The sequence below is a fragment of the Zingiber officinale genome, chromosome 4B (assembly GCF_018446385.1).
Source record: "Zingiber officinale cultivar Zhangliang chromosome 4B, Zo_v1.1, whole genome shotgun sequence".
NCBI lineage: Eukaryota > Viridiplantae > Streptophyta > Magnoliopsida > Zingiberales > Zingiberaceae > Zingiber > Zingiber officinale.
In genome coordinates, this window is record NC_055993.1 from 132,142,983 (window position 1) to 132,215,071 (window position 72,089).

General features: G+C 39.0%; 4 protein-coding genes across 7 annotated transcripts in view; 1 reads left to right on the forward strand and 3 right to left on the reverse strand.

Annotated features, from left to right (window-relative positions):
* The first annotated feature begins 3,879 nt into the window (after window positions 1-3,879).
* Window positions 3,880-17,102, forward strand: LOC121976803 (starch synthase 3, chloroplastic/amyloplastic-like). The gene is made up of 16 exons (XM_042529158.1): window positions 3,880-4,290; window positions 4,866-4,926; window positions 5,011-6,342; window positions 7,411-7,604; window positions 7,746-8,016; window positions 8,629-8,804; window positions 10,165-10,272; window positions 11,132-11,241; window positions 11,994-12,099; window positions 13,667-13,837; window positions 14,579-14,707; window positions 15,064-15,246; window positions 15,388-15,519; window positions 15,593-15,704; window positions 16,129-16,252; window positions 16,795-17,102. Exons 1-16 carry the CDS (start codon window positions 4,189-4,191, stop codon window positions 16,922-16,924), a joined length of 3,441 nt encoding a protein of 1,146 aa, XP_042385092.1. The 5' UTR covers window positions 3,880-4,188; the 3' UTR covers window positions 16,925-17,102.
* A 2,542-nt stretch (window positions 17,103-19,644) lies between these two features.
* On the reverse strand, window positions 19,645-26,334 carry LOC121976804. Of its 3 annotated transcripts, XM_042529161.1 has the most exons (9): window positions 25,948-26,334; window positions 25,015-25,362; window positions 24,901-24,933; window positions 24,116-24,287; window positions 23,553-23,850; window positions 21,059-21,131; window positions 20,816-20,906; window positions 20,536-20,615; window positions 19,645-20,444 (listed from the first exon to the last, which is right to left on the reverse strand). In XM_042529161.1, exons 1-9 carry the CDS (start codon window positions 26,026-26,028, stop codon window positions 20,190-20,192), a joined length of 1,431 nt encoding a protein of 476 aa, XP_042385095.1. In that variant the 5' UTR covers window positions 26,029-26,334; the 3' UTR covers window positions 19,645-20,189. The 3 variants fall into 3 exon arrangements, with proteins under 3 accessions (XP_042385095.1, XP_042385093.1, XP_042385094.1); XM_042529159.1 differs by having other exon boundaries at window positions 24,901-25,362; window positions 25,948-26,332; XM_042529160.1 differs by having other exon boundaries at window positions 24,901-25,362; window positions 25,960-26,330.
* A 28,458-nt stretch (window positions 26,335-54,792) lies between these two features.
* Window positions 54,793-56,181, reverse strand: LOC121977981 (NAC domain-containing protein 21/22-like). 2 transcript variants are annotated; one of them, XM_042530379.1, is made up of 3 exons: window positions 55,917-56,181; window positions 55,280-55,551; window positions 54,793-55,126 (listed from the first exon to the last, which is right to left on the reverse strand). In XM_042530379.1, the coding sequence occupies exons 1-3, from the start codon at window positions 56,101-56,103 to the stop codon at window positions 54,866-54,868; spliced, it is 720 nt and encodes a 239-aa protein (XP_042386313.1). In that variant the 5' UTR covers window positions 56,104-56,181; the 3' UTR covers window positions 54,793-54,865. The 2 variants fall into 2 exon arrangements, with proteins under 2 accessions (XP_042386313.1, XP_042386312.1); XM_042530378.1 differs by having other exon boundaries at window positions 54,793-55,144; window positions 55,917-56,180.
* Window positions 56,182-71,055: 14,874 nt separating this feature from the next.
* The window catches only part of LOC121976805 (tubulin beta chain), a 2,492-nt gene continuing 1,458 nt past the window's right edge, over window positions 71,056-72,089 (reverse strand). The window contains exon 3 of the mRNA XM_042529162.1: window positions 71,056-72,015. Coding sequence (XP_042385096.1) covers window positions 71,333-72,015 — 683 coding nt within the window. The 3' untranslated portion in view covers window positions 71,056-71,332. The remainder of the gene's footprint in view (window positions 72,016-72,089) is intronic.

The following is a 72,089-nucleotide window of genomic DNA, read 5'->3' on the forward strand; positions in this document are numbered from 1 at the left end:
TTAACCTGGGCTTCGAGCCCAGCTACCCTGGTTGCCAGGCCAGAAGATTTGTGTCGCTCGGCCTCCAGTAGTTTTTTTGTTTTGTTCAGCTCAGTCCGAAGCATGGCGTACGAGGGCCCCTGAGCTGGCGCCCCTCTAGAAATCTGAAGTTTCTTCAACTCTTCCTCCAGCGCTGCCAGGCGGTTGCTGACCGCGATGTTCCCCACCCAGTTCTGCGCTCAGATGAAATAATATCAAGAACCAAGCAAAATAATCATATACGAGTTTGAGGGGCATACCCCGGTAGGTTGCTGCAAGTGGCTGTCACCGAGCTGACCGGGAGTCATTAGGGCAACACGGGCCCTCGCATCCTCCCATATTTTGACAAGTGGTCCGCGGATGGTGATATGATGTTCAGGGGCAGTTGGCCGATCAATCGCTAGAAGGAATTCTTCTGTTGGGAGATGTAAGACAGCCTTAATCACTCGATGGTCGCTCGGATCAGACTGGGTTGAAGGTGAGCGACAAGATGACTCGCCGAGCGGAGATTATGCCCAAGCGCCTAAGCCGATGATGGACTCATGGCGGAGAACTGACGGGCTACGCTTTAGGGAAGCCACTGGCAGATCAAGTTGTGAGGGAGTTCGATCCGAGGAAATTGTCTCGACCGAAACGGGGGCTGGGTCGACTGCTGCAGAAGGAGTGCCGACCTGCTCTGACACTGGTTCCACAGATGTAGCCGAATGGGCAGGAGGATCCGTCCTGCGCCACTTGCGTGTCACCAGCGGAGCGTCATCGGCCGAGTGCCCCACGTCCTCCGGAGTAGGATGTCCAGCAGACGAGGTAGAATCGCCGACCGCTTCGATTGCAGGGACCCGAACGACCGACTCGGCGACGGCGGGTGTAGCTTCTTCGCTCTCACCCTCGTGTTAGCCGACCGGGGGCGCAATGCCCCGGTCAGCCATCTCTTTAGCTATCCCCGCCTCTATCTCAGCGGCCCTCAAATTCATCCGCTCAGTGGCCTTGGCACGCCATATGATGTCGGCTGCATAAAAGAAGAATAAATCAGTTAGACCAAAAGGAAAGGGGGCGAAGAAAATGCTTACCCATGCTGCTCGGAAGCTTCGTTCGGATCAGACTCAATCCGAATATATACATGACACCCTCACAAAGCAGCTTATGGATGTTGAATTTCTGCCCGGCCAGTTGGTTGGCTGCATGGAGGTAGGGCGGCTGGCTCTTGTATTTACCAAGGTCCGGCGGGGTCGGCACGGCGGTCTGCCATTTGGTTAGGAAAGCTGGCAGCTCGGAAAAAGGAAGGTAAAAGTAGTACTCCTTCCAATGTTTATTCGAGGTCGGCATTTTGTCGAAGAAAACAAGGCCAATCCGTGACTGGAAGAGGAAGGTGCCCCACTCGAACTGTTTGGGATAGTAGAAATAATGAAAAATCTTGGGGACTAGGGGGATGCCGTACAACCTAAAGAGGACAACTACTCCGCACAACAACCTGAAGGAGTTTGGGATAAGTTGGCCGAGCGGGAGGCGGAAATAGTTACACACTTCAAGGATAAACAGATGTAAAGGAAAACACAGACTAACTACAAACTGGTCTCGGAAGAAACAAATAGTGTCGGGCGGCAAATCGTGTGGGCGATCGGATGAGGTAGCTAATATTAATCTATGGGTAGAAGGGAGTTCGAAGTCGCGGACGAAGTTCATCGCGTCATCCTCATCGAACCAGCTCTCCATGGTCGTATACCATAGGCCGGGAGAGGGATTAGACGGTTGTGAGGTGCTCGCCATCGCTGGAACAGTAGAAAAAGCAAAAACCAGAGAAAAACAAAAAGATGGACGAAAGAGAGGGTCGGAACAATACCGAATGAGCACAGATATTGCTAGAATAATAGAGAAAACACAAAAGAGAAGGAAAAGGGCAGAGAGTCCTTACAGGAAAGGATGGTTGTGAGAGGTGGCGAGAGATTGCCGGGATGCTGAGAAACTGGTTCGCCGGAGCACGAAGCGCGAACGAAAGCCTCTGAACGCACGAACGCAAAAGTGCGACGGGGGATAGCGATGAAGACTTTACAAGGATGGGCCCGATGCTGCCTAGCCGTCGAATTCAAGTCACGGGACTCGAGGCTTGCATCTGACCGTTCATTTCAAACAGCCGAGGGTCCCATCGGAAGTGACGCCACCGCTGCATGATGATGGCGATAGCGCCACGTGGCACCCGGTCATAGGATCGCATTTAATGAGCGTCATTACGTGTTCAGGGACGCATGCTCAGCCTTAATGACGAGGATTTGCATGAATTCTGAGAGGATTCTAAAAACGTCAGCATGGACCGACTTACAACCGGCCCGGCGGCTAGCGGAAAGAAATGAAACAAGTTCTATCAAGTAATCTGCCGAACGGTCGTAGGGCACTTTCATTAGGCTCGTGCAGAAAAACATTTATATCAGTGGCCGAGTGGCCATCATACCGCTGAGCTAATAGTCCAATCAGTCGGACCTACAGCCTCCTTCGACTAAACTTGTGGGGAAGGCAAGTGATCCGGTGATAAGGATAGGGGGGCGTACATTGGTAGAGGTCAACGACACGTGGGCTGGGAAGTCAAAGTTCAGGGGGCCCACCAATGGTTCATGCCGATAGGAGACAAGACTTGACCTAGTAGCCAAGATAGCAGCCGAACCAGTACGCAGCCGAACCGAACCACAGTTCGGGTTGCCGACGCTCTGAAGAGGAGTTGGTATGCCGAGCGGTTTGTCTGAACAGTGTTGCTCGTCCGAGTGTTCGACCGAGTGACCTTCCCGCTCGACCCGACACGCTCCCTTGACCGGACGCTAGGAGGCCTAAGCGCCCGTCCCGTTCGGCCTGGTGACAGACAAACAATGCAGAAGAGGACAAAAGGGGGCAGTGGGTGACATCGACCTCGAGACAGCTACCGCCGACGGGCAACATGGTGGGCAGCCGAGTCGTACAGAGAATCGTACAGTAGAAATTTCCACTATCCTGTTAGGGATTTGCTCGGACAGTTGCGGTATGACGTCAGACACGCTTTTCTGACACGACCACTCCAGGTATGCTTTGAGGAGCGTGCACACTTTGGGATGCGTGCACGCATCCCCCCGGGAGCCCTATATAAGGACCCCAAGCTTCGACGGAGGGATGCATTCTACATCATTGTAGCTACAGTTTTCATTCTCGTCATTCTTTCTTTCCGCCGTAGTTGACTTGAGCGTCGGAGGGCCGTTGCCGGGAATCCCCTCCCGGCTCGGTTTTGTGCTTGCAGGTTCTCGTCGGAGGTTCGTAACAGTCGAAGGTCTATACGTCATCACCGGGAGCGCCACGTACCCAGTGTTCATTGACTCAACACTCGGACAAGATCATATTACAATCAAAATGCTCTAAAATTAACCTTTTTATTTAAAATAGTATTTATTTATTTATTTAAAAAATAACCTTTTGAATGTTACACGGCGGGTCCAGCTCGTTGTGGCCTGTGCCTGGCTCGGCCTAATCCATAGACTGAACCGTGCGTGATCCGACCCGACCCGACCCGACCCGGCCCGGCCCATAGGCCGCTAGCTCGGACTCTCCGCGGCCCGATCTAACCCCTAGGATCCCGAGCACGACATAAACCGGGGTGGGTCCCGCGATCGTTGCCAGCTCTGCCAACTTATCCGTATAATTAAATTAATAAGATGGAGGCGGGTCACGAGGTTAGCACGTGAACGACGGTCCTCCCTCGTTGCCCGTTCGATCGACGCCACCTGTCTCGCCCAAAAGACCTCTTGGCTTTTTCCATATGCGCTGATTTGAAATATTCCCGCAGAAAAAAATACCGGCAAATTAATGATTTAAATAATATTCTGGGTCGTTTTGCAAATTTTTGACGGCTGCAAAAGCCTCTCCAAGGTTGTCCGCTCGCGGGGACTTCTTCTTCGATCACGTCGGCGATAATTCGAAAACCACCAGCTAATTCTCTGCCCTCGAATCTCCAAATCCAAAATTCGGAAAAATTCTCCCTCTTTATTTGTTCATTTAATTCATTTTTGAATCCGTCAGCTTTGATTGAGCCCTCTACTACCGGTTTAAAGCCCTCTGGGATTGTAAATCCTTTATAAACACGGCGCCGAGGCTGCTCTGCGTTCATCTGGATTCTGGAATTCGCAAATAGGAAGCGTAGGCGATCTTGGAACGGCGAAAATGGCGATGTCTCTACAGCCGCAGTGGGCGCTATCTTGCCAGATAACGACCTCGGCGAACACCCGGGTCAGGGTGATGCCGGTTCTCGGGCTTTTCTCCCGTGTAAGTTTCCTGCTTTCGTGTTTTTTTATTCCTTCCCTCTCTTATTTCTCAGTGCGGTTTGGGTTTTGATAAGGTTTGCTTTCATTGCTGAGTCCGAAAGGTGCTGTCTTTGGGGTTTGATTTATTGAGTAGGAGTGATCTGTTTGTTTTCGGTAGTTTCCGAATTTGAGTATTGGTAATAATGCCATCCTTGGTGACAATTATTAGGTTGGTTACACATTCGCTGAATTGAGTTTTTTTCCCAGAAAAATATGGTTTTTCGTGTGTTCTTTATTCATCAGATATATCCTTTTAGATGTTCTTTTACTTGTGATTTATTTCGAAGTTTTTTTTTCTTATATAGTTTGGCCGATTTTGGAATTTATTTTGATCGTAAACTAGATTGCAGTTCCGAACGAGAAGTACACCAATTTGAAATACCAATGCTACTAACTTTTTTTCTTCTTCTGGGTGGTATGAGTTATTGTATTGTACACTATTGTTTTAATAAGATGATCACATATGATTAGCTAAAATCCTAATAGTGTGAAAAAAAAGAATTCATTTTTTTTATTTTGTTCATGTACTTTCCACAGTCATCACTAAGGTATCAAGAAGTTAGAATCAAATTTATACCTTGTGCGCTGGCAAGTTCAGGTAAATAATTCATTTATCATTTGAAATCAAATATTTTATCCATAATCCGGATACATTCTTCAGGTTTTGATTTGCATTGTGCAGACTATTCTAAAAGGCACCCCAAAAGGATCTTGATCCCAAAGACAAAGGCTTCTTCTACTCCAAGAGGATTTGCTCCTATAGCTAGACCATTGGTAGGAACGAGCACTCAAAAAAGAGATCAAAATGACACCGAAGACAAAGAACCATCGCATACTCCTAGCAGTACACTAACCGATAAAATATTTACTAGGGATTCACAAGCGGCTGATAAAAATTTCTCAGGCATCCCTTTTACTGCTACAATTGATACTGAATGTGATGTACCTATAGTGCGGTCTGGCAATGAAGAACATGGACAAGGTCTGGGAACTCAGTATGTAAAAGTTGATCATAGTGACAAAATAATAGAAAATGGGGAAAAGATTGGCCAGTTCAATGAAGTGGAAAGGCATGTGGCCCTTGGTAATGATCAGATAGGCGGAATATCGATATCAGAAAAGACATCAATAGCTGATCAACAGGAGGAAAAACCCAGTAACCGTGAAAATAATTCTGGTAAAGATGACACTGATTCTGGGGACTCATTACTCAAACATAGAGAAGAATTTGATGCACTCAAACAAAGAAAACAATTGGAGGATCTTGCTAATGAAAACTTCTCAAGAGGTAATAAAATATTTGTGACTCCAGAAGTGGTGACTCAAGACCAAGTTATCAAAGTTTTCTTGAACCAAAATTTATCTGTATTGGCAACTGAAACTGAAATTTTAATCAAGGGTGCTTACAATGGTTGGAAATGGAAATTTTTTACAGAGAAATTGCAGAAAACCAATCTTATAGGAGATTGGTGGGCTTGTGAACTCTATGTGCCTAAGGAGGCATATAGAGTGGATTTTGTATTTTTCAATGGTGCCGATGTATATGAGAATAATGATTATAAAGATTTCTCCATATCTGTGGAAGGTGATATGGATGAAACTAAATTTGAAGAATTCTTGCTTGAAGAAAAGAAGAAGGAGCTTGAAAGACTTGCTGCCGAGGAAAATGAAAAGAAAAGGCTGGCAGAAGAGCAGCGCCAGAGGGAAGCAGAAAAAGCTGCAATTGAGTCTGACAGATTACAAGCAAAGACACAAGTAGAGAAAAGAAGGCAGGGATTGCATCATGTAATGAAATTGGCTTCACAATCAGCTCACCATGTATGGCAAATGGAGCCTAGTTTATTTGAAGGCGGTGACAGGATTAAACTGTATTATAACAGAAGTTCACGCCCACTTGCCCATGCTTCAGAGATTTGGGTTCATGGAGGTCACAACAACTGGAGTGAAGGACTGTCTATTGTCAGGGAACTTTCCCGTTCTGAGAAAGTTGATGGTGATTGGTGGTGTGTTGATGGTATGTGTGGTTACTTTAGCATTCTTTTTCAACCTGGATATTCAGTCTTCTTGGACTCTTTTTAATCATGCAACTAGGCACTTCCTTTTCTGGATAAGCATTATCATGGTGCTGATCAAGCTTCCGTTTAGATATTGTTGATATCTTGTCTTCTCTAATTTCACATTCGAATTTGATGAACCTTGTTAGAGCCCCAATTATTCTTGACCCTAATTCAGATAAATCCTGTCCGGCTTTTAATAGGTCTGCTGCATTAATCCATATGTTTGTGACAGTTTATTTTTGCTACCTGTGACATTCTTCCTGATTCTTTAGACAATATCAATTGATTTAGGTCTTCCATTTTCTACACATTGTGCATGATTGACCAAGACTTCATGTGAAGTGAACACTGCTTTTCACTTTTCAGATCTCTAAGCTACAATAGTTATCATAGCCAGTCACTCTGTGTACTTTGTTTGCACATCTTAATTACATTTGGTTTTGTATGTGTGTTGAAAAAACAACATTTGATGAACCTTGTTTTCCTGGCATATGCATTATTCTTCAAACATGGATCAAGCAATTCTTGAAACTATCATCTCTGTCTTTATCATGGAAAATTCTGCCATCAGTGGTGTTTTAGAAATTATTATTTTTTTAAAAAAAATGCAGTATTTTTGTGCAAGCTCAATCCTTCAATTCATACACAGATTCAAGGTTAAAGGAGGCTATTTTAAATTGGTCAAAATGTGTAATCTCTGGATTTGAAGCACTTATGTCCTAAAAAACACGATGCACTTTCACTCAGACATATAATATATCTTAAATTGTTCTCAATTGGGAGATTAACTCTTAAGATTCTGACACAAGCTAGTCTATGGTTGGTTGTATTCATTTTGGTGTGTTTGTCATTTGGTTGCTTCACAATTCATATGTTGTTGACGACTATAAGCAATAATAGTTAAATATTTTCTGATAAAACATAATTTAGTTTTTGCTTACACCTTAACTTTTTGTCCTCATTGCTTAGTAGAACATTAACATCTTGTACATGCCATTATTCTTAATAATTATTTCATTTCACAGTTGTCGTGCCTGATCAAGCAGTGGTTCTGGATTGGGTTTTTGCCAATGGACCACCAGGAAAGGCAGTTTGTTATGACAACAACAACCTTAATGACTTTCATGCTACTGTATCAAAGGGCATGCCTGATGAACTTTTCTGGGTTGAAGAAGAGCAACGAATCTTCAGAAAGCTTCAAGAAGACAGAAGAAAAAAGGTAGAGGCTCTTTGTAAAAAGATCATGTATTATCTTGTAACTAATTCAATATATTATTTGATACCTGAGCAAACAAAGAAATTTTCCTTTGTTCAGATTCTTTTTTTTTTTGTTTAATCTGAATCATGTTTATTTTTGCAGGCTGAAAAAATTGAGCGCGTGAAAGCTGAAACAAAGGAAAGGACAATGAAAATGTTTTTGTTGTCTCATAAGCATATAGTGTATACTGAACCAGTTGATGTTCAAGCTGGAAAAATGGTCTCCATTTTTTATAATCCATCTAATACTGTCCTAAATGGAAAGCCTGAAGTTTGGTTTAGGTGTTCATTCAACCGTTGGAGTCACCCTAAAGGACCTCTACCACCTCAAAAAACGGTTCTGGCAGAGAATGGTTCACACCATAAAATAACTGGTTAGATTTTTCAAGTCAGAATTTCTTAGTTTCCTTTTCTTTTTGATTATTTTTTGTTCTTGATGTCAATATGCTATCAAATATACTCTTAAAGTATTAAGGGATTCTTTCTCAATGTTCTTTAGTATTGATACTATTTGATGTTTACTTTAGTGTGCATCTTTCTGCTAACACAAGAAATAGGAAATCCTTCTTTTAAGCACTGATGCATTCTTAACCATGTTGAATGAAATTCTTATCTTGGCTTGTTGAATAAAGTTTAGTTCTATTCAAATTTGTCATTTTTTGGAACTGTTTGCTTGATCTGTAGATCTAGTTTTAGTGTTCATCTCATGGAATGTGGTATGCTTGTGGAATGGATCTGATCAGGTTTTCCCTAGTTTTTTTGTTGTTGTTTTGCCTTGACTTAGTCCATCTTAGATTGTCCATTGAGTGTTTATGTTAAAGAGCCTATAGGTGCAAGTCTTTTGATGCATTGCAAGTCATTAAATTGCTTCATTTCTAGACTACTATGCTGATGGTACGCTAATGTGGATTTATAGTAAATATTTATGTTAAAGTTTGATGGTCAACAATTTCTGAATTTTAAATTTTCTTTGTTTATTTTTGCAGTTAAGGTCCCTATTGATGCCTATATGATGGATTTTGTTTTCTCGGAGAAGGAAGATGGCGGACTCTATGATAACAGAAATAAGATGGATTATCATATACCTGTCACGGGAAGCATTACAAAGGAACCACCTATGCACATTATCCATATTTCTGTTGAGATGGCACCTATTGCGAAGGTAAGGTCACTTGCTGAATGATTGTTGCCTTATATCTAGGTTTTGAATATAATTTGGGAAGCTAAGTGCTCGTGTATGAATATCAATGTCGGCAACTTGTGCAATCAGATAAACTTTAATCAAATTTATGGAATTTGTTTGTCATGCTTTAAATGTTTCATATGCTCCTGCTAATTAATACTGAATCTGATTTTTTCACCTTAATACTAATTCTATATTGTCATGCTTTTATTAGACATGCTTTTTGTGAAGCTTATTGTTATAATATGCTTAAAACTTAAACCTGTTTTATTAGGAACGACATAGATGAGAGAACTAACATATCAACTTGTTAGACTCAACCACTGACGGTAAATGCTTAGGTCTAGCTTAATAATGGATCATCTAAACTAATAAAGCTTCTTTATTGGCTAAAACTCACTGCATGAGACTAAAGTGTCTTAATCTTCCCTGTTCAAGGATTGACGTCCTGTGTCCTGCTAAGATTTAAAGTCTAGTTCATAGTCTAGAATCAACCTTAATAGGTGGCTTGCAAGGCCAGTGGTGTCTGTAGCGACATTTTCCAACACATCTAGTGCTAATTGTCACAATGGCTTAAATGAGAAGTTGATTTGCACAATTCATCTAAGCTTATAAAACTTTTTTATTAGCTCATAAGACTAATGTAGGGTGTCACATGTTTATCCTTTGAAAACATTCCGAGTCCAAATTTAAACATGGACAGAGAATTTTCTTCTTGAACTGTAAGTTGTCTATATTTCTCTATTTGTTTCCGTTAAAACTTGTCCTATAACATTCACTTTTTTTGTTCGACTATAGAAACAATGGAAAATTTCAAGGATTATCTCTATCAAGCTTTGCATATGCTTTGATGCCAAGATACAATGATTCTCAGCATGTCATGCAGAAGAGAGTCAACAGACAACTCCTAAAATTCTGGTTATTCTATGAAAAAAATTGTTTTAGCGGGATTCTACTTAACCAACCAAATTTATCCTTCTGAGTCACTTATATTTGCTAGAATATTTGTCTGGAGTATAATGAGATGCTTTTTTAACAGAGGGAAAATTTAATTTAAGATCTTGTGACCTATGTTAAATTTGTATTCATCAAAGGACCACAACTTGTTTTAGGTCATACATTTTATGTTAATTTTGATGCCAAAGAGCAGATTTTAAATAATTTTGAGTGACCTTTGTTTTCTATTTCACCATTTAAATGACCCCCTGATGAATGTTTGTTTTTGTGTCTATCAGTTTATTGGATTATGATAAAGTGAGGATGTGTAAACTTAAATATTTTTTGGTTATTTTCTTTAATACTTGATGGTCAATTACATACCTATGCTATCCTTTTGCAGGTTGGTGGTCTTGGGGATGTTGTTACTAGTCTTTCTCGGGCAGTTCAAGATTTGGGCCATAAAGTTGATGTTATTCTTCCAAATTATAATTGTATGAATCTTAACAATGTAAGATCATCTTGCTATTTTCCATCTCATCCTTTCGATTATGCTGATCCATCTGAGTGATCTATATAAATATCAATTTCATTTGCTATAGAATTCTACCAATAAATATAGATACTAATGAATGGCAGTCGTATGTGTGTTTCTTGTAGGTTTTGTGTATTTTGTTCTTTTAAAAGTGGAAAATAGTTTTAACTTTTGATATTCTGTTGATTTATTCTAAATGGAACTCGTTTAACAAAAGTTGATTATGAAGGTTTAAATTTCAATTGGCAATTTAGGAATAATTGTCTTTGAAATAACATGGGGAAGACAGTAGGTCTTTGTTCTTGTATATCATACACTGGGTAAAGTAAATTCTAAGAACATGGTCGAAACCAGAAAATATACATGGAAGAAAAGTGCTTTCTCAGGGAAAGTTTCTTATGCCAATACAGTTTATAAACTGATCTGGCATCCTGGTGTTATCCATAGAGCTTTCTTTCTTCTATTGTGTTTTTAAAATATTATAAATTTATGTAGATTTTTTGTAAATAAATATATGAACTGCTCTCAGGTTAATAATGTCCGGTTCTAGTTCATATTTTGTCAGACAAGGTTTTGTTTATAAATACATCATTTGTTTACATGCTTCAACAGTTTTCCTTTGCCCTTGTTTGGTAAAGGACATTTCTCACACATTCTCTATCGCTAAGACAATCTTTTCTTGTTTTGTTTCATTTTGCATTGCCCTCATGACTTTTAAGTTTGGATTTTTATTTTGTCAGACTTGCTCGCTTGTTTTTTCAGCCAATGAGCTGTAGTAATCATAGCTTTCTTTTTGAGTTCCCTGAATTTCTTTGACATTTTTGTAATGATTCAGGTGAAAGACTTCCATTACCACAGCACCTTTTCTTGGGGTGGGGCAGAAATAAAAGTTATGTTCGGCAAGGTTGAGGGCCTTTCTGTATATTTTTTAGAGCCACAAAATGGGTATGTAGTAATTCTTTCCTCTTAATAGTGTTTGTTCATTCACATGGCTATTCTGAACAATGATGATTTGAGCAGTGGAAACTTCAAGTTATTTTTTCCCATTTGGTGGGGGAGTGATGGGAGAGCTTGGGAATTGGCTAGCTAGCAACATAATATCAAATATTGGAGAAGTATCTTATCATTCAGCTTACACATTTGGTCTCGATGGCCTAGAACAAGCTGGTTATGAATCTGAGCTATTGAATGGTCAATCTGAGCAACGACTGATTCTATTCTGAGGCTGATCTGCCTATGCTAGGGGGACAGACTTAAATGCAATAGTATTGCAAAATCCTGATTATTGGAAAAATTAGAACTAAAAATATTCATGCTTCATGTTATAGACAAAGGATCAAGCATCTTGATCTAACATAGCCTGTGATTGATTCATCAATCAGCATTCCTAGTTTCCCCTACATTAGTTTAGCTTGTAATTTCTTTGTTAGGGTGACATAGATTCCATTGTGATCTGAGATTGTGGAATTGTGGTCAAGGAATTAAGTGTTAGATCAGGTCATTGATTTAATCTAACCAGCTCATTTTTAACTGCACCTGTTGACTTTACCAGATAGATCTGGCTTGAATGTACCATTTCTTGGATGCATTATTATCGGCTCATAATGTGGAGTGTTGTATTCTTTTATTATATTTGTAATACATTCACATTTGATAATGTGGTTGGTTATAGGTCATTATATTACAATATTATGCAGGATGTTCTCGGTGGGGTGCATATATGGTAGAAATGATGATGGGAACAGATTCGGTTTCTTTTGTCATGCTGCCCTGGAGTTTCTTCTTCAAAGTGGATTTCAACCTGTGAGTTAAACTGATGGCATACTTTCTTCACTTGTATTCTTTTGGGAGTAATATCCTTGTGCACTTCCATCAATTGTGTATGATCATTTTATCTGAGAAAACAGTCCTCCTAAGGATCATCTTCTATTAGTATTAAATTCAACACACAATTGTGTGATAGATGCATTCGTACATAAGAGACAACATTTAGTTGGCTGAAGTAAAAAAACCTTTTAGAAGAGAAATAATGGTTACACTATATGGAGTTTGTCATAAATATCGTACCTGAAATGATGGTTACACTAAAAGTAGCTTAATGGATCTCCACCTGTTTCTGATGTAAGTTGCTATAATACATTCAATACCTCATTAGAAGCTAGACTGTGATCGCATCTTTCACTTTCCTCTCACGTACATCTGCTTTATTAAGTTGTTGAACGCATGCCACTAAGCAAATATATCATCCTCCATGCTTCTACCCTCCCTTAATTGCCTCATATGCATTCATATTTCCACCATATGTGAAACTTGTTTCTGACAACAACAAAAGCCCTCACCCATAGATCAACTTCACAAAGGGATTGAGCAACCAACAAAGTCAATTATCTGTCTATGTTGACCGCACTGCACCAAACCTTAAAAGTGCTCTCTAATGCTTCCTCATGTGCAAAGATATCATCACAAGAGATTCTCTGGGGAAATAATGAGGAAATAATTCCTGGTTTCATGAAGGATCAAATACAAGTTAATGGCTTTACCAATCAAACAGCAGTTACATAAACTGCTGTTGCTTCTTGTAAATGATGGATGAATTGTCCTGACAGGCAATTATTACTATCACCTCATTTGAAACTGGAAAGATATTCTTAGGCAATTGAGTGAAAGTCAAAATGCTCTCTAGACACTTCTAGATCATGTTTGCATAGAAATTCACTTTCTGTTTTCAAATCAAAGTATCTATGATAAGCATCATGGAATTAAGGACTTCAATTACATGCAATAGCATACTGTTGCTATAAAAGAGTGCACTTGATTTTCAGCGAGTCAAATAGACATGGCAAATACTGACTTTGTTAAGATGACATAATTACAGTCAGTTTCAAGTAAACACTCTTTTTTGAGGAAGTGTGCTTACTTACATCCCTTTCCCCAATATAGCTTGCAAAAATATTGCAGCTTTGATGAGAAAATCAAAACACTTGGTCGGTGCGGACCTGCTATCCCATTGGGGTGAATTCAAGTCATTTCAGCAATGAATCTAATCTCTCTCAACAGGGATAAGACTCCTTCCTGTGAAATGCTACTGCGATATATCCATGTTGTACTAATTTTCCATCAGAGAAATATGCTCTGCATAAAATTTGCTATAGAAACAGCAAAGGATAGTTTACATTCTGAGTTTCTTTGGACCAGTACACTTACTATATCAAATGTATAAGAATTTTTTTTTGATGAGTGTGTTACAAATTTATCTCTCAAGCATGCTTCTTTTATCCTCAAATTAATCATAGCCTATATTATATGCTGTGCAGAATGTTATTTTTATTATTTTTACAAATCTTAAACTTTTTTTTTTGTTTCTGGGCAGGATATTTTGCATTGCCATGATTGGTCCAGTGCTCCTGTAGCATGGTTATTTAAAGAACACTACATTCACAACGGACTGAGTAATTCTCAAGTAGTTTTTACAATTCATAATCTTGAGTTTGGGATACAGAACATTGCCAGAGCAATGATGTTTGCTGATAAGGCTACGACTGTCAGTATCTACCTTTCTTGAAATATTACTATTTTTTGTAATTATGATAGTTGTTCTTTTTCCTATAGTTTTTAAATTGTGTACAATATTTTTTTTATGCTTCATATATAGTTTCCTTTTCACTTGCTATTCAGAAAAAAGTCTTATTAATTTCTTTTTCATTTTTATGTTTCTGTCTTACTAGATCTTTGTTGCAATCTGATTGTTCATCAATTGATTTTTCTGTTCTTTGGAATACTTTTCACATTGGGGAAGTGGTTTTCAAGTCTATCATGATAAATAGATGTCAATATTACTGAAATTGTCATTACTTTATCCAGAAACAACCTTACCTATGCCCTCAAAATGGTGGTCCTCAAACACAAGTACGACTAAAATCCACTTTACATTTTATTCTATGCATAACCCCACAAGCAATGTGGGACTGGTCAAAGATATTCATGTCCACATTAATTCAGATAATATATTGCATTGTGGATTCATGCCTATTAGATTAGATTAGATGGTCTGAACACCACAAGCACTCAAGCAGTTGAATCTTGGTGTTATATTGTGTAAAACATTTATTAAAATGAAACTATGTTCTTTGAGCATTATGTTTCATATTTTGATTTAATTTGTAGATTCATGTTTAAACATTCAGATATCTTCCTTAATTGTACTAGTTTTTTGAGTTCTACTTTGAATAGAATAAGACAAGCTTTTGCTGCAACTTATTCTTTTCTTATGTCTTCAATGCAGGTATCCCAAACATATTCTAGAGAGATTTCTGGAAATTCTGCAATATCTCCTCATCTCGACAAGTTCCATGGTATTGTAAATGGAATTGATCCAGATATCTGGGACCCATGCAATGATCAGTTCATCCCGGTAACATCTTTGACTCTTTCAATGTCTTCTGGTACAATTTTGGCATTTATCTTTCTATATGCACAATTTCCTTCTTATTTGGGTTGCAATATTTTGACTGAGGACATGCTTAGAGTTATGTATATCCAGATGCAAACAAAACTATATATATATATATATATATATATATAAACTAATTTAGGACATGGTTACATCTTTAATTTCCACCCGGGCTGAGAGAGTTGTTGTCTTGTGAAGCTCATTGGTTGAAGTATACTGAAGCATTTGCTTTTTATTAAAATGTTTTTAAGTAATAATTGATGTTAAAAACTATTTTCTGTTAAATCGATATCTTTGTTTGTTTCATGGAATTTTAGGTGTCGTACACATCAGAAAATGTGATGGAAGGTAAGAGGGCTGCTAAAGATGCATTGCAACAAAGACTAGGATTGAAGAGATCAGACCTTCCTTTAGTAGGTATTATTACCCGCTTAACAGTTCAGAAGGGAATTCACCTGATCAAACATGCTGTTTGGCGAACACTTGAACAAAATGGACAGGCAGGGTTTTCTTTGCTTTCTAAAGCAATGTTTTTGCATCCAATTATTTCATCTCATCATTTCTGTATCACCGCACTTTATATTACTGTATTTTGGGTAATTCTTTTGTACCGTTTCATAAACTTAATGACCTTGTTGCAGGTTGTTCTTCTTGGTTCAGCACCAGATCCTCGTATTCAGAATGATTTTGTTAACTTGGGAAATCAATTGCACAATTCACATGCTGATCGTGCACGCTTTTGCTTGACGTATGATGAACCTCTTTCACATCTGGTAAGATGCTACTTCTCATGGAAGGTGCCCTCTCATTTTGATATAAGATGTTTTCTAATCCATTGTCCTTCAGATTTATGCTGGTGCAGACTTTATTCTTGTTCCATCTATTTTTGAACCCTGTGGATTGACCCAACTTATTGCTATGAGATATGGCTCTGTTCCTATAGTTCGTAAAACAGGAGGTGAGTTTTCTTAATGTCTCTCAGTTATTAAATTTCGTTAAAACGACAATATTAAGGTACAAAATTCTATATAGAGCAATAGTGTAGGTAAAAATGATCTAGTGTCCATGTTAGTGTTTGCCTTTAACCCTTGCACAACTTCATGGAAATACTTGATCATTTAATGCACAAGGAGGTTTCATCTATAAAACTTATAGATAGTGTTGTAGATCATGAGTTACAAATAATCTTTCATGGACCCCTCCAGATCATAGTTTCTTTTATTGATTGGAATCTCCAGATAGAAGCAGAATGGTTTATATATAAAGTATGACCATGTAAATTGCTTGCCAATAGTTTCTATGGATTTTCTACTCTCTATTTTTTATAAGGATTTTAGTTTATTTTCTTCAAATATTGTACTTAAAGCTGTTGTCTTCTACAGGACTTTATGATACTGTATTCGACGTTGACAATGATAAAGAAAGAGCTCAAGCACAAGGCCTTGAACCAAATGGATTCAGCTTTGAAGGAACTGATGCCGGTGCCATGGACTCTGCCCTCAACAGGCATGTTTATTACTCGCATTAATGGGCTTCTTCATTTTCCGTTGGTTATTCTTAAACCAGAAATTTGATTGGTATATACTTGAGGTTCTTTTCTTTTTGAAGGACAAAGATAAATTCCATTTTGGGGGATCAGAAAAAATTAAAATAAATTTCCATCTAACTTGAAATAAATATTAAACTGTTTAGATGATGACAATACTGTAAACTCAACATGCTTCCATACTGGCTTAAGCCTCCAACTGCTTTACATCTTCAACCCAGTTTTCATCTAGCATATTACAAAGCTAAGTAGGGCCTGAGTTGTCGATTTTGTTTGCCAAGTAATTAGGTACACAACTCACATTATACCAACATTTTGTTTGATTTGTACACCATTATTCCGATATTGTGCCACCTGCTATAACAATCTCTAATTTAGAAAGTATACATTTGTCGTTTAATTTGTACTGATAGCTTATTTGGACTTTCATTCCAAAAGATATAAACCGTTAGATCAAGCAACTGACAAGCAAATTATTTGATCTTATAATGGGATTTTCCAGAGCCTTCCCTGCTTGGTCCAATGCTCGGGAGTGGTTCTACTCGTTATGCAAGCGTGTGATGGAGCAAGACTGGTCCTGGAATCGGCCCGCACTGGACTACATGGAGCTCTACCATTCCACCAGGAGCTAAGAACTTCATCATGGAGAGAAAAATCTTGTAGAAATCTCTGTACAGATGATCATTCTTGCAGTTTTTTATTTCTTAAAGACACTTTCTAATTATTGTTCTATGTATTTATTCGATAGTTCAAATGTACAAGTGCTACACTACTCTATTAGTGGAATAAGTTTTAACTTATTTTTGATGATGGCAACTTTTGCAAATAGCTTTAATGTGCATGATATTGCATCTATGCCTTTGTTGGCATAGACCACAATTTGGGCAAGTAACCCTGTTAAATCTATAGAAAAGAGGGATTTTCAATGCCTCAAAAGAGATTATAATGACAAATAAACTAATATAATTTGCAATAGATACATACTGATACAATCATTTGTGCTTAGAAACATGAGTGAGGGCTAGGGTTCCATGTTAGTCTCTTATTTTCGGTTCATTTATTATTCTTAGATGAGACGGAGTTATTATATACGATCAACTTGTTAACTCAAACGATTAGACATTCAAACATATCCCTAATGTTGAGTGATTGAACCCCATACAAATCTAAACTTAGCTTGGAGTTTTGAGTGTGCATGCAAATTAAGTTTTGCTAGCAAACTACTTGCCTATTTTTGTGAACAATTATGATCCTCAATTCTTAGGACAACTTTAGACAATGTAACATGCATATAATAGAACATATCTAAACTTATGTGTTAATTAAACGAGGAGGACGAGTATCTAAGATAATTATAGGTACCATAGTCATAATGATATAGCTAAAGGGTCAATCAATTTGATTGTGTGATAGGGCCATGCATGAGAGTCATATTCTAAACTTGTTGGCGAATGGGAGGCAACGACATGATCACCTCTCCTCAATATAAATACATATATTTCGCCCCCTCAATATAAAATTTCTGACTCTGTCCTTGGTTCTAGAGCAAAATGATCCTCATCTTCCTATAGAATTGGATGCTCTCGGCAAACAACAACAACCAACCAATTGCTCTTGTAAAATTTTGACTGCAAATGACACACAAGCACACATGGTGATTTTTCCGTTCCTTGTCGAGCCACAGAAAAAGTATTTCCTTCACAGCAGCCTCCTGTGCAAGAATTGGTCGCAAGGGATCTTCGTGGTGTGTATGCATTCAATAAACTTGTTAGTCATATGGAAAAGAACATTTAGATGCAACACAATCTAATACCTCCTTCCAAACTGTTGTTATGTTACCAGCACTTCATGGAAAAGAATGCTCAGTGAATGGAGTGGGCAGCATGGATACACAACCAGCAGTAGTTGTTTGGTGTCAGTGTCAACTCTTCGCTTGTAGTGCCAAACAGCATTCCAAGCATCAACAATGGTACTTTAAGACCGACTCGACAAACACGTGTTACGCTGCTTGCAATTTATTCAGCTCCTCTATAAATTCTCTATCTGTCAATCAACCAGTGGACACTTCGATTTGAATGAATAACATTGTTATTTAATTACTTCTCTTAGAATTTTTATATAAATTTTTTTAAAATAAATTAACATTTTAAATTAGAATCGAGTATATTTTTTATGTATAATTTTTTTCCTACTTAATATAATTCTTCCTAAATTCAACATTATTTTTTAAAAAAATCTAATATATTTTTCATAGGATTTAAGTGGAAAAATAATTAATTTGATAGAAAATATACTAAATTCTAATTTAATGTGCTAAATTAAAAAAAATTATACTTACTTTTAAATTTTTTTATAACTAAAAAAAATATGAGAAGCAATTAAGTAATTAGTATCTATTATATTTGGTTAGAGATTAAAAAATTGAATATGATTTTTTTCTCACTTAATATAATGTGTTCTAAATAAGATAATTTAATATATTTTTCATTCAATTAAGTACTATTTAAAGAGAATCTAGTATATTTTTTTATCCTTAATTTGATAAAAAAAATATATACTAGATTTTAATTTAATATACTAAATTTAAAAAGAATTATATTTTTTTAGATTTTTATATCTAAAAAAATATAAAGGACAATTAGGTAAATTGATATCTATTATTATATTTGATTAAGAAGTGAAAATAAAAATTTTTGACAATAAAAATTGCATGCAAAATTTTATTTATGATAGTAGACTGTATGTTTATTGGAGTTAAAAAGAGAGAGATAGAATCTGCAAAAACAAATGAGTAAGTCGTTTGCAACACAAATACAAACTGATACAGAAGAATGAAGGCTGATCAAGGATGAAAAGCAATCTATGACTGGGAAAAAAACCTAGAGAAATTAGGAAGACATAAAGCAACAAGGAGAAAAACACAAGGAAAGAAATCATTTGTTTGTCGATGGCACAAATTCTCCTAGTGAAGTCAAGTACACGACACCTTACCACTGGATCATTAGGTCATGGTCTGTTCATACGTGAGCACAACCATGCTCGAGGGCATGACACACAATGGATCCTCCAATAGGTAACTGATTGTCGATCTGCTGAACGCACAAAGCAAATATAAGTAAGAAAAAATAGGAAGACAGCCTGAATCCAGCGCATTGAACATAGAACAAACCTGAAGGCAGAGCCACACATATAAGCATCTCAGCGAAGGAATTAGCAAAGACTGAGGAGTTTCGAATGACTATCAGAGCCATCTAAACCTAGGCACCCCTAGTTTCCCACGAGAAAGTGCAAGGAGTCCGATCACTAGCACAAGAAATTAGTCTGGGAAGGAAACAAGCCTTTCCCACACTGCTTGATATAAAAGGAAAAGAAATACATAGAAATTGCCGGAGTTTTACAATATGCAGTTTTTCACTACTAAGAATCACTACAAATTGTTAAAGTTCATTTAGCTCCATTACATACAAGCATTCACAAACAACATTCTCATGGCTCCCAATTCATCTCTGATCACCTCATTGAAATCAATTTAAGAGAATTTATTTGGAAGACACTAAAGTCCTTCAACATAGCCCTCTTTAGGAGTGTGCTATTACTTGCAATCGATACAGAAATTACTGGAGCTTTTGACCAATGAACTGGGATGGGGAATGTACAGTCTCTGGCCTCTATCAAGCTAGTTAGGCTGGTTTTACTTAGAATATTGGGATATATATGTTGGACGAATAGCAGAAATTCCAATGAAAATTTTCTGAAAATCACTTTAATATGATTCAAGAACCTGAGCTTCAAGCCTTGAATCAATTGGGCACATGATCAAAAAAACATTTATGAATATAATTTGTAGTTGTTGCATCAAGCCATCAGCAAGGTACCTCAAAAGCAATATAAATCATTTCACCCATGTGGCAAAGGATTAGGACTTTGGATTTGATTCTCCAAATCTTGCCGCCTTATGTTGTTTCCATCTTCAGCTTCAGGAAGGTCTGTAGATCCATTCTGCTGCCTAATCTCATCTTGCCATTGTGTTGAGCGTGAATTTCTCCTAATTCTCCACCTTAGATACTCAACAAGCAAAGAGTTTGTACTGATTGCAATGCCAAAGCCAGTGAATGAGGAAAGTAAGATGGAAAGAACAGCGCTTATTGATAGCTGCAATAAAAACAAGGATATGAGCTATTTTCAGCTGAATCAAGAAATTATAGTACATATTGGGGTGGGAAATCTGAGGAAATCATCTTACCGCATTATAGAAAATATGCGCAAAGAGGATCACAATTGCAAACTGGAAGGATGCATAGGCCCAAACATAGCTCCTGCTTACTGTCAATAGAACAGTCAGATTCATGTTTCAACATAAAGCTTATCAAACTGGGCTAGAGACTAGAATATAAAAACAACAGCAATGACAATCCTCGATTCCCCTGTTATATTCAATTGCACAAAAAAAACTAATCGGGATACTGGATATATGAAAGCCATTACTAAACATAACAAGAAACAAAAGTAGAAAAATGTTTTACCCATTGTTGAAGCTATCATGGAAGAGAGGAGGCCCAGAACACAGGAAAAGGGTAATGATATGGCAAGAGCTCGGGGACCCAATTCAGTAACCTGTTAAATTAAAGTGTTTGTTGAAGTCACATGTAATCTGAATTCACCAAACTTAAATGGAACAAGTGTGCAAAAAATCATATGAAGAATATATTTTTTTGTCCTTTCAAGAGAGAAAGCAATGGGAAACTTTTGTTCTCGAGATGCCTTACTAAAAGTTGCTCCAGAAAGCAGAAATAAGCAAGCATGCTGACCATGACTAGAACAGGAACATCCTGCCATACCCTGTCAGGAAAATGCAGAAAAGATTAGCTATAGTCAAACTATACACACACATACAAATTGCCACAAGATTAAGCCGAAATCGGCTAAGCATAAATAACTATCTTCTATGAGTAATAGAACTTAAAGGTAAGTTCTATAAAACTGCAGTTAGACTTGCTATGTTATATGGAGCTGAATGTTGGGCTATAACTCGAGCACATGAGCAGAAGATGAGAGTTGCAGAGATGAGGATGTTAAGGCGGATGTGTGGACATGCGAAGATGGACAAAATAAGAAATGAGAGCATTAGAGAGAAAGTCAGAGTTGCATCTATTGAGGAAAAACTCCGAGAGACACGTTTAAGATGACACGTACTTAGACGACCAATAAATGCTCCAGTTAGGCGATGTGAAACTATGATAAACATGCATATCAAACGAGGAAGAGGAGGACTAAAAAAGACTTGGTTAGCAATAATAAAACAAGATAAAATTTATTTAAATATAAATGATGATATAATAAGAGATAGAGCTCAATGACATAAAAGGATTCATACAGCCGACCCCACCTAGTAGGAAAAAGCTTGGTTGTTGTTGTTGTTTATGAGTAATAGAAATGCATATATTCAAGGAAAACATGCACCTCTAATCATGGTTTTTTTCCAATAGGCAGTTTGCAGCAAAAAATATGCTCAAAGCTTCATATGACTATATGAGAAACTTTGTTCATTGTTCCATTTCATAGAAATCTAGTAATAGTCTGTTCAAAACTTCATCCATTCTTAATTATTATTAGAGAGGTCTACATATATGACAATTTTTTTTTGATATTAGGTAATATATGACAAATATTTGTGCCCTCTAGAGATCACCATTTTGAAAAATATTGATTTCAAGCACCAATCAATATCGATAGGTACAACTAAAATATATCATTCCAACCACTAACGGATATCAATACTATATCACTATGTAAACAAACAAGGGTAAATCTTATTGTGTCACCTGTGTCAACACAGTTTTGGTGAGTCGAGAAGATTTTATTTATGTAACTCCTTCAATTTTGTCTTTTGATCAAGGAGAGATGAAACACCATGAAAAGGGTTCGAAGTGAATGAGGGGAACCACCAATTAGATCACCACCAACAACAAAGAGGAATGATGCTAAAGTAAAACAATCGAGATGTATCCAACTATCCATATCCTTTGTTTATTCCATTTTAGTCTAAGTCCAACTCTTACTGATCAACCAACATATATTTATAAACGTGTAGAGAAATCAAATCCTAGGAGCATTATTTAATATGGTTCTTGGAAAATTGAGTTGATCTCATTAGGATGTTGTAAGAATCAAATGCTCTCATCTAAATGCAGGAACTATGGTATAATTATTTGTTGAGATGCTTGCTATATATTAGCAATTTGATCCAAAATTTTAATTAAATTAACTTTCTAATTTGAACAAGCTAAGTGCAAGAAAGTTTGTTACACTTTGAGTTGATTTGTTATATGATTAAACTTTTGAGTTGATTTGTCACACTTTGATTTAAGCTAAAGTTTGTTACGTGCTAGCATAACATGATATTCAAAACCATACTCTTCTAGCTAGAGACCAAAACTTTAGCACGGAATAATATGTTAAACCTTGCTAGAAATCATCAATGCAAAATGTTTACTAATCAAATCAAACTTTTCTACGATTCCTAATAGCAAAGAGTGATTATAAAAATGCATATTTGAACACGATTTCCACATAAATACATGTGATAGAATATTAAATGGGATTGCATAAGCAACAGAAAAAACTTTCAACTCAACTTTCAACTGATTGCAAACCATTGGAACAACTCATCCACTTTCTCCACCTTAGCAAGCTTAGTTGAAAAGATTGTGCACGTTTTTAAAATATAGATTCATCTAAAATAGCATTTCCTTCTTACTTCTATCATTAGGAAACCATGTAAGTTCAACTGAGAATATATACCATCCTGTAATCGAGAATAGTTCTCTTTGTGACCATTATGATGCTATAAAAAATTATGATCATTATGGAGGTTATTCTTTTTCATCTAAAAATTGTAGTCTAATAGAAGACATTCAAATATAATAAGAGATCAACATACCAAACAACTGCAAAAAGAAGATGCAAGAAATGCCTTGAGGAATCCACTTTCTAGATGCATGATAAATTTTCTAGCAAGAGAATACAGATAATCTTACAGTAAAATAGACTTCAAATAAATCTATATAAAAAACAGTGACTGGTCAATTAAATCAATAGGCTTGTTCAATTGTATGCTTAGGCTGATCCATTGTGGATCAGATTTTAGCTGCTTATGGTAGTTCTCTAGCATTATGAATATTAAGAAAAACTGGATATAGAAACACAGTTTCTCCCTCCAAGTTAATCATTTTAAGGATCACTTCCAATAAGAAAAATAACCTGTACGTAGCAACTTCTTGCCGCTGAGTTGCATTTGAAGTGTGCCTATTAACCATTCGTTGATTCTGTAATCTCAGCAATGTCACTGGTAGGTTTGTTACTTCCTGTTTGCATACATCACATGTCTTATTTCCCTTAATACTAAACCATTTTACTGCACATTCTTGGTGTGCTAGTGCAAGTTCCCCTTTGCAACTACACTCCATTTTAAGAGTTTCTCCCCCTTCAGCAAGTTCTACTAAACATATTCTGCATACAGCCTCTTCTTCTGGAATATCTTCAACTTCATTCTCAGTCACTGCAAAGCCATATATCTTACAAGTATCAGTTTCTTTCATGTTTAAATCAGCAATCATATACATGATCGAGATATTAGGCAGATATACAAGTGCGTGATACTTGGATAAGACTTCACTCTTGTCTCAAAATTTTTTGTATAATCATAGCCAGACAAACAGATAAATAGATGTTCCTTCATCCACCTACTACTCGCAAAGAATTGTATAAACAGAAATCAAATATCATGAATTAGAATAAGTGGATCAGTTCAGTTAATCAAGTACCATTGACTGTCTCATTAGCATCACTTTCCATGGTAATATCAGTAGCAACAGGACGAGGAGTTGTTGAAATAACTCGCACAAAACCAATTGAATCCATTCTCTGCAAACCTGCATTTTTGGCATTTCCAGGTGCGGAAATTGATCGTCTAATCTGAGTCTGCACCTCCTTTTTCTGTTGGCTCCAACAAACACACATGGTAAACAGTGACAGGGTCCTTTAGTCACATATATGAACAATTAGATAAAAGTTCTCATTTATGTTATAAATTAGAAGCTTAGGAAAAAAGTTTAGAAGGCTAACTCGGCCAGTTGCTAATAAATTCAAATTCAAGTTTAATTTCATAGTAATATAATAGTCTTCACTGCCAATTTATAATGTACTAATGCCCTTTTTTGGTAGAAGCATGGCTAACTTATGAACAGTCTTGATTGTGCTCTACAACAATGACCAGAGGATTAGGTGATCATGTTGTATATAGTGGAACACTAAATTGATTTACAAAATAATAACAAAGGGATAGGGAAAAAATCAGTTGGTGTAGCCAACAAAAATCGCTTAAGGTCATATACATCGAGAAAGTTGTAAAGTAGTGAAACATGGTTTGTTGTATATCTGTCTTGACCGCCAAGTATGAAACTCACATATAATATGTAGGATATTAAGAAACTATAATTGAAAGAAAAGAGTAGGGTTGTGAGTTAAAGAGAATATATGTAATTGGAGAGAGAACAAATGCATGGCACTAGAAAGTGTTTAAATTGAAAACTGAGGATATAAAACTTACATCGAGGAAAGAGACATCGACTACATGCCTTTCCTGTTCAGAAGACGGATCTTGGCTGGTTACTGGTGTCACAGGTAAAGAGTATGTTTTTTTGGTTGAAACTGAGGAAAAGACCTTGGTAAGAGAAAATTGCCTTGATGTTGAAGGCTTGTTTTCTTGTCCTTCTGAAGAAGATGTTCCAGGAATTAGGAGAACTGCTCTGTCACCATCTGAACTCGAACCTTTTGTCCTTAGACTCCTTTGTTGAACAAGACTTCTAATAGAAGATTTTGTCCTTGTTGAATTCGGCCTGGGTGGCAAGCCTGCTCTTGCTGAACCAGGACTGGGAAAAGCATATGCCCTTGCAGAAGCAAGTGAATTTCCCAATGCTCTTACAGGAATTTGCAAGGATGCTAGGTTTGGTCGCCGTGAATTAAGAGCAGCTACAATCTCACCTCTGGTGTTTGCATCCCCGTCAGGCGACTGCAAAGTCATTTAGGATAGTGAATTCATTTTTGTAATGGCAAATGCTCAAGATGTTACTGGATGTAAAGTAAAGAAACCAAAGAAATAGACTAGTGCCATCATCATCATGAAATTTTGTATAAACAAACAGAACACTGATTAATCGGTGTCAAATAACATCACTATGAAATACTCATAATCCCTTGTTCACTTGTCTCGTTGACCATTAGATTTCCAAAATCATTTTGGAGGAATAAACAATTTATTTGTTCAGCTGCACTAAACATTACTAAACTAAGCCCCTCCATAGACAGACCATTATTAACTCCCAGTAGAGTAAGATGGACATACACAATCAGCTGGCGGAACTAAATTCAACTCGATCATGTTCTACCAGAGTACGCAGGGATATTTTAGAACCTCAATCACGCATACTTAGGAAGGAAACCATGAAAAAGAAAGAAGAAGAAAAAAAAACTAACAGTAGTACGATCTCGCTTCACTTTTGCGCCTAATTCCGAAGTAGAAAAAAAGAAGAAAACTAAGAATTCCTTAGACGAATAAACCAAGCAAAATCTATATATGTATATATTTCAAACTTACGGTAGCAATTACCTCCCGGTCGGAATCCCTGGGCGGCGATGCAGTGGCAGCCGGATCCGACGTGCCTGCCGAATCCTCCATAAGCAACGGAAACCAAAATCAAGCCCCGACACCACACCGAGTGAGTCGTCCAAGGAAGAGCCCCAGATTGGGAGGCTTCCTGACTCCCGGCAGAGGAGCGTCGCCGGCGAATCAAAGTATAGGGGAACTTCGGACTTGGAGGACCGGCTACAGTACAGTGGAACACAACACACGAAGTGAAATTCTTTCAACTTTTATTATTCCCCCGAAAGTAGAATCCGATGCCCTCGTTTAGCACGCACTACCATTTCAGTCCCCAGTCCGCCCTCACGCGACGATGGACGCGAGTCGTCGTCTTTTGGTTACCTGCCAACTTTAGTGTTACGTAATAATCATGATTGATGTACACAAAGACTAAAGAGCAATCATTTCAAATCAAAATATTTTTTAAAACCTTCTCGATATATTTATGCTCTGCAAATAGCACAGATTGTGAATAATAAATTAATCGAGATAACATTTTTAAAATTTTTATTTTAACCATTTACAAATTTATTACTATCAATTTACATCATATTCAAGGTATAGGCATATTAAGAATATTTTCCGGAGACCCAGGGAGAAAGAGAAATATTTAAAAAATATAATATATAATTTGAATATTATAAAAATCAAGGATGTGATTTAGATAATATCGAAACTTTTATGTGATTTAGTAAAATGTTGGAGATATTTTGACAGCTCATGAATAGGTGTGACAGGCCGAACTGATTAGACCGACTTGGATCAATCTATTTTTTTTCAATTGTTTATTTTTAATTTTTTTAATTTACATAATATCTCATTAAAATAAATCAAAAATATTCATAACAATTCAATTATAGTAAAAAAATAATTATATTTATCTTAAATATTTTTTATAATTTATTCTTAAATTATGTAAAGTGAAATAAATTATTAAATTAATTTAAAACTGAAAATATATCTGTCAAAAATTAATCTTTTACTTCGTTACACTATTCAACCATCTTCTATTCAACTAAACATCCCATTAGATCCACTTACAGCAATCAAACGTTTTTTAGTTAAATAATTCATCAAATCTATCAGTTGTTTCTTTAAAGTTTCAGGATGCGTGCATCGAACGTAACGATGAGTCATCGGTCCCGTTGAAATGGTAAAAGCTACACAATTACACAAAGTTGTCTCTGTCCTTTCTTCCATGTCAGAGAGAGAGAGGCTTCAGAAGTGACGAAAGATCCGTGAAGTTGTGAAAAGCACGTAGAAGTTCGTTGAATGTCGTCCTTCAATAATTGTTCGAATCGAAGAAGATAATAAGAGAATTAAAATTTAAATTTTAAATGGGATGAATTCATCCTTTTTCTCCTACTTGCCTAGTTAGCCCAATACCCCTTTTCCTATTTATTTTGTTTCACTGATGTTATTGCACATAGTTATACTCCTAACCACATTGACCCATATAGGACCCACCCTTTTGAGATGAACAAACAAAGCGTGGAGTGGCTACCTACCTAATACTACATCAGAGTTGATTTGAAAACTTTATCAGTCAATTAAAGGTGCGTATCGAAGCCGAGAGTGGACAAGGGATACAGTTCAGTTAGTTTCGGTAGAATAGATATTATTATACTAGAAAAGGGGTCGAATCTCGATGAAATCAAGAAAAATACTTTTTCTGTAATGATCAATTATAATTTTCGATTTATTTCTTCACAGATGATTATGAAACCGATTGTATGAGATTGCAGGGGTGGTGAATTCCACCTTTTACTATAATGTCTTATTAGAAATATATTTTCAGTGCAAAAATTGTTATCAGACTTATCTGTTAAGTTGATCTGAGTGAATAATCTTAGACTGCTATGTAAGAAAGGAATGTAGGAAAGGAAGAGCTGCTTGGGATGATTTAGTTGGATGAAAAATAGAGTCCGAGTTGTAGAAGACTGCATAATCCGAGTGGCAGACTCTTGACTTCCCAAGTGTAGGCTCTCGACTGCAGAATCTGAGTTGTAGAAGACTGCAGAGTCCGAATGGTAGAATCCTGACTTGAGAGTCCTGATTGGAGAGTCCCGACTATAGACTCTCGACTGGAGACTCCAGAGTGTTAAAAAGAAGATGTCGAGACATTCTTTCAAGCAATTTCCTTAAAACGGATTCTTCCTTGTCTGGCTGTGCTTTGAGGTTATGATGGATGTTTGTTTTCCAGGATACAACGGCAGAACCATTTACACAACCAAGTACTAGTTGTTCGTGGTGAACTGAGGAAGTATCCGATTGCTATCACGGGCAAATCACTGAGCGAAAATGCTGGACGGAGAGAAGATTTGGGGGAACGAAGGTGGAGGAAAATCTTTGCTATTAATTTTTTTTCTTGCTCTTGGTCACAACCTCCTTATATAGGAGCTTAGACCCTTGTAGTATTCAATGGTCGAATTAAAGCCATTTACTGTCTATTAATCCGTCTAGCACAAACGGTTGGAGGTTATAGATTCTTTATTAATCATCAATTAATGCATCTGTTAAATTTGAGTAATAAGTAAAATATTTAGGTGGTAAAACGTTGGTTCATTCGCTTAGACAATTTTTGCCCCGACCAATCCGACATTCGACATGCACAGATCATGCTCGCACACGAGTCAACTATTAGTGCAGTTAGCACCAATGGTCAAACTTAGGTTTTGATAAATAACAAATGGATTAAAGTTAGATGTTGTGTTGTCTAACCTTGTTACCGAGTGTGTAGGAATTAACGGGTCTAAAGGATTTGGCATCATGTTGAAGCTCAATTAGATCTGAGGACCTGATAACTTATATGAAGTCCAGATAAGTCAAGGAGTGACCTGATATCTCGCAGGAAGTTTGATTGGATTGTGGGACCTGGCAATTGGCTGAAGTCCATTTGGGTTTGTGGACCTAACAACTGGCAGAAAGACCTAGTGGGTCAAAAGACAAGTCAAGTGACTGTAAATGGTAAGTAAGGTAAGTCACTAGAGGGGAGTGATCCAGTGAGAACAAGTCTCGGTGAAACTTTAGGTGCGATCCTGTTGATCCCCGGGTAGCTTTTGGAGTATGCAAACTGATCGTCGAGGCTAGTGTTCGACACTATCTCCGTAAACGATATTGCTCCGCTACGGTGCTTAACGGATTGTTGCAATTCGTTCCCAAGATACAACGACGACGAACGTCTCGGAATCGTAGCACTCCGACTTCCGAGACCAGCGAACCTTTTAGTAGACTTCTTGGACTCTTGAATGCACAAGATGAGATGAATGCTTGAGGAAGAGAAGAGAGGATTGAGTGATTTTTCCATCATCTGGAGAGTTCTATTTATACTGTAAGAAGAGGTTTAATGTCCTTTGGGTGAGTGAATGTGTTCCTTGGGCTGGATCGATCTAGATCATCTATTCTGAAGGGTTGTAACCCTTCACCAAGCCCACTTCAATCTCATCCATCAGATCTGAGGAGTTGTGACCCTCAGATCCCATTGTCATCGGCCATCGGATCTGGATCCATTGATTCGATGCTTCAGATCAAGTCTCATCCCAGGCCGTCAGATCGTTACTCTTTGCGATCCAACGCTCTAGATCGCATCACAAGCGATCCATCATACCTATTTGATCAACGGTAGCCATCCATTCCCTAAGTCAACTGTCCAGTCATCTCCCTTTGTCCACGAGTATGCCGCATAGGTACTGCCACGTCAGGTACGAGCCTGACGAAGTGCAAAGTGCGCCTACAAAGCGCCCATTACGCACGTGCGCACGTGGCGGGTGGCGGGCTCACAGGTGCGAGCACCTGCTCGCCCTGGGCTAAGGGGTCACCTGTCCTTTTATTTTTTGTGTTAACTCCATTAACACATCTTCATTAATAAGTAGAGAATACACATCGAGAATTTCCGATGTGGGACTATTCTCCCATGCACTTTATTAATGAATAATAAATGTTATTTTGGGCTGACTTTAAACATTAATTTCCCATTCACCCTTAATCGGTTTTGAGCAAATTAATAGTCTAAATCTATCTACGCGAATCGTAGATTTCAATTTTGAAGTCAATTACGACTTTCAACAATTGATGACTTCCTTCCTCTAAATCGTTTTGGTCCATTTAAGGCCCCAATATCTAACAATCCCCCACATGAATGGAAATTAATGCAATGCGTGTATGCATGCTGACATTTTACAAGAGTCCAATCGATAAGTCACTGCATCGGGAGAGGTAGCTTGTGGCTTTGAACCTTCCGTAGTGAAATGCTATCGAGTATACTAGGATGCGCAGTGAACGTGATGTCTTGAACTGCTCAGATGTTGGTGTATACTTAGACAATAACACCCACACAGAGATCTATCTCACCTACTTTAGGTTCTCATGGTTGGTTCCGTTTCGGCCATGGATACCATCTTGGATTCATGAGTGTTTCATTGAAGCGGCCTGTGTTCACACTCACATAGGTGACACTTCTATCAAGAGTATCCTACCATACTCCACCTTATCAGGTATAGAAGTCACTAAAAGCATAAGCTTAACCTCACTACATGAGGTAGGACAACACAAATTCATCCTAGGATTGGGATAGAGATAAACTATCTAATGTGCTGGACCACAACTTCTGTAACTTCGTTGTCCCATTGAACCAAGATCTTGGGATCTCCAGTCAACAAGGTTGGGTTACCGCTACAGTCGTTTTTAGTTGTAGATTTTTAATCTCATTCCTCTTGATGAGCAGTATACTTGATCTCGACTCAACCCCTTCGTTAGAGGATCTGCCAAATTATCTTTGGACTTAACATAGTCGATTGCAATCACTCCATTCGAGATCAACTGCCTAATGGTATTATGTCTACGACGTATATGTCGTGACTTCCCATTATACATATTACTCTGTGCCCTTCCAATCGCCGATTGATTATCACAGTGGATTAGTACGGCAGGCACAGGTTTCACCCAGCTAGGAATATCTTCCAAGAAATTCCGCAGCCATTCAGCTTCCTCAGCTGCTTTGTCTAGTGCTATAAACTCGGATTCCATAGTTGACCGAGCAATGCAAGTCTGCTTAGTGGATTTCCAAGATACTGCTCCCCCACCGATCATGAATACATATCCACTAGTGGATTTGGAGTCTTTTGTATCTGATATCCAATTAGCATCACAATATCCTTCCAACACAGCGGGATATTTTCCATAATGTAATCCATAGTTCATAGTATATTTCAAATATCTGAGAACTCGCATCAATACTTTCCAATGGGTGTCGTTTGGATTACTCGTAAAACGACTCAGTTTGTTGACCGTACAGGCAATATCCGGACGTGTGCAGTTTGTGAGATACATCAAACTGCCTATTATCCGAGAATATTCCAACTGCGATATGGTCTCACCATGATTTTTCGCTAAGTGTTGACTTAGATCCATAGGTGTTTTCACTGAAGAGAGATCGTACGCATTGAATTTTTTGAATACAGATTCTATATAATGGGATTGTGTTAAAACTATCTCTTCTGATGTCCTGAGAATTTTAATTCCCAATATAACATCTGCTTGACCAATATCTTTCATATCAAAATTTCTGGTCAACATTTTCTTTGTAGTCATGATTACATCATGATTACTGCCCATTATTAGCATGTCGTCTACGTATAGACAGACAATTACATAGCCTTCAGGTGTGTTTTTGACATAAATGCATTTGTCACATTCATTTATTCTGAATTCGTTTGACAACATTACTTTGTCAAATTTTTCATGTCATTGTTTAGGCGCTTGCTTAAGTCCGTACAACGACTTAACAAGTCGACACACCTTTTTCTCATTTCCAGGAGCCATGAACCCTTCAGGTTGCTCCATATAAATTTCTTCTTCCAACTCACCATTTAAGAACGCAGTCTTAACATCCATTTGATGTATTTCAAGGTCATACAATGCTGCAATGGCTATTAGCACTCGTATGGACGTAATCCTTGTCACCGGTGAGTATGTATCGAAGTAATTAAGGCCTTCCTCTTGCTTGTACCCCTTGGCTACAAGTCTGACCTTATACTTATCAATTGATCCATCAGCTTTATACTTACGTTTTAGTATCCACTTACAACCTAATGGTTTATTACCAGAAGGAAGGTCTACTAATTCCCAAGTATGATTATTCATGATAGACTCAATTTCACTATTGACAGCTTCTTTCCACATTGGAGCATCGGGTCTAGAGAGAGCTTCACTTAATGTTCTTGGTTCCATTTCTGACATGAAAGTCATGAAATCTGGCCCGAACGATTTCTCAACTCTAGCCCGTTTGCTACGACGTGGCTCTTCACTTTGATCGTCAATAGTCCTTTTATAACAGCTAAGTTCGGTAACGTCATTTTTGTTTGAACTTCCGTTGTTATCACTTTCAACGTTTCCCTTTTTATTTGGGAATATGTTTTCAAAGAATATCGCATTCCGAGATTCTATGGTTGTTCCCACATGTATATCAGGAATGTCTGATTTGTGAACTAGGAAACGATATGCACTACTATTATGGGCATATCCGACAAATATCGCATCGAACGTTTTAGGTCTGATCTTTACTTGCTTTGGTTTAGGTACTTCGACCTTTGCCAAGCACCCCCACACTTTCAGGTATTTGTACGATGGCTCGCGGCCTTTCCATAGTTCATATGGAGTTTTATCATTTTTCTTATGAGGGATTCTGTTGAGAATGTGATTTGCCGATAATATTGCTTCCCCCCACAAGTTTTGAGGTAAGCCTGACTTTATCAACAAGGCATTCATCATTTCTTTTAGTGTCCGATTTTTACGTTCGGTAACACCGTTTGATTGAGGTGAGTAAGGCGCCATTGTTTGATGGATAATGCTAGATTCTGTACAAAATTCATCAAACGGTGCACCATATTCTCCACCTCTATCGCTTCGAATTATTTTAATTCGTTTGTCAAGTTACAACTTCTATTTTATAGGTTCTGAACGCCTCTAGGGCTTCCCCTTTACTTCTTAAAAGAAAGACATAACAGAACTTTGTGCAGTCATCGATAAAAGTAATAAAATATTTTTTACCTCCTCTAGTTTGCACAAATTTCAAGTCACATAGATCACTATGTATTAACTCTAGAGGAGTTGTTGTCCTTTCCACCGAATGAAAAGGTAGTTTCGTCATTTTCGCTTCCACGCACACTTCACATTTGTGTGTTCCGTCAACATTGACGTTTGGTAATAAATTTAATTTGACGAGACGTTTGAGAGTATTATTATTCACATGTCCGAGTCGATCATGCCATAAATTAAAACACTCAACAACATAGCTGGAAGCATTTATTTTATTACCATCAAAATTTCGGAGTACAGGCATTACAACCATTTTGAATAGACTCTTTTCTAGGTACCCCTTTCCTACGAAGACACCATTCTTCGTAAGTACAAAGTTGTCTGACTGGAACACTAGCCTAAATCCGGCCTTGACCAATGCCGCTCCAGAAACTAGGTTCTTACTGATGTCGGGAACATGGAGTACATCAATGAGTGTTAGCTCCTTTCCGGACGTCATCTTCAGAACAACCTTTCCGAGTCCAACAATTGGCGACGTCGTGAAATTACCCATATAGAGCTTCCTGCCATTTATCGGAGTATACTTGGAGAACATCGCTTTATCGGAACAGATATGACGAGTTGCTCCAGTATCAATGAACCACTGCTTCGGGTTGGTATCCACCAAGTTGGCTTCAAATACAACCGCAGTGAGATCCAAGTCCTCAAGAGAGGTTGTGACATGATTCGCAACATCCTTTGGCCCCTTGGTTGGCTTCTTTGGGCGTCTGCAGTCCTTGGATAGGTGTCCTGCCTTTCCACAGTTATAGCAGGAGCCTTTGAACTTCTTTGCTTGAGCCTTCTTTTTGAACTGCTTCGACTTTTTGACGTTCGGCTCGACCAGGTTGGACATTTCGTCTATAGTCCGCTTGGTTCCTCTGGAGTCGGATAACTTTCGATTATCCTCCTCTATTCGTAGCCTCAGGATCAGGTCTTGCAGCCATATTTCCTTTTGCTTGTGCTTTAGGTAATTCTTGAAATCCTTCCATGACGGAGGGAGCTTCTCAATTACCGCAGCAACTGCGAATGTCTCGTTCAGCTTCATGCCTTCGGCGTCCAGATCATGCAGTATTAATTGCATATCTTGGACTTGAGATGAGACGCTTTTTGAGTCCACCATCTTGAAATCCAGAAACCGACCGACGATGAATTTCTTCAATCCAGCATTTTCGGTCTTGTATTTCTTCTCAAGGGATTCCCACAAAGATTTCGCCGTCTCCAGAGAACAATATACGTTATATAACGTGTTGTCCAAGGCGTTGAGTATATAATTGCGGCACAGAAAATCTCCATGAGACCACGCATCGCTAGCAACCTTACTACCTTCCGTAGCGGTTGGCGTGTCTTCGTGCAAAAACCGTACAAGGTTTAGCGTTGTTAGATAAAACAACATCTTCTGCTGCCATCTTTTGAAGTCGGTTCCGGTGAATTTCTCCGGCTTTTCTCCGTGCGGAATGGTTGTCGGAACGACGGTCAGAACGGTCGTCGGAATGTCGTTGGTAGCCATATCAGTTTGCAGTAAATATCGTTTATGACTGTTGATCCCCGGGTAGCTTCTGGAGTATGCAAACTGATCGTCGAGGCTAGTGTTCGACACTATCTCCATAAACGATATTGCTCCGCTACGGTGCTTAACGGATTGTTGCAATTCGTTCCCAAGATACAACGACGACGAACGTCTCGAAATCGTAGCACTCCGACTTCCGAGACCAGCGAACCTTTTAGTAGACTTCTTGGACTCTTGAATGCACAAGATGAGATGAATGCTTGAGGAAGAGAAGAGAGGATTGAGTGATTTTTCCATCATCTGGAGGGTTCTATTTATACGGTAAGAAGAGGTTTAGTGTCCTTTGGGTGAGTGGATGTGTTCCTTGGGCTGGATCGATCTAGATCATCTATTCTGAAGGGTTGTAACCCTTCACCAAGCCCACTTCAATCTCATCCATCAGATCTAACGATCCAACGCTCTAGATCGCATCACAAGCGCGCCTACAAAGCGCGCCTACAAAGCGCACGTGGCGGGTGGCGGGCTCACAGGTGCGAGCACCTGCTCGCCCTGGGCTAAGGGGTCACCTGTCCTTTTATTTTTTTTGTTAACTCCATTAACACATCTTCATTAATAAGTAGAGAATACACATCGAGAATTTCCGATGTGGGACTATTCTCCTATGCACTTTATTAATGAATAATAAATGTTATTTTGGGCTGACTTTAAACATTAATTTCTCATTCACCCTTAATCGGTTTTGAGCAAATTAATAGTCTAAATCTATCTACGCGAATCGTAGATTTCAATTTTGAAGTCAATTACGACTTTCAACAATTGATGGCTTCCTTCCTCTAAATCGTTTTGGTCCATTTAAGGTCCCAATATCCAATAGATCCAACTTAGACATGAAATGGCTCTAAGCATAGATCTTAACTAAATCATGGTTTTAAGAAGACATAATCTAATTAATAATGTTATTTTATTATTATACTAATTCTGTTTATAGGGTATATTTTATTTTATGGATTAACTCTTTTTTACAGGGTTAAATGCAAAAATAGTCTCAAATGAACAACATCCAAGGCGCCTTAGAGGTGCACGGAGGCACCTCGGATCAGCACTTGGAGATGCCCTAGACTCGTTGAAGGCACCCTTAAGGAGATAAAATTGATGGATATGACTTCATGGTGAAGAGGAGCCCTGGAGCATTGGAGACACCTCGGAGGTGCATTGGAGGAGCCTCGGAGTGCTTGGTGTAAATACCCCGAGTAAGTTTTGATATGATCAATCGGGTTAAGTTAGGTCCTATTAGATTTGATCTTTGTGTCTAAGTATGTAGAAACTTAGGAACACAAGAAGTCAAGTGGAAGACGCAGCTAGCGAGAAGAATAGCATAGGAAGTGAGTCAACGGACTCAGTGCATCTGAGAGACGAGGTGCTATGGAAGAGTACATCGGCGAACGAGAAAAATGCACACGACGCTTCCGAGGGATGAGAAGTCAAAGCGGAAGACTACTCGAGGAGAGAAAGTCGAAATTAGGTTCGGGTGAACTCAACTCTGGATGATCAAAGAATCACCCAAGCGATCGGAGTTAAAGTCGGACAAAGTCAACTCTAAGTTAACCTTGTATAGGCGCCTGGACCAAGTCCAAGCATTCAAACTCCTGGTGCCCAAACTGCCTTGGTGTCGAATAGGCGTTTCATCGCAGAGTCATTGTTGCGGAACACTTTTAGGTACATGTTAGCAGCACTCCAATTTCCCAGACTGGTCCAGGTGCCCAGACAAGGATGAATTTTTTATCATCGTGCCATTGAGTATCCATTGCGAGCATATAAGGCGCACAGCTGGGAGTATCGAGACCGCGTCTAGGCTCTCAGAGATGCCACATCATCAAAATAGTTAGTTCGGTCAATAAACTATAAATAGAGCTTTGGTTCTCTTCATTGGAAACAACATTTTCTGTACATCAAATTTATTATTCTATTTTTCATAATTGTGCTTTCAACGCTTGTACAAGGCTTCTCCGACTCCGAGGATTCGCTCATAGAAGGAGATCTTAGTAAGATGACATTAACTTAGACTAGCAATCTTCTAATTGCCAACCAAATAAATCTGATTGTCTCATATTTACCTTTTATGCATTTCAGCTTTTATTTATTAAGTGTTTGCCTAACTTAAGTCGAAAGATCGAGAAAGTGTATACTTGTAATTTCAGGTAATTCATCCTCCTCTTGATAGCTGCACTGGGGCCTACACTTGGAGGCACCCTCGCACGGACAGAAACTGAACCTCACGGAGTTGATCGAGTCCAAAGTTTATGAGATCAGTTTTGAGGTTGGAGCACCTCGGATGGGGTTGGAGGCGTGCTCAACACTCAGTAAAAGACCTGTTCGACTAGCTGAAAGAACTAAACATATATACAAGCTTCAACGATCCTTCTCCAGCTCCGACTATGCAAAATATGTTGTGTTGTTGCCGCACTACTGTTTTGCTTCATCCGACCGTTGCTGGCAGATTGACACCAACACTCGAACTCTTAACTTCGATAATCTTATGTTAGTAACAATTTAGTTTAAGTTATTTATTTTATTACTAGGGCAATGTAAGTTGTTACATTGTCTTTTACTTCATTCTTGTATCTGATTCTCTTTTTTGGCCGTTCTGGAAAAAGTTTTTAGTGGATTATCCATCGACATGATTCGAGGGATCATGGGTTTTGGAGTAGGAGTTGACGAAGGCTCCGAACTAAGTAATCAATCGCGTACTTTTGTTTTCTTACTTTGTTTCTGTCTTTTAATTCTGTTGCACACTTGCTTTTATAAAATCCAAAAAGAATGTTTTTAAATACACGTAATTCACTCCCCCTCTCACATGCATTGATCCTATATCAACTTGATTCAGTGTAATTCAAGTCCTAGATTTGCACCCCTACGTAATCACATGTGAGAGAGAGTCTCTCCCCATGCATTTAGTCACATCATCAATGCAAATGCAATAATATAAACCAACTATAAGACCTTGAAACTTCTAATGTGAGACTAAATTCATACACAAAGAAGTGTCCTTCCTCCTTTTTCTATTCACATTTCTAACAATCATCCACATGAATGGAACAGGGTATGTGATTGCATTTGACAGTTGAGTCGAGTATATGATAGGTAGGTTTTACCCTTTGAACCTTCCCTTATGAAGATCTGTTTGCTTATTGCTGACAGTAGATACGATGTCATTGAATTATTTTGTCATCTGTGTAAGCATTGACATATCTAGGGTTGTAAACGAGCTGAGCCGAGCCGAGCCGAGCCGAGCCAAGCCGAGTTTTAAGGTGTTCAAGCTTGTTTGATAAGGTAACCGAGCCAAGCCGAGCCGAGCCGAGCCGAGCCGAGCCGAGCCGAGATTAAAATGAACCAAGTTTTTGAAATGGTTGTTCAAGCTTGGCTTGGTTTATTTTTATAAGCTTGAGCTTGTTTAAAGCTTAGCTTGAGCTTGATTTGTTTAGATGTTATCGAGCTCTCAATTCAAGCTTGGCTTGAGCTTGACTTGAGCTTGATTTGAGTTTGGTTTGAGCTTGGTTCGTTTAGATGTTATTGAGCTCTTAATTCAATCTTGTTTGATTGTTTAAAATTTTTAGTTATTTGATTGGTTATTGAGTTTGATAATTCAAACTTATTTGTTTATTTTATTTTATTATTTATTTAGCGTATTTAAAAGAGTTTTATTAATGAATATGGTTCATGAACATTGTTCACGAACGTTGTTCACGAACGTTAAGGAGCCAAACACATATGTGTTCAAGCTTGTTTGTTTAGTTTAACGAGTTGTTCAAGCTTGTTTGTTTAATTAATTTTGTGTATATTGAACGAATATAAACAAGATTTTACCAAGCTGAACACCAAGCTTGTTCACGAACGCTTGGTTCATTTACAACCCTAGACATATCTCACTTAGGACTCTCCCTTATACAATCCAGTTCTCATGAGTGTGCTCGTTCTTGGCCATGAACATGTTTAGTTCTATGAGAAGCTCTAAGAATTGTGACTCTAATTCTCTTTGAAGTGACTTCACTTCTTTCTCATATAAGTGATCTCTTAAAAGTATTATATATTACTCTACTGGATCATTAAAAGTCGTGTGCTTAACCTTCATACTTCACTAATATATTGGGTCGTTCACCCACAGTGAGCAACTTTGTCGGTATAATTAGGTTGTCTGTTTGAACCTAGTTCTTAGGATCTCTAGTCTGCATAGGTTGGGTTTCCTTTGTACCAACATTACTCATCAACATCAAGCTCATCCCTTGCAATGAGCTTGCAACTAATTCTCTGATTAACCATTTAGTTAACATATCTACTAGGTTATCCTTTGACTTCATATAGTCAACAGTAATAACTCCCGTTGAGAGCAGTTGTCTAATGGTATTATGTCTATGATGTATATATTTAGACTTACCATTATACAGATGACTTTGTATCCGACTAATTATTGATTTACTATCGTAATGTATGTAAATTGCTAGTACCAATTTTAGCCATCTCAAAATATCTTCTAAGAATTGTTGTAGTCATTTAGCCTCTTCACCACATTTGTCAAGAGCTACAAACTCATATTTTATCATGGATCTGGTTATTTCAATTTGCTTAGAAAATTTATATGAAATGGCTACACTCCCCAAAGTGAATACATATCCGCTAGTAGACTTCGAGTCTTTCATGTCAAATATCTAATTTGCATCGTTGTATCCTTCAATCATAGAAGGATATCTCGTATAGTACAGTTCATATTCATGAGTATATGTCAAGTACCTCAGTACTCTTATTATCCCTTTCTAGTGTTCAACACCAGGATTACTTGTGTATCTACTTAGTCTACTTACTATGTAGGCTAAGTCTAGTCGTGTACTGCTCATCAGGTACATCAGACTTCCAATCATTCGAGAGTATTCTATCTGAGAGATATTTTCTCCTCAATTCTTCGTTAGATGTTGACAAGTATCTATCGATGTTCGTGTCAACACAGTATTACTCTTGGTGAATCTCTATAGAATCTTATCCACGTAATGAGACTGACTGAGAACAAGTCCTACTATACTATGGAATTTAATTTCTATAATCACATCAATTATGTCTATATGTCTTTCATGTCAAATCTTGAGCTTAACTTAACACGTCTTTAATGGATTTGATTATCTTATCATTGCTCCCAATGATAAGTATGTCATCTATATATAGTCACAAGATGACATACTCATTCTCTGTGGCTTTCTTATAGACACATTTATCACATTCATTGATTTTGAATCCACATTCTGTTGGTGCAGCGGGGTCGACAAGAGGGGAGGGGTGAATTGCCTGCAAAATAAAATATACCCTCCTCGTGCTTTCAACTCATAAATAAGCAACAGTAAAATAAAATCAAATAATAGAAAAGAAAGAAAGAAGACTCAGCAATTTGACTTGGTTACAACCTAGATGATTGTTAATCCAAGATGGTTGAACAGCGCACTAAAAATCTCCTTCTCTGAAGGCGGAGAAGCCTTTTACACACTTAAAGAACTCAAGAGTTGCTAGGAAATTGAATACAGAGTTAAATGATTAATTCCTAGCTCCAGGGGTCTTTATATAGCTTCTGGAAATCCTATCTCGAGTCTTGAGAGTGCTTCCAAAGGGGTTGAGGGTGCCTCCAAAGGGATGAGCGGATAAAACTTTATCCGCTCGTCAACGGCCAAGTTGACCAGGTCGAGGGCACCCTCAAAGGCATTGAGGGCACCTCCAAGGTTGTTGAGGGTGCCCTCAATGTCATTGTTCAATTTGATAGATATTTGTGATATATTTGTTCAATTTTGGTGGTGAAAAATATTGTGTTATAGTAAAATATTAAGATATACAATTTTGTCAATTAAAATTATATTGTAGTAAAATATGGTCAATTACTTTGGCACTATGAATAAATGATGAAGTAATATAACATAAAAGACTTTGATAAATTTAAATAGCAACATAGTTAAAGAAACTATTTAATTTACCAATGGTCAAATTTATGAAGTCGTTTGTATAAATTACTTTGCTAAATTAAATTTTTTATTATAGTAAAATATGCTCTATTACTTTTATACTACGATAAAGTAATACAATAAATAATACTTCGATCAAGCCAAATTATGCAGAAGTAAAATTAAACATTTACTGCACCAAAATATAAAAATTGTGAAGTCGTATACATATTTTACTTCGTCAATCAATATAACCTATGAAGTATCAAACACTTTAGTACTTTTACTAACTTCAATGAACTAATAGAGACTTTTTCCTTTAAAAAAGATTTGATTTTGAACCAATTTTGGACCAGCAATAGATTTCGATAATTGTGTGGTGAAGTAATACATTGACCCTTTTACTTCACGTGCGTCTATTTCGATAATTATCTATCTATTACTTCGGATAATATCCAAAGTCTATTACCAATTTTTACATAGTATTTTCCTTAGCCCATGATATCCTAGGTTGCTGAGTTTCCCATGAACAATTAATCTCTAATGACTTTTTTGAAGTTGTGGAGCAGCTCCTTATTGTAGTACACATGTCTGGTGGAACCAGTATCGATCCACCATTGTCGCGGATCTGAACCCATTAGGTTAAGTTTAGAGACCACGGCGTAGAGGTCGTCTCATTCAGGTTGGCCTCTTGCTTCTTCTTCGACTTTTTGTACTCTGAAGATTTGTGACCGACTTGGCCATAGTTGAAGTATTTCCTAAAGAATTTCTTGCTTATGCCTCCTTTAGGTACTATCTTGGAAGTGTTCTTTCATTTTGAGTTTTGACCATGCTCAATCACGTTGGCTTTTATAGTAGTCTGAGAGAACAGTTTCCTCTCTGAACTCTTGTTGTCTTCTTCAATTCGAAGTCTAATAATGAGTTCTTCCACGTTTATCTCCTTTTTCTTGTGCTTCAGATAGTTTTAAAGTCTTTTCAGCTGGGAGGTAGCTTCTCAATGATAGCATCCACCTGGAAGGTTTCACTCAGAACCATACCTTCAGAGTGGATCTCGTGCAAGATCATCTAAAGCTCCTAGACATGGTTATGTTAGTGTAAGGAGCACCAAAAAATTGAACCTGTGTTTGATAATGGCAAAGAGGTTCAAAGTTAAGATATCTTATTGTCTAACAAGTGTGACTAAGTGTGCAGGAAAGTCTTAAGTGATCTTAGGCAAAGGAAAGTCCTAGCTGCGGTTAGGCAACGAAGTCTTGGTCCGAGGGACTGGATGAAGTCTTGGTGGGTCAAGGACTTTAGGCGAAATCCTAGAGTCGAGGACTCTAGGTAAAAATCCTGGGGGTCGTGGACACCAGGTGGAAGACTGGATGGGTCATGGATTGGGCGTTCAGCATGAAGTCCTGAACTCTCAGACACTGAGTAAAAGTCTAGATAGTCTGGAGGACTGTTCTGGCAAAAGTAATTTCTCCTGAGAGGAGTAGGTGAGGACGCATTCTCCGAAGAGGGAACAATAAGTGTCGGTCTGACCTAGAGTTTCAACAAAACTCAAAGTCAGAACCGAACAATCCGAAGGCTGTCAAATCTTGTCGTTCTTTACATATTATTTGCCTGGACTAACTCCTTTTTATAGGAAAGAGAATTGTGAAAAAGGGGAGTCCGAGCGTCTGGAGCTAGTCCGGGCACCCAAGCCAGAAAAGTTATCTCAAAGCTGAGTTGGAGCGCAATGACTGGCCGAATCACGTTATCGGTCCAGGTGCCCGAAATGGGCTATAAAAAGAGACTTCGACCAGTGGTTCAACAACATCATTTCAAAGAAGTTCTTCTCTTGCGCGCTACTCAGAAAATGCTTCCATAATGCCCGAAAGTTGCTCAGAAAATGCTTCCATAATTCCCGAAAGCTGCTCTAATGATGACTACATTGAAGATTTCATTCTCCAAATTCGTCGATATTTTTATTGTTCAAATTACTTGTAATCACTTGAAACTGTATTTGTATTCTTTGATTGATTAGTGATTGTCCAACGAAAGCACTCTCACATACGGGTCTTGGAGTAGAAGTCGTCACAGGCTCCGAACCAAGTAAGTCTTGGATTTGTTAGTATTGACTTTTCATCTCTTTATTTACTCCACTGCGTTCTCTTCGAAGTTTTAAACAAACATGAAAGCCATGAGTACTATTCACCCCCCTCTAGCACATCTCGATCCTACAGGTTGATCATTGTCTTGTAGTCAACCATCTTATAGTCTAGGAATCGACCCACAATGAATTTCTTGGCCCTCGTATCCTCCATCTTATACTTCTTGTCCAAGAACTTCCACAGTTTCTTAGTCATTCTCTTCATAGTATACACAGTATACAATGAGTCGACAAGATGGTTGAGGATGTAGTTTCAGCAAAGGAACTCAGAATGAGTCTATGTCTCTACTGTATTGATGGTGTGAACATCAACATGCTTGGGAGGATCCTCAGTCAATAATCATGCCAGATTTAGCATAGACAAGTAGAAGAGTATTTTCTACTGGCACCTTTTGAAGTTCAACCTATTGAACTTCTCTAGCATTTCCCCATAGTTGATTGGAACATTCTCAATCGGGACAGAGGGGAGCCTTCACATAATGAATCTGTTACACCTTAACATTTTCTGCGACCATCTCAACATAACAGAATTTATTTTAAGATTGTTGGACAATCTTACCAGAGATAGAGGAGTAGTTTGAATTGAAATTACAAATCAAATCAGACTTATCTATTGAGTTGATCTGAGCAGATAATCTCAGACTGCCAGACAAGAAAAAAGAGCTGCTTAGGATGACTGAATTGGCTAGAAAACTAAGCTGCCTTGTATCCCAGAGTGTAGACTCCCAAGTATAGAGTCCAAGTGCAGACTCCTGACTTGAGGGTCCTGACTGTAGATCCTGACTTCTCAAGTGCAGACTCCTGACTGGAGAGTCCGAGTTGTAGAAGACTGTAAAGTTCGAGTGGCAGACTCTCGACTTCCCGAGTGCAAGCTCTCGACTATAGAATCCTAACTTCCTGAGTGCAAACTGCCGACTAGAGAGTTTAAGTGGCAGACTCCTGACTTCCCAATGCAAGCTCTCGACTGCAAAATTCCGACTCTAGACTCCTGAGTGCTAGAAAGAAAATGTCGAGACTTGCTTTCAAGCAGTTTTCTTAAAATAAATTCATCATGCTCCGTCTGTGCTTTGAGGTTTATTTCCCAAGATACAATGGTAGAACTACGTACACAACCAAGTACTAATTATTATGCAATTCCCATATATAGTTTCTCTTTCAGGTTATGTCTTAGACAAATATACAATTATTTTTACAATTCCCATTTTTTTTATACAATTTTTGTTTCATATTATCACAGATTCCGTTCCAAATTATTTTGGTTGATATTGTTTAATACTTTATTGGATTTTACATATAGTTTTAAGATTATACTATAATGTGGTGAGTATTATCAACCTACACATGTGACAATAGAATCAAAAGTCATACTAAACTGTTAGTCAAAATCAATAACGTCAAATTTGTTTGAGCCAGAATCAAGCCTGGTCAAGGGTGAGCCTGAGGTAAAGTGGGTTCACTCAACCAGCTAAGCCCAAGAAGCTCGAACCCAAGTGCACCAAATCAACCTCCAAATGAGCTTAGCCACACCTGACCTCCTCAATTCAGCTACCCCCGGCCTCCTCAGCCCGGCCACATCCGACCTCTTTATCACCACCATGTCTAACCTCTTCAACTCAGCCATGTCTGACCTCTTCAGCTCGTCCACGTCTGATCCCTACCCCTCGATCATACCAAACCTCTATAGCTTGGTTACGTCCGACCCCTTTAGTGCAACACATTCATGTAACCTTCGGAGGCAATCGTCTACTCCCTTCCTTTAATCATTGAGAACGTGGGTACTGTGATAAACGGAGAACGTGGGTACCATGATAAATGGAGAACGTGGTGTGACTGGGGGAGAGGGATAAAGCACGTTGATCTATATTGGTAACCTGACACTGGAAAAAAATATAGATTATTCCGGGGTGTGAAGTTTCAGAGGGATTAATGAGAAAACAAGAGAGAAATAATGAAATAAGAAGTAGCCCAAGCTATGCTTAAAAACCTTCTCGAGAAAACAAGAATGAGAATAAAAGAAAAACAAGATATAGTCATAATGTGGCTTAAGCGAAGTAAATTGATTCAATATCAAAAAAAAATATATCCTAAATATCATCTAAGCATATAATTATATAGCTCTTAAAAAATCTAAATGAAAAATTAACCAACCAAACTTAGTTCCCTAAGATTTAAGATAAATTAATCAATAAGACTTAGTTTCCTAAGATTTAGGACAAGATAAAATATAACTAAGAAAAAAATAAACTAAACGTAATAAATAGATAACCAATTTTTTAAAAAAATAAAAAGATGCAAATCATACTTTAGATCCGATCACTTCGTGCATCAGTCACTTGGAATTAAAGAGAACTCGTCCTCAAAGTTAGGGCGGGTGTATGCAGCTCTATAACACAATGACTTAGTTGTTTCATATTAAAAACATAAGATGTTTTTAAATGACTAGAAAGGCGTAACCTAAAGGCATTATTGTTAACATTTTTTAGTACCTTGCAAGATCCAATCTTTCAATCTTTGAGCTTGTTGTATTCACCAATAGGGCAACGATCACGGGTTAATATAGCCCAAATCATATCACCAATGTCAAAAAGAACCTAACATCGATACCGACCTGCCATGATCTTGCACTCAGTGTTGCTTTCCTAAATAGCCTGCTTAACCTTCTCATGAATGACCCAAAGATGCTTGGCCATCTCCTTAGTCTTGGGGTTAGCTTGTCTTGGACATGAAATAGTGACTAAATCTAATACCTTGGACAGGTTTCGTCTATAGACAACTTCGAAAGAGCTCAAACCAGTGGTCCTATTCTTGTATGTGAATTCTGCTTAAGCTAAAATCAGATCTCATTACTTCGGTTTGGTTCCTATGAGACATCTCAGAAGATTTCCTAAATTACGGTTCACCACCTCAGTTTGATCATCCGTCTGCGTGTGATAGGCATGGATGAAGTTTAGCTTCGTCCCTATCTTTCCCCATAAACTCTTCCAAAATTGACTAACAAATTTAGCGATATGAAGTAATAGTTTGAGCAATACCTTGTAATGGACAAGAATGACATATCTGGTGTAATGGCCAGGGGTCGATTCTCAAGAATTGACGACCTAAGATTTACCCCATCATGCGCCTATGACCTGTGTACCTGCATGTACCTCCCTCCATATCTCCATATCCGCAGGGCCGACACTAGGGGTCGTTAAGGTAGTGAATCTACCTTTGAGCAATATCTTGTAAATGGACAATCTCTTTGAAAAAGAAGGTGACAATCCGAACATCTATGATTTTTCTACATGTCGCAAAGTGAGCCATCTTGGAGAATCGATCCACCACAACTAAAATAGAATCTATGGTCCATTAGATGAGGGGTAAACTCAATATAAAATTCATGCAAACCTCAAACCAAGGGACTTCGGGAATTGCAGGGAGTATACAAAGTAGCATTGGTGAGGGTTCCCTTAGATTGCTGACAGACAAAGCAACGATCCACAAAATGAGCTACGTCACTAGTTAGCTGGGGGCAATAGAAGTTAGAAGAGATGAGGGCTAATATCTTATCTCGGCCGAGGTGTCCTTTGTTATGCAATTCACTGATAATGTGTTTTCTTAAGGAACAATCCAGAATATATAATCATAGTCCACAAAATAGATAATCATTGTGCAGAATAAAATTATTGCAAAGTCCATTAGTTACTTCCTGAAATATCTTGTCGAAGGAGGGATCAACAACATACATATCTGAGAAAGATCTAAAGTTGACAACCCTAATGCTCATGGTTGTAAGCAAGGAAGAACGATGACTTAGAGCATCCACAACACGATTTACACTCCTGGATTGATGCTTAAGCGTGAAGGTGAACTCCTGCAAGAGTTTACTCACTTGGCGAGTCCTACTCAACTTGTGTTGGTTGTTGATGTACTTTAAAATCACATGATCAGTAAACAACATAAATTCTTTCTGCATGAGATAATGATGCCAATGCTTCAAGGATTACATAATAGCATAGAATTTCAGGTCATAAGTAGAGTAATTTTTCTCGGCATTGGATAGTTTCTCATTGAAGAAGACAATATGGTGTCCCAATTGACTTAGAACACCACCAATGCTAATGCTAGATGTATCGCAGTTTACTTTGAATAGTTTGTCAAAATCTAGAACTACTAGAACATGTGCTTCGGCCATCTTTTGCTTCACTAGTTGAACAAACACTATCAGTAGATACAATAAATTCAAGAAACGAAATTGTGGTCGAGTAGAAAGAACACTTCCTTTTGTTGACAAATAAGTATTCTGTCTTTAGCTTCTCAAAAATAGTTTGGAGGTGATCAAGGTGCAAAGCCCATGTCAGACTATAAATGAGGATGCCGTCAAAGTGTATAACCACAAATCTTCCCATGAAAGGTCACAAGATCTGATGCATGAATCTCATGAACGTGCTAGGTGCATTGGATAGTCCAAAAGGCATGATCATCCACTCGTATAGCTCATGTTGTGTCTTGAAGACGGTTTTCCATTCATCTCCGGACTTGATTCAAATATGGTGGTATACACTCCTAAAATTAATCTTGGAGAAGATCTTAGAACTGAAAAGTTGATCTAACATGTCATCTAAGAGAGGAATCATAAATCTATATACTTCATCATGATTTTGTTGATAACTCAACTATTAATATACATGTGTCATGAACCGTCTTTCTTTGGTACGAATAGGGTAGGGATTGTACAAGAGCTCATACTCTTGCGAATATAGCCTCGTCTCATTAGCTTCATAACTTGTCATTGTAGTTCTTTGGCATCCTTAGGACTAAGACGATATACCGGCTGGCTAGGTAATCTTGGTCTCGACATAAGACCAATCTGGTGTTGAATATCTCTCATAAAGGGAAGTCCAAGAGGAAAGTCTTCACCCATTAAATTAGTGTAGCCAGATAGTAGTTGCTACACCTCAGCTGGTAGATTCAAGTCTATGTCTATTACATTGCTTTCACAAGGAAGCAAAACATAGACCACATCTCCATGCTTCATCTCATTCAAAAATCTTGACATAGAAAGTAATGTAGAGCTATTGGTTATCAAATTTAAAGGGGTTTTGTCTCATCGAGGAGCTAATTTGATGTTCCTCCCTTTGATGTTGAGGGTTGTAGGTGTTCTTACATCCATCGTGGATAACGCTACGATCATATTGCCAAGGTCATCCCAACAATATGTGACATGCATCTATTGACACAATATCACACCATGCTTGATTGTAATATTTGTTGTCAATAGAAAAAGACAAAAAAAAAACAACGCCTATCCATAGTTACCTCGCTCCCTTTGCTAAGTTATGATAACTTGTAGGGTTTTGGATGACGATATGTCTTCAATTGTAGCTTTTAAACAACTTTTAATACAATGTTTTCACAGCTTCCACAATCAATGATCATCTTGCAAACTTTGTCCGGAATCGTACTGTGAGACCGATGCGGCCGGCTAGAAGGGGGGGTTGAATAGCCCTGAAAAATCAAACACAACCCTTTCTCGTACGATTAAACTAACACATAAAAAATAGATTAAACAAAAAATAAAGCATAAAAACGAGGCACCGAATTTGACTTAGTTACAACCGGGGAGGTTGTTAATCCAAGGATGAAGATCGCACTAAGAGCTCCTTCAGGCGGAGAAGCCTCTTTGAAGCTAAACTAATAAATGGAAGCACACAAGTGTTGTTTACAATTTCGGAACTGATGAAGAGCTTACGGACCAAGGCTATATTTATAGCCTTGGTGGGGCGCTTGAAAGCCCTGGGAAGAATAAATTTTATCCCCAGCGTTCGTCGAGATAATTCTCGATCTGGTCAGCATGGGCGCTGGAAGGGTTCCGGGCGCCCCAGAAAGTCAACACGTTGACTTTTCATCCGGGACCGCTTCTGTCCGGCCCCGGTCCGGTTCTTCCGCTCCGGATCCACTCATTTGGGTGATCTCGCCTTCGGAAAAGGGCTCACCCAACCCAACTCCGGTCTTCTCGAGCGTGCTTCCTCCGGCTTCTCGTCCCGGAATTGCCGCGTGTTTCCTTCTCATCCGCCAACATACTCATCCGCAGTCTTCTTCCCTCGGTCGTCGACCTTCTCGCTAGCGTCTCTTGCTCCCCGAGCAATCTTCCGCTCCGGCTTGTCCCTCGGAACCACCGCGCTTCCTTCTCGTCCGGTGTACTCTTCCGCAACGCCTCGTCCCACCACGTGTCGTCCTTCTCGCTAGCGTCTTCCACTGAGTTACTGTGTTCCTAAGCTCCTGCACACTTAGACACAGGTTAAATACAGACCTAACTTAACTTGTTGATCACACCAAAACAACCTTGGGGTTCCAACAATCTCCCCCTTTTTGGTGTGATCAACCCAAGTTAAGCTAGGGTTAAAATAGACATAAAATTGAATTAAGTAAATTAACTTAAATTGCAATTTAAGTGCAAAAAGATAGAGAAAAAAATTAAATCTATCTACCTCCCCCTAGACTTATACTTTCCCTTCTCCCCCTTTGATTACAAAACAAATGGGGTTCCAAGAAAAATAATCTAAGGGTTAAAGACTTAGAAAAAGTATTTCTAAAAAAATCTAAGTTTTTAAGAAATTTAGAAAATTTTTCTAAGTAATTAAAGCTGAGATTTTTAGTTTCAAGAAAAAAGTTCTTAACTTAGGAAAAAATAATTTTTGAGAATATTTCTAAGTATATAAATAAAATCCAAAAAAAAATTCTAAGTAGGTAAATTGAAATAAAATGTTTTGAATAACCTTTTTCAAGCACTAATTAATTCTTGTATTAATGCTTCATTAGTAAGTTAATTAAACATTTATTTCAATATTTTGGCTTCCAGGTCGTGGCGAGACACTAGGCCTTCTTGGTTATTGGAGCAACAACCACTTCCTTAGACAAAGCCTCATATAGAAATTCTTTATTTAATTTTCTCACTTAAAGCGCTAATTTTACTTTTAAAATTAATTTAAGCATGATTTAGGAACCCAATATAGGTTCCAACCTACTGGATTAAATAAAAAGTTTTTAGGGACATATTTTCTAGAGATATTTTTAATTTGTCCCTGGTGATATCTATAATACCAATTCAAATTATTGAACCTTCTAAAATTGGTTTTAGATGAGCAAGCAGAGTTTTTCAAATTTTCTAATTGAAAAATTAAATTTTGAATTTCTAATTTTAATTTTTCATTTTCTAAATTTGATTTATCTAGCATTTCTAACGGACAAGATGTAGCTAATATTGCTTTTAAGTCTTTATTTTCATTTTCTAATTTGCAGCAATCTTTTGTTAAAATTTTAATGAATTTAAACATTTTATTAGGAGGAAGAGATCGTACCTCACTTACCTTGTCGATCTCGTTGTCGGTTTCTCCCCCTGAACTGCTGCTCTCTTCGGACGTGGCTCCCCCTTCATTGATGCTTTCGATGCTCATTTCGGAAGAGCTTGATTCGCAGTCGTCGTCTTGATGACTCGCCATTAACGCGAGCCCGGAGAACTCCTTGACTTCTGATTCCGACGACGTATCGTCCCATGTCGCTTTTAGGGCCTTGCGATTTTGGATAGGCTTCTTACCCTTGTCCTTCCCGTTGTTCTTCAGTTTAGGGCAATTGTCCTTGACGTGCCCTTCTTCATCGCAATGGTAGCAGCGGATGGTTCTTTTCTTTCTTCCCTACGGATGGTTAGATTTCCTAGATTTACAACTATTTTTAAATCGTCTTACCATCATTACCATTTCCTCGTCGTCGAGAGAAGATTCTGACTCAGGTTCGTCTCTCGAAGCTTTAAGGGCGACATTATTCTTGGGCTCCTTCGGACCTGCACATCTTGACTCATGCACTTCAAAAGTTGAAAAGAATTCGTCTAATGAAATTTTTTCTAGATCTTTTGAAATGTAAAAGGCATCTACTAGTGATGCCCATTTTGAGTTTCTAGGAAAGGAATTTAGGGCATACCTTAGCGAATCTCGGTTACTTACCTCTTCTCCGAGATTCGTAAGTCTGGTGATGAGTTCCTGAATCCTCGAGTGTAGATGTGCAATTGTTTCACCTTCTTCAAATCGGAGGTTTGTAAGCTGGTTACGAAGTAAATCCCGTCTTGCAAGTTTGGCTTCGGATGTTCCTTCGTGTAACTCAAGGAATTTATCCCAAAGCTCCTTTGCCGAGTTGTAGGTACCGACTCGATTGACTTCTTGTGTTGGAAGTACACTTAGCAGATGAAATTCTGCTTTCTTGTTTGCCACGTGGTCAGCCTGCTCCTTCTTTGACCATTGATTTCTTGCTTTGCCCTCTGGTGCTTCATAGCCAAATTCCATTGTTAGTAATAAATCATAATCTGTTTCAAGAAATACCTCAATTCGCTTTTTCCAGCTAGTCCCCTTCGAATTTTGGTGCGTGGATGTTGGATCCGCCATCTTGTTGCTTCGTTCGGCGGTTAGTCCTCTGAAGCGCCTCGCTCTGATACCACTTGTGAGCGTTGCGGCCGGTAGAAGGGGTTGAATAGCCCTGAAAAATCAAACACAACCCTTTCTCGTGCGATTAAACTAACACATAAAAATAGATTAAACAAAAATAAAGCATAAAACGAGGCACGAATTTGACTTGGTTACAACCGGGGAGGTTGTTAATCCAAGGATGAAGATCGCACTAAGAGCTCCTTCAGCGGAGAAGCCTCGTGTGTAAGCACAGAAAAACGAAGCTAATCTAAACAGTGGAAGCACACAAGTGTTGTTTACAATTTCGGAACTGATGAGCTTCGGACCAAGGCTATATTTATAGCTTGGTGGGGCGCTTGGAAGGTTCCCCTGGGGGATAAATTTTATCCCCAACGTTCGGATCGAGATAATTCTCGATCTGGTCAAAGTTACTGTTCCGGGCCCCGGACCCGAAAGTCAACATAGTTGACTTTTCTCGTCTGGGACGGTCCCGCTTCGGTCCGGTTCTTCCGCCCCGGATCCGCTCGTTTGGGTGATCTCGGCCTCCGGAAAAGGGCTCACCCAACCCAACTTCCGGTCTTCTCGGGCGTGCTTCCCTCCGGCTTCTCGGAATTGCCGCGTGTTTCCTTCTCGCCCGCCAACGTACTCATCCGCACCCCCTGCCGACCTTCTCGCTAGCTGCGTCTCTTGCTCCCCGAGCAATCTTCCGCTCCGGCTTTCGTCCCTCGGAACCACCGCGCGCTTCCTTCTCGTCCGCCGGTGTACTCTTCCGCAGCGCCTCGTCCCTCGGACGCACAGCGTGTCGTCCTTCTCACTAGCTGCGTCTTCCACTCGAGTACCTGTGTTTCTAAGCTCCTGCACACTTAGACACAAGGTTAAATACACAGGACCTAACTTAACTTGTTGATCACACCAAAACAACCTTGGGGTTCCAACACGTACAAGTTGTATGAAAGATGTTGGTTCTCAGTCAATCATCTTCCGATTCTTCCTTGGGGACCAGTAGACTATTGCATACGACCAGAGTCTCTTGACCATCATCATAAAGAACCTCATCATAGATATCGTCGTCGTAAATCGACTCATCAATTCGTTCAAGTTCATCCTCTATGTCTTCCTCGATCACTAGGGATTTGATTTTTTGATTTAAGGATCTTTTACAATTTGAAGCTTGATGCTTTGTTCACCATGTCAAAAGGACTTTATAGAGGTCTTAGGGTTACCTTGTAGTGGCTGCTAGGAAGGGCGTAGCACCGAGGGCAAACAACTCGATTGTTTTGATTGCTCTTATTTATTGGTCTTTGGTTTAACTATTTTTCAACAATCAATGCTCACTGATAAGCCTCCAAAATAGTCTTGAGTGAGTGGAGACTCAAGGAATCTTGCAAGGGTCATCGTAATCCCCCTAAATATCACGCTATTGTCTGATCCTTGGTCCTGGATAGATTGTTCTGAGCAATAAGTTGATAGAATTTCTCAGTATAGTCATCAACAGTTCTAGCCCCTTGCCTCAACGTATGGAGTCGTTGAAATAACGTTTGTACATAGCCAAAGGGAAGAAAGTGAGTTCTCATTAGTCTTTTCAATTTTTCTCAATCGATAATTTTGAATTTATCTTGTCTCTCTCGTGATCGCCGAAGTTGCTCCCATCATGCTAAGGCTTGACCTTTGAATTTGATAATGACCAATTTTACTTTAACATAATCAGGTGCTTCCTTGTACTTGAAAATCCTATCTACTTCATTGATCTAATCAATGAAGCATTCCGCTTGTAATGTGCAAAAAAAAAAAAAAAAATCAGAAAAATCAACTCGAAACCAAAGTCTTTATATCGTTCCTCTCAACCATGGTGTTCCCAGTATATGGTACAATAGTGATATGAATTCTCAAAAGTAGACTCAGAGTTACGATTAGAGATTTCACGATCTTTAAAATCTCATGCTGCCAAACGCTGGGTTAATTTCGTAACTTGCTTCTGCAATCCTCAATCATCATTATATCTTGGATATTACGATCACAGTGTTGGTCTTCCTCATTCAGAACCTACCTGTTGAGACCACGACTACATCCATGATGACCTTCCATTGGATCTTAATAAACTCTGATACCAACTAATACAAAGACATAATATAGATTATTCTAGGGTGTGAAGTTTCAGAGAGATTAACGAGAAAATAAGAGAGAAATAATAAAATAAGAAGTAGCCCAAGCTAAGCTTAAAAACCTTCTCGATTAAACAAGAACGGGAATAGAAGAAAAAAGAGATGTAACAGAAACATAGCTTAAGCGAAGCAAATCGATTAAATATCCAAAAAGAACTTGTCTTAAACATTATCTAAGCATAGATTTATATAGCTTTCAAAGCCCTTAAAAATATCTAAATGAAAAATTAACCAACCGAACTTAGTTCCCTAAGATTTAGGACAAATTAACCAATAAGACTTTGTTCCCTAAGATTTAGAACAAGATTAAATATAATTAAAAAAAATAAACTAAACTTAATAAACGAATAACCAATTAAAAAAATATAAAAGAATACTTTAGATCCCCTCCTACATTACAACCCCATGACCTAAACGTGGAATTCATGCCTCCTTCTTGGGAGATGGAATAAAATGGAGTCCGCTTTTGAAGGCACAAGTAGACACACATAAATCATCCTAAATTCTTACTTTGAACTTTTATTCTCCAATCAATCTACTTCTTTAACTTGAGCGTCAGAGTGATTACACATATAACCTCTTATTGAATGTTTGCAGAGATCTTAGGAGTTTTTTTTCGGGTCCGGATAGTTAGAATTTCTCTTCGTAATAATTGCTCTATCGTGATTCACCCAACACATGAATTGAATACAAATTTGATACAAATACACAATTAATATTGTTACACTATTAATATTAAAAAGACATAATAATTTCACATCAAAAAATTAACATTTAACTACACTATTAATATTACTTAAATATTATTAAATAAAAAATTATAATTGAAAATAAAAGAAAAGAAAAGAAAAAATTTAAAATAAATATATGAATCAACCGTTAGATTCAAATCAACAATTGAACTGGCGGTTAAACCTTCGTCTGTCAGTTAATTTAGGATTCAACCTTTAATGGGCTAGTTAAAGATTGGATCAGTTGAATCGGATCAACGGATAATTGGTCCATTGATTCAATTTAGATTTTGGGATCAATTTAGACTCTGCTCGTGGATAGATCTAGTTAGTTCAATCTAAGTCCAATTTTAAATGTTTGTCAAACAAACACTATGACAGGGCTGATCACTCAATGTATTATTTGACAAGGGTCGAGTTTCTTTCCTCAAATAAGTTGGTACTGAATTGTTTTACAACAAATTAAAACTTCACATGTGAATTTGTTTTTTCCCCTACAAGTTAATATAGTTGGTATTTATATGGATGATTGTTTCTATAGATCTTGGGGGCAATTCTTATCTTATAAGCTGGAGCTGACGATACTGGCCAGCATTTCAATCTTACACAAGTTAATATCAGATTGTAAGTCAATTTCAGTATCAATTTGTTTAGTTGTGATGGATTTAATGGAAGAAAATTTATAATGGAAGCATTTAATGTGAAAACACGAAAGAACATATTTTTAGTAAAAATTCAAAATGGTATGGGATGAATTTTTGTATGACATTTTGTGATAGAGTGAATTTCGCAAAGAAAATATATAATGAAAACAGTGGAATACATTTTGTAACGCGCCGCTTTACCACACTAGCAAGCTCAAAAGGAACCCCACAAATAAGAGGCATTATTATCTCTTAAGTAGCCCTCTAAGTTCCTTCCTACATTGGTTGGTGTCGGAGGAGTTGCAAGATCATTTGAAAGGTTGGAGAAGCAGGGTACTTGCTCATAACCATTAAGACCATGCGGAATTTGATCGAAGATTATGTCGGTGTACTTGAGCGGAAGGAAGGTGGAACGACTAGTCTCGTCTTGGCAATTGTCGATTTTGGTGATCGTTGATCTGCTCTTGAAGGACACCTTGCACAAAACCCAGTCCTCATGTGGAATGGAAACAATTAAAGTGCTAAGTTAATGGTAGAGAAAGCCTCTAAGGAGGCAAATTAATCGAGTTTTCGAGAGATTTTCATATTTGTGATTGTATTTTGGATTGAATCTCGATATAACATGTACCTTGAAATAAAATTTGGATGTATCGGAAGAATCTTCGATGCGAAATTCATGCATGATCCAATCAGTTTTGGTGCCCTTAGGGGCTCTACCTTTGTAGAACACCAATGTCTTCCTCATGCCGACAAGCACACCCTTTCGGCTCACCTTGCGGTCCTTTCCCGTTGCCTTCCAGTAGCCTGACTCAGTCGCTCGGTTCGTTCGACAACCCGTTGCATACTTGCGATCTCGGAGACTGAAGAAGTACCACTCCTTACCCCCAACACATGCCATTTCTATCTCATAAAAAAAATATCAATTTTTTAAAAGAAAAAAGAAAAAAAATCTAAGAACAAGAATTTACTTAATTCAGAAATCGAAAAGTTGCAATAACCACTTCTCAATAAAAAAGACATTATATTCTAGCAAAGCCTCTGGATCAATCTCAAAATGAGCATAAGAATATATAGATTGACAATAAACAAGTTCAACTGAAAAGCTTGAATTAATTAAGAAAAAAAGAAAGAATTTTAATTCTGAAAAAATTAAACCCCTCCCTGAATTCCATTGATAAGCAGTATGAAAGAAAGGAGATAAAAGTATCAGAAGAAGTTCTAAAACGACATATGAACATAAATATACTAGAAATTATATCACGCACCAGGAAGATCCCATGGCTCACACTTGTTGAGATTGATATCGACCATCATAGAGTATCCATGTACACTGCCATTCCCTGCCTCCCCCTTAGCCTTCTTGGCAAGGTAGTCGCATATTAGCTCGTCGTCTCGCGGGTGGAACCGGAAACCCGGAGGCAGCCTTGCCTCCATCATGCTCAAGTGACTCATGCTCTTGTGCTTCTACAATATTGTGTTCAAGGTAGTATGATATAAGGAGCTAAGTCAACTACTTAAAGAAGGATAATAAGGAGTTTAAAATGTGTGTAATAGAGAGGTTTGAGCGAGAGAAGAAAGTAATAGTTTAAATGAAGTAATTAACAAGGATAGTTATGACTAAATGTGCTCATTTTGCATGCCAATTAGTGAAGCAGACCTCTCTTGTTGGCCTCTTAAAATCAATTTTTCTGTTTATTTTTCCTTTTTTTTTTCCACACGTACATATGAAACATATCCATACTAGCTTCTACTTGCCCAGTGCATGCATATGCTGCATGCATTTGCAGCAGCAGGTTATGCATCTGCATCACAATGAAGAGCTCTGCCATTACTGTCATGACTCATGGGGACCAATAACTTGCTCCTTAATTATTGGCTTCCCTAAAGAATGTGTAACACTACATTAGAGGCCATAGAATGCCTGCCACTGTAAAGTAGATTGGTCCCTAAATCTAAAGAGATCTTTAGGTTTGATATGGCGGAGACACTAGGAACCACGTGGCAGCTCAAGTCTGAGAGCATCTCCAATGCAAGTTTGAAACTTTGTGTAAAAGATTTGTAAAATTAAAAAATTTTAAAAAAAAAGTTTTTATAAGTGTGTAAGTGAAGTTTGAGATTTTTAAATCTATTTTTTCTATGTAAACTCAGTAATTAATGTGCATGATTTATCATTTCTAAAGAATTATATATATATATATATATATTTTTTATGAAATATTTAATTATAATGTTTCATTTCATAAATAGTTAGTAATAATTAAAGTGGTACTTTCTTTTTTTTCAAAATAGATATATTTGAGATAAGTTAAAAAATATATAAATGATTATAACTAAATTAAATTTATAAGTTAATTAAATATTAAATGGAAATTATAAATTAAATTAAAAATCATAAATTAATTAATTTATTAATTATAAATAAATTAAAGATCATAATTAATTAAAATATCAAATAAAAGTTTTATAGAGATATTAAATGAAAAAATAATAAATAAATAATGTGATTTATAATGTGAAAATTACAAAAAGTTTATTGAGAGGTTTAATCATTAGAGATGCTCTAAGAGGATTTTATAATGTGATATTGATATGGCATAGATGCCCTTAGTCCCATTTAAAACGGAGCTCAGGTCTAGTTAGCCTAACTTATGATGAGTTCAAGTCAAGTTAACAATGCTTAGGACTTGGTCAACACACTCAGATCCAGTCAGCCAACTCATGACTGAGCTCGACTCGAGTCAGCCCGATTTAAGACCGAGCTCCATGCAACATGGCGATTACAATAGCGCTAGTTAGAGAAGCTTGCTCCCTTTGGTGAAAAAGCAAAAAGGTATGTCCCTTGGGAATCCTGGCCACTCTTCACTAACTATATAAGATAATGGTAGCGATATTTGTGATATAGTTACTGATCATGTTTGAGTGCTGAGTCGATGGACACTGAGGATATGGCGCTCCTGTTGACTGGTCGAAGACTTCAAAGACGTAGATCCTTTGCCGCCGCGAAACTGTAAACACAATGTCGAGCCGAGGAGGGGTTCCCCGACAATGATCCTCTGACGCTCAAATCAAATTTCCGGCAGAAAGAAGTAGAGCGAAGAAAGAATGAGAACTGTGACTACAGTAAAGATGTAAGCATACCTCCACCGAAGTTTGGGGGGTCCTTATATAGGGCGCTCCAAGGGCGCGTGCACGCTTCCCTAGGCGTGCACGCTCCTCAAAGCATACTTGGGATGGACGTGTCAGAAAAGCATGCTCGACACCTTACCCTAATAGCACGAGCATATCTTTGATGTGACAGTGAAAGTTTCCACCGTACGATTCTCTGTCTGACCAGGCCGCCAGCCATGCATCTTGTCGGCGACACTAGTTCTTAGGAAGATCTCACTACCTGCTCCCTCTGTCCCCTACCGGGTCGAGCGGAGGAACCGCTCGGCTGGCACCTATCCTAGGCCGAGCGGGGGCCACGTCGGTTGACGCCTTCCAGGTAAATGCCCGCTCGGCCGGATACCGTGTCTACTGTCAGCCGAGCGAGATGGCTGCTCAACCCCCGTTTCTTCCCGCTTTGCCTTATAAGTGTCAAAAACTCGGCGTCAGGTCGAGCTGTCGAGATGTCGGGTCGGCTAATCCTCCTGCTGATCAGGAAGGTAACCCGCCCGGTCGAACGTCTGTCGGGTGTCGACCACTTTGACCTTCCGTCGGGCGGGCCCCCTCTTCTTACCACCGGATCACATGTCTTTCCTTCAAGTCTAGTCGAAAGAGGCTGAAAGTCCGACTGACTAGACAAATAGCCCGGTGAGTGGTTGGCCGGTCGACTATTAGCTGAGTGGGATCCTGCTCGGTCTCCACAGGACTGATCTTTCTCCCCCGGTCGACGATTCATGCCTTTGCACTTGGCTATTTTGGATATTTTTCCTCACCACCTTCGAAGGGGTGCGAGTCGGTCAGCTAATGTTGACGCCGTCCAAATTTTCTCGTGATGTGTGCAAATCCCCTCCATTAAGGCCGAGCACACACCCATTAAATGTCATCCTGTGGGATGACACCACGTGTCGTTGGCGTAGTCGCCGCACGGACGAGGTGACAACTGCTAATGTAACGTTTGACGGTTCGAATTTAACGGTCGGATGTGCGCTTCGATTCTTGTGACCTAGATCGGACGACCCCGATCAGCCGCGCCCATCTTTATAAAGCTTCAGCGTCGCCACTTCTTCCTTCGCGTTCTGTTTTTACTCTGCGACCATTTGCTCCAGCGACTCTGCTTGCTTCCAACGTTCTGGTGACTCCCCGCTTTCTCCTTTGGCAACTCATTTTCCTGTAAGCTTTAACTTCTGTTTCCTTATCTTTTCTCCTGGTCTTTACAGTTTTCCGGTGTTCCGTCGTCCTGTTTAGCGAGCCCCCTGTCGATCCTTTTTTGATTTTTCGTCGACCCCCCTTAGCAAATCCTTCTGTTTCTTTGTTTTCCGACTATGGCCAGTTCCTCCCAGCTAGTCGACTCGGCCCCTGGTCCCTGGTACATCACTATGGAGACCAGGTTCAATGCGAGCGATGCGCACATCTCATCAGCGCTTTTGACCTCCCGCCTGACCACGAGATTGTCCTGGCTGGACCGTTCGATCTGCCACATAACCCGCCGACCGACACTATTTGCTTCTTTCGGGACCAGTTCGTGGCCGGTCTCCAGTTTCCTATTCATCCGTTCATAACCGAAGTTTGTAATTTTTTTCGCATCCCGCTCGCCCAGCTCGTCCCTATTTCCTTCCGCTTGTTATGTGGTGTAGTTTTGCTATTCAAAGTGCACAGCATCCCGCTGACCCCGCGGGTCTTCCACTATTTCTACTACCCAAAACAATCTGAGCTGGACACTTATTTATTTCAATCTCACATCGGCCTAGTCTTTTTCGACAAGATGCCTTCCTCCAACAAACACTGGAAGGATCACTTTTTTTATCTGAGACTCCTCGAGCTGCCGTCTTTCCGAACCAAGTGGCAGGTCGGACTCCCAACCCCTCCCGAGCTGAAGAGATACAAGACTCAGCCAGAGTACCTCCATGTGGCCAATATATTAGCCGGCCTGAAGCTCGACATCAACAAGTTGTTATCGGAGGGCATGCTGTACATGTTCAGGTTGAGTCCAACCCAAACATATCTCCCGGGCGGCATAGGTGAGAAATTCCCTTAGGCTTTGATGAGTCGGCGGGTTATGTGGCGACTACGCCAATGACACGTGGCATCATCCCACAGGATGATATTTAATGGGTGTGTGCTCGGCCTTAATGGAGGGGATTTGCACGCATCACGAGGAGATTTGGACGGCGTCAGCATTAGCTGACCGGCCCGCACCCCTTCGAAGGCGGTGAGGAAAAGTATCCAAAATAGCCAAGTGCAAAGGCATGAATCGTCGACCGGGGGAGAAAGATCAGTCCTGTGGAGACCGAGCGGGATCCCACTCAGCTAATAGTCGACCGACCAACCACTCATTTGTCTAGTCAGTCGGACTTTCAGCCTCTTTCGACTAGACTTGAAGGGAAGGCATGTGATCCTGTGGTAAGAAAAGGAGGCCCGCTTGACGGAAGGTCAAAGTGGTCGACACCCGACAGACGTTTGACCGGACGGGTTACCTTCCTGATCAGCAGGAGGATTAGCCGACCCGACATCTCGACAGCTCGGCCTGACGCCGAGTTTCTGACGCTCATAAGGCAAAGCGGGAAGAAACGGGGGTCGAGCGGCCATCTCGCTCGGCTGACAGTAGACACGGTATCCGGTCGAGCAAGCATCTGCCTGGAAGGCGTCAGCCGACATGACCCCTGCTCGCCCTAGGACAGGGGTCAGCCAAGCGGTTCCTTCGCTCGGCCCGGTAGGGGACAGAAGGAGCAGGTAGTGAGATCTTCCTAAGCACTAGTGTCGCCGACAAGATGTATGGCTGACGGTCTGATCAGACAGAGAATCGTACGATGGAAACTTTCACAGTCACATTCGAGATATGCTTGTGCTATTAGGGTAAGATATCGGGCATACTTTTCTGACACGTCCATCCCAGATATGCTTTGAGGAGCGTGCATGCCTAGGGAAGAGCGCACGCGCCCTTGGGGCACCCTATATAGGGACCCCCAAACTTTGGTGGAGGTATGCTTATGTCTTTACTATAGCCACAGTTCTCATTCTTTCTTCGCTCTACTTCTTTCTGTCAGAAATTTTATTTGAGCGTCGGAGGGCCATCGCCGGGGAACCCCTCCTCGGCTCGGCATTGTGTTTGCAAGTTCGCGGCGACAGAGGATCTACGTCTTTGGAATTTTCGACTAATCAATAAGAACGTCACATCCCCAGTGTTCATCGACTCAGCACTCGATCAAGATAAATTACTATTTTCTTAACTTCGTTATCTCTCCTCCTTCCAACTTTCCTTCTAAATTTTAATCGGAAGGGTTTCATAGAAATCCATTTTGGCCTCCCTTCTAATCTTTTTAGATCCTTTCAGTCGACATCGCTAAAAACCTTCACCCGAGTCCCTGCGTGGCTTGGCCTGACGACAAAAGCCAACTCAATAAGAGCTGACCCAATAGGAGCCGATGTGACACGCATCTGACCTACCCAAAAAGCTCGTCTACAAATACTTAAAAGAGTGAACGCATCCCCTATCTCAGACCGGATCAAGGTTTTTTAAAAAGATTATGGCTTTAATACTTCTATGCTGCATTGAATTGTTATATACTCTAAACAAGGTGTATCTACTCTCCTTTTGGTGGCACACTTTGAAGCATCTTCTGGGTCAACCACTTGAAGTCATTCAGACTACTGAAAAGCTGCAGCACATCAAATGGCAGGATCACGTTGCAGATTGAGAAATCAACTGAGCAATCCTGCGAACTGTATCTCTCTAGGATGAGTCTTAATCAGGATGACAAAACAATAAGGGAACTGAAAGATTAGTTTACTTTCTTCTCTAGGATGAGTCTTATTCTGATGTACTCAGCAACAACAGACCAACTTTAAGTTCAGCAACTAACTTTTCTTCCAGTTGATTGTGTTGTGGCATCATGAATATGAATTCTAAGAAAACTTCTGTGTGGGCATTAATGATCAAACCATTATCTACAGTTGGCTACATGTAATTTTAATAATTAGGCAGAATAGGGCACTATTGATTCATCATCACAATGGCAAGAACACAAACAGATATTGGCAAAAGTGATAATCCTCACCCGGGACCCCTCCATGGAGAATTTTGCTTAGTACAGTGGCCTTTGCATGAGGAGTCAGGTGACAACTGAAAGAAACAGATATTGATCGAAAGCAATGAGGTTTGTGAACTCATTAAATTCAGTGAGTGTTTTTGTCAAACTTAGGAGTTAATATTCATTGTGCAATTAATGAAATCAGATAATGGCATATGGTCGTTGAGGTTAGTGATGGTTGCATTGCATGAACCACAAGAGTTAAGGCTGTGAGAGGAGATCCAAAGTAGTGATTAGGTGAGAGTTGGATGCAAATTAGGGAACTATCCCTTTCATTCCAACCTGTTCGAGTTGAGGCATCATAATTAAAGGAAGAACAGGAAACATGGAGTGAGTTCATTGGTACTGCCAAGCTTAAAATGGCATCATCATGTTGGCCGAAATTTAAGAGAAAATTATCTCTCATGATTTATCTGTCTGTATATTGTTATGGGTCCGAAGATATTGGGCTGATTAGGATGAGTGATATCATCTTTTGCTATAATATTAATCAAAATTTAGGCGTATAGGAAGAAGAATGTGTCTTGGTGCTAAAATTGAACCATCAAATCATCTAAGAACTTGGAGCAAAGTTGATAAAGTAACTGTAAAATAAGTAAATGTGAGTATAATTAGTTATACAAAGCTTTAAACTTCTTTTATATAGATTGAACTTAATAAATATTCTTAATATGAAAATATGTTAATTATATTTATTACTAAAATAGAAAATGCTAATTAACTCTAAATGATAAACTAAATATAAAATTGTTGGCCAGTTTTATAAATAAGGTATCTATTGTTTGATAATTATTAAAATTAAATGTAACTAAAGAGGAGACATAGGAAGCTATTTGTAAATTTTTAGTTGAGAGTCTTTTTATTATTAGTTATGTTTCTTGTCCCTACCAATAGTTGGCAAATAGGGTCTAACCAAAATTTTCCAGGATAACATGAGATTGAACATCCTTCTATTATTTGATTTGTGAAAGATCATACGAGTCACTTGTCTCAATAATAAGGTTGGAGGGTCTAACTATTACACCATTGCATTGATGTATAGTTTTCTAATCTTAAATTCTAAAACCATATGACTTCAACAAAGAAAAAAACATACATGATTTAGTAACATCAAAATTTACTGCAAAAAGTAAATACATAAACTAAAAGGATGCATCTAAATGCAGTAGAATTATCATCATTCTTTATGTCATCCACATAATTCAGTGATGAAGAAATAGTAGGCATGGATCTGCCGTAGGGATTTGGATGATGGCATCATACACTCCTTACCAGTGAGGAACAGGGAGGTCTCGAAGTATCCAATCCTATGGGTCATATCCTATTTTTATCAGCTCATCATTAATAATGAATCAGATTAGCGAGTTTACACATGTAAACTCACATCCAATAATATAAACCAGCAATAACAATTAATTAGATCACTTGAGGTTTGATCCAACATGTATCTCTCAACAGAGAGTAGACTTATTGGAACTTTTGAATTTGCAATGAGATCCTTCAATAGATCAACCTGTAGTAATTATAATAGAACTAATTACACTAATGCAGTAATCTATAATTGCACCAATAAATGACGAGCATGCAATAAATGTTAATAACAGTAAGGGTTAAGAAATTGTGTATCTCCGGTCGAAGCGTCGGACGTGCCGACTGTCTTTAGAGAATTGATTGCCGCCCACGGTGCAGAGGCTCTCCGGCAAAATCCTCCCAAGATCCGACAACCGCTCGCGTCGCTCGTAAGTGCACTCCAAAACGAGCGCCGCACTCGGACTCAACCTCAGATCGCGAACCAAGCCTCAGAACTCAGAAAGAAGGAAGAAGAAGTAGAAAGCAAGGGAGAAGGAATGCTTTGCTTTCTGGAGTGAGTTGAGAAGGAAGTGAGGAAGTGTATTTATACACTTGAAGCAGTGCAGAGGAAGGGACGCACACTCACGCGTGGATGAGTTGTTTCGCATCCTCACGCGATGCGGACAGAACCGAAGCGCTGCTTCGCTTCCACGCGGACCAAAAACCGAAGTCCGCGTCCCTTCCTCACACGCGGAACCAAACTCTGGTTTGGTTTTGGTTCAGATCGAACCAAAACCGGAAACCAAACTGGTTTGGTTCAGACTGAACCAAACCAGCAAAAACAAATCGGGCCGCCCGTGAGCGCAAGGCCCACGGGCTGGGGATTTACACCCCCCTGCACGCGTTAATCGCGCACGTGACGCCCGGTTTATGGATTTCCGGCTCGAACCCCCCAAATCCACTCGATTTGGGCTTGGCCCGCGCATGCGTGTAGGTCCTCTTATCATTGCTAAGCAAGGATGGAAGGGCTTCCTATATAAGCCCTTCCAAGCTTCTCCACTTAGCAACGTGGGACTAAAAATGCTTTTGAATTTAAAACAAAATTCAACAATCCCCCACAAATTCAAATCATTTTTAGTCAAAAACAAAGATATGTTCTGAGGCTTGGTTGCAATGAGCTTTCAGTGAAAATACCTTCCGGTTTGAATTTTCACCTAAGTACACCAATCTTATTCACATAGGTTTGAAGAGAACAGAGTCTTGATCTTAAACCTTTTATATGTGAAGATCAATTGGTAACAACTCATCACTGGCGACGGTTGAATCCTTCTGGGTTGGTGCATTACGGCCATGCCACCGAATCTTGTTTCATAAGTGCTAAGGAGAGTTGCCTAGACCCCCCACACCGCGGCCTCACAGTTACACTTACATAGGTGAGTTTTCCAAGGATGTACTGCAAGCATCCTGTCATTAAGACCTTGAACTCATTAAGAGCTCGTAAGCTCATCCTTACTAGCAGTCAAGCATCTATCCAGGGAAGAGACTATGAGATTACATCTCAATCAATTTGATGCTTACGTTTCACCCTTATAGCTTGTTTGTACCACATTGAACCTACTTTTTGGGATTTCCAATCAGATAGGTTGGGTTGCCGCTATAGATGAAACCAGGACAGGCCTCAGTCCCATTCCCTTACTGGATCTCTTAATTTTCTTAGAATCAAGTCCTTTAGTGAGTGAATCAGCAATATTGTCTTTTGAACTTACAAAGTCCAATGACACCACTCCAAGAGATACTAGCTCACGAATAGATTTCAATCTTATTCGTACATGTCTCTTCTGTTTCTGGTTATACTTGGAGCTTCTAATCTGAGCTATTGTTGTTTGATTATCACAGTGCACTGAAATAGAAGGTATTGGCTTCATCATTAAGGGAATTTCAGAAAGAAGACCCTTAAGCCAATCAACTTCAGCCATCGTGGTATCCAAAGCACACAATTGCCTCGATGTAGAACGGGTTATAATTGTCTGCTTAACAGACCTCCAAGCAACTGCACCGCCTCCAAGTGTAAAGACATAACCAGTAACGCCTTTACACTCAGCAGTATCAGCTATCCAACTAGCATCACTATATCCCTCCAGGACTGCAAGGAATCTCCCATACCACAAGCCCAAGGATATAGTGCCTTTTAGGTATCTGAGTACTCTGTCTAATGCATCCCAATGTGTTCTGTCCGGACAGCTGGTAAACCTGCTCAATTTCGTTATAGCAAAAGAAATATCAGGTCTAGAACAATTTGCTAAATACATTAGACTACCTATTATTTGTGAGTATCTTAATTGAGACACTGTCACACCACTCTTATTCTTGTGGAGAGTTTTTGAAGGATCATAGGGTGTGACTACAGATTTAACTTGGCTATAGCCATATTTCTCTAATACTCTCTCAATATAGAGTGATTGAGAAATTGCTATTCCATCAGTTGAACGAGTCAACTTTAGCCCTAAAATCATATCAGCACAACCCATATCCTTCATATCAAACTTACCACTTAAGAGGGTCTTAGTCTCATTAATAATAGAAATGTTAGAACCAAACAGTAGAATATCATCTACATACAAACATAAGATAATACAATTATCACCTTTCATTTTAGCATACACACATTTATCAGAGTCATTCATTTCAAAGCCAAATGATAATATAGCTCTATCAAATTTTTCGTGCCACTGCTTTGGGGCTTGCTTCAAACCATAAAGAGATTTGACTAACCTACAGACTTTGTTCTCATTTTCAGAAACTACATATCCCTCAGGTTGATCCATATATATCTCTTCTTCAAGATCTCCATTAAGGAATGCCGTTTTGACATCCATTTGATGGACCTCACGATGATATATGGACGCCAATGCTATTAACACTCGGATTGTAGTAATTCTGGTAACAGGAGAATAAGTGTCAAAATAGTCAATTCCTTCTTTCTGTTTGAATCCCTTAGCAACTAGGCGGGCTTTGAATTTATCTACTAACCCATCAGGTTTTAGTTTTCTTTTAAACACCCATTTACATCCTATAGTGTTACACCCAGGAGGTAAATTTACCAACTCCCAAGTGACATTAGAGATAATAGAGTCCATTTCACTTTTAATGGCCTCTTTCCAGTGTTTAGCTTCAGGAGAAGCCATAGCATCTCTATATGTCACAGGATCACCTTCTATATTATAGGTGATAAAGTCCTGGCCTAAATCCGTAGACACACGTTGCCTCTTGCTCCTTCTTGGTTCTGTATACTCACTAGATTCATCTAGTCTAGAGTGACTTGAGGAAGGTGTACCTACTACGGATAGTGGGACCTCTACGGAAGAAGGCTCATTTCTAGTAGGAATACTAGATTGAGGTGTTCTCGTCTTCATAGGAAATATATCCTCAAAAAATGTAGCATCGCGAAGTTCTACAATAGTATTTGCATCTATTCCAAGAATTTCTGATTTAATAATCAGGAACCTATATGCAATACTATTTTGAGCATAACCTAAGAAGATACCATCTACGGTCTTTGGACCAAGTTTTTTTTCCTTCTGTGTTCAGGTACTAGTACCTTTGCCAGGCACCCCCACACTTTAAGGTATTTCAAACTTGTCCTTCGGCCTTTCCAAAGCTCATATGGGGTTTTATCCCTTGACTTCATTGGGACTCTATTTAGCACATGGCATGCAGTGTATAGAGCCTCCCCCCACATAAAGTTGGGTAACCCAGAACTACCTAACATGGAATTAATCATATCTTCAAGGGTTCGAGTTTTTCGTTCTGCTAACCGTTGGATTGAGGACTATATGAAGCAGTTACCTCATGGATTATACCTGTATCTTGACAAAAATTTTGAAACAGGTTCGAGGTAAATTCTCCACCCCTATCAGACCTTAACCTCTTAATAGTTTTATCGGTTTGATTCTCAGCTTCAGATTTAAAAATCATAAATTTATCTAAAGCTTCATCCTTGGTTTTTAGCAAATAAACATAACAATAACGAGAGTGGTCATCAATGAAGGTAATGAAATACCTTTTATGGTCTCTCGTTATTATACCGTTAAACTCACAACAGTCAGTATGAATCAATTCTAAAATATCAGAATTTCTATCAACTGATTTGAAGGGTTTACGGGGTTGTTTATATTGCACACAAATTTCATATTTCTTCTTATCATTTATAGCATGCTTAGGGATCATGTCAAGATTCATCATCCTTTTTACGGTATTAAAATTGACATATCCTAATCTGTCATGCCACATATCATAAGACTCAATGTTATATGAACAACCAATATTAGAAGTTTTATTTAAAGTAGCATTTTCTACATTGAGTTTAAATAAACCTTCATTAAGGTAACATTTTCCAATAAAGGTTCCTAAATGTAATATTACAACTTTATTACATTTGAAGTTCAACTCATAACCAGCACGAACTAACTTTGATCCGCTAATCAAATTCCGACGGACCACTGGAACATGATGCACCTCATGCAGTGACATGACTTTTCCAGAGGTGAACCTCAGGTCAACTTGTCCTATCCCAAACACCCTGGCTGCAGAATGGTTCCCCATGGTCACGGAAGTGCCTTCAATTACCTGATAAGTAAGGAAGGCAGATCGATCAGCACAACAGTGTACATTAGCACCTGTATCAACTAACCATTCATTGGGTTGATAGATCAAGTTTAGTTCGGGTTTGAAGGTAACAAACCTATCGCTGGTGTCGTCACTAGCAATCACGACATTTACTTGTGCCTTGGTGTTGGACGTATTGCTTTGGTTCTTGTCCTTTCGCTTAGGGCAGAATTTGGCATAATGTCCAACCTGTCTACATGCCCAGCAAGGCTTAGGTTTAGTTCCAGTTTTCTTTTGAACCTTTGGGTTGGGTTTCATCTTGTTCTTCATTTTCTGATTTTTGAATTTCTTCTTGTCAGATGAGACTACTACATTCGCCTTTGGAATAAAATCCATAGGCATTCTTGTATCATCATTTTTATGTTGCTTCCGATGTTCTTCTTCGATATTTAAGGCAATCATCAAATCTTCGAGAGAGATTTTACCTCTCCGATGTTTAAGAGTCATGCCAAAATCTTCCCAACTCGGAGGCAATTTTTCGATAATTGACAAGACCTGAAATTTTTCAGGTAATGGCATATCTCCTTCAGCAAGACCATGAATTTGGACTTGGAATTCATGTGTCTGCTCTATCACAGATTTGCCTTCAACCATTTTGAAGTTTAGGAATTTTGCCACAGTGTACTTTTCTAAACCAGAATCTTCAGAGTTGTATTTTTTATCCAAAGATTTCCACAGCTCTTTAGCTGAAGCGGTTGAACAGTACACATCAAATAGTGCGTCTGAGAGGGCAGATAGGATTCTCCCATGGCAGAGATAATCCCTTTGCTTAAACCTCTCTAAGGTAGCACTACGGGCAGGTTCCTCTTCATTGGGTGAAGGAGGGTCTGTTTCTATAACGGAGAATAGCCCTAGCGTAGTAAGCCAAAATTTCATTCGTTGTTGCCAACGTCTGAAGTTTTGCCCAAAAAATCTTTCGGGTCGGGCGCTAGCCTCATCAGACCCCGTTACCTTATCGTTCATCATGTTTATTGATGCTACAATCAATTCTCTAAAATTGTAGTAATTGTAATAGAACTAATTACACTAATGCAGTAATCTATAATTGCACCAATAAATCACGAGCATGCAATAAACGTTAATAACAGTAAGGGTTAAGAAATTGTGTATCTCCGGTCGAAGCGTTGGACGTGTCGACTGTCTTTAGAGAATTGATTGTCGCCCACGGTGCAGAGGCTCTCCGGCAAAATCCTCCCAAGATCCGACAACCGCTCGCGTCGCTCGTAGGTGCACTCCAAAACGAGCGCCGCACTCGGACTCAACCTCAGATCGCGAACCAAGCCTCTGAACTCATAAAGAAGGAAGAAGAAGTAGAAAGCAAGGGAGAAGGAATGCTTTGGAGTGAGTTGAGAAGGAAGAGAGGAAGTGTATTTATACACTTGAAGTAGTGCAGAAGAAGGGACGCACACTCACGCGTGGATGCGTTGTTTCGCATCCTCACGCGATGCGGACAGAACCGAAGCGCTGCTTCGCTTCCACGCGGACCAAAAACCGAAGTCCGCGTCCCTTCCTCACACGCGGAACCAAACTCTGGTTTGGTTTTGGTCCAGATCGAACCAAAACCGGAAACCAAACTGGTTTGGTTCAGACTGAACCAAACCAGCAAAAACAGACCGGGCCGCCCGTGAGCGCAAGGCCCACGGGCTGGGGATTTGTACCCCCCCTACGCGCGTTAATCGCGCACGTGACGCCCGGTTTATGGATTTCCGGCTCGAACCCCCCAAATCCACTCGATTTGGGCTTGGCCCGCGCATGCGTGTAGGTCCTCTTATCATTGTTAAGCAAGGATGGAAGGACTTCCTATATAAGCCCTTCCAAACTTCTCCACTTAGCAATGTGGGACTAAAAATGCTTTTGAATTTAAAATAAAATTCAACACAACCCCCAACCCATTTAGATAAGTTGTGTTGGATAATATTGTTGCTCTATCATATTTAGATTAATTATGTGGTTTTGATGTTTAAGAATGGTTTTAATTCAAATGGTTTGGACTGATGACCTTGTCTTGGACTTGCAATTTTAATACCTATTGCTGATCATTGGACGATATATATTAATCTTGAATGGAGAAATTGAAGACACTACAAAGCAAATGAAGTTGTCAAACTTTAGGACTACCTTGAGATCTATGTGAAGCATTTTGGGTGTATGGGTAGATCTTTGATTAATAGCATAGACATTATAGGGCAAGTCTAGATAGTTTACATAGAGGGCTTGCCCCTATTGCTTTTAGGCTTATTGTAAGGTATCGAGGGTTAAGTTCCTTGTTTCCCACACTCCATATCGAGGACTATCTATGTTCAATTTAGAGATTCCTAGATAGTTGATAGTAACTTGAAGAAATGCTTTGTTAAATTTTTTGGGTCATCCTAAATTGGTTTAGGAATCTTAAATATGCTGTTTGGGTGTTTTAGGTGTGTTACCCTAATCTTTTGTCACTTTTTTTTTAGTAATCTGGCTATCCAATTCTTCAAATCGATTAATTCTGAAGATGATCGATTCAGTCTTATAAAAATTTTCTATCAGTTATCAAAGTAAATCAGAAAGTGCTTATGATAGCTCATCCAGAAAGTTAGCGTTCTTAGACTTGTCATCTCACTAGTCCTTTGTTACTTTTGTTGATATATATGTAGGTGACTCAAAACCTATTTAGTTGACAAGAACTAACTTTATGTTGATTTGTTAAGTTGACTCAGGGTTTGTTAGTCAACTAAATATATCATTCTACTCAAATTCAACACCTAAATATTTTGAAAATCTCATTGGTTGCATTTCTAATTATGGATGATTTAGGACTAATGATATCACTTTCCTATGCAAAAATTGCATGTTCATATATTAAGTTGACTAAGGGTTTGTTAGTCAACTAAATATATCATTCTACTCAAATTCAACACCGAAATATTTTGAAAATCTCATTAGTTGCATTTCTAATTATGGATCGTTTAGGACGAACAATACTACCTTTTGCTCTAATAGATTTATCGTACCTTCTCTTTGTAAGTGGATCTAATCTATCGAAATTGGGTATTATCCTTGGAACTCATAGAAGTTTTCTCAATTCTCCTAGTTTAAATGAAGTGTTTTAATAGAATTTGGTGTTATGAACTTATATTGCTTACTTGTATTAGTATTGTATTAGTTAGTATTTCAAATCCATCAATTTCTAGATAAGAAAGACCAGCTCATGATAGAATCATGGGAACAATCTCATAGCTTGATGGAAACGTAAGGTCCATTTCGCACATACACCACCAGTACAATACTACTATCAAGTCAACGCAGCAACGTCTGAGAATAGTCAAACAAAGTCAAGATACAGCGGCATGACAAGAACACACAGCTGTCGGAACACACTAGTCTCGCATTAGAAGGATTATATCCACACAAACACTAGCAAAAGGCATAAAAAGGGCATGCCTTCGATGACACAAATTAACACAACTAAATGTTCACATTAAGCCCGAATAAGACTATAAGAGTGAAGTCATAGCTTAACCTTCCTGGGCCTCTTCCTCTTCCTCTTCCTCTTCTTCGTAATCTTCCACATCAGCTGATGCATCCTGGTACTGTTGGTACTCAGCCACCAAATCATTCATGTTGCTCTCGGCCTCAGTGAATTCCATCTCGTCCATACCCTCGCCAGTGTACCAGTGTAAGAAAGCCTTCCTCCTGAACATGGCTGTGAACTGCTCACTGACCCTGCGGAACATCTCCTGGATCGAAGTCGAGTTGCCGATGAATGTGGAAGCCATCTTCAGCCCCTTGGGCGGAATGTCGCACACGCTTGATTTTACATTGTTTGGGATCCACTCGACAAAGTAGGAAGAGTTCTTATTCTGCACATTGATCATCTGCTCGTCAACCTCCTTTGTGCTCATCTTGCCGCGGAACATGGCTGAGGCAGTCAGGTATCGACCGTGTCGGGGATCGGCAGCACACATCATGTTCTTTGCATCCCACATCTGTTGAGTCAACTCGGGAACAGTGAGCGCTCTGTATTGCTGGGATCCCCTCGATGTCAAGGGGGCAAATCCTACCATGAAGAAGTGGAGCCGAGGGAATGGAATCAAGTTGACAGCGAGTTTGCGAAGATCAGAGTTAAGCTGACCAGGGAAACGGAGGCAGCATGTGACACCACTCATTGTAGCAGAGATCAGATGATTCAGATCACCAACTGAAGCAAAAAAGAAAAGAAAAAAAAAAGAATGAATGAATAAACAGCACAAGAACAATCTGCAAGTATGACTA

Coding starts and splice junctions, on each gene's coding strand:
- LOC121976804 (XM_042529159.1), bottom strand. CDS start 26,028: ATGGAGGATTCGGCAGGCACGTCGGATCCGGCTGCCACTGCATCGCCG. Junction 23,851..24,115: donor TGCTAATGAGACAGTCAATG/GTACTTGATTAA, acceptor ATGGCTTTGCAG/TGACTGAGAATGAAGTTGAA. Junction 20,907..21,058: donor GCTTTCTGGAGCAACTTTTA/GTAAGGCATCTC, acceptor TTAATTTAACAG/GTTACTGAATTGGGTCCCCG.
- LOC121976803 (XM_042529158.1), top strand. CDS start 4,189: ATGGCGATGTCTCTACAGCCGCAGTGGGCGCTATCTTGCCAGATAACG. Junction 10,273..11,131: donor ATTGTATGAATCTTAACAAT/GTAAGATCATCT, acceptor GTAATGATTCAG/GTGAAAGACTTCCATTACCA. Junction 12,100..13,666: donor TTCAAAGTGGATTTCAACCT/GTGAGTTAAACT, acceptor GTTTCTGGGCAG/GATATTTTGCATTGCCATGA.
- LOC121977981 (XM_042530378.1), bottom strand. CDS start 56,103: ATGAGTCACTTGAGCATGATGGAGGCAAGGCTGCCTCCGGGTTTCCGG. Junction 55,552..55,916: donor TGAGCCATGGGATCTTCCTG/GTGCGTGATATA, acceptor TTTATGAGATAG/AAATGGCATGTGTTGGGGGT. Junction 55,145..55,279: donor CATCCAAATTTTATTTCAAG/GTACATGTTATA, acceptor ATTCCACATGAG/GACTGGGTTTTGTGCAAGGT.